We start from the raw sequence: 71455 nt of genomic DNA on the forward strand, positions 1-71455 counted from the left end.
CTTGAGATATATGATTTGTAATTCAGGACATTTTTTTTGTCTCGTGAATGCTGTTGTAGCTTTGAGTTTAAGAATAGTAAATGAATCCTAATTCCCGATTTCAAGCTCAGTATGTTTACCACAGTATAGGTACAGGTTTGATATTTGTTGGCTAAAACGATTTGTATTAAAATGCATTCACCAAAATATCTGTACTGGTTAGTAATGCCTACAGATACTGGCAGCAGGGATTAGAAAAAAAATCGAAATAAAAATTTAGATAATGCAATGAAAAGTGCAGTAGTAAAAACTGAAGGCATTTCTTAACCTCCTAACATCTTGAAAAAAGCAAGAGGACCTGTAGAGGGAGCTGCCAAAACACTCTTCTAGCTTAATGTTGTGTGTTGAGTTTATGTCTACGGGTAGAAATGAGTACTTGCTTCGAACATGTTCACTTAGTCGTCATTTATTAGGCACATACAGCTAAAATTAATAGAATCCGACTAAAGATGTTGTTTGTGATGCATTTAAACCATTGATGCATTTAAACCATTGAGTACTTGAGGAGGCTGTTCCAAAGTTTCCAATGTGCAACTTAATAAAAACTGGACAGTCCTGCAACTCTGAATCTTGGGGCCACTTAAAGCTGTTGGCCCACTGACCAGAGTGTGCCAGGTCTAATGGATAACCCGGGGCCAGCATTCAAGCATTTCTAAGTAAGCAGTAAAACTTTGCTTCTTCTCTGTGGAGGTCATGTGTGAGGAGGTATAACACAAACAGAAACAGGAACACTAGAGGATCGATTTCTCCGTTTGAGTTCCAGAGTCTGATGGCTCTGAGAACAAATGACTATGAACTTTGACATGCTTGGGGTTATAAAGGAACGTGGACACTAAAGCAGTGACCTTTTATTTGGCCTTCTTATTTTCAGTGCCGTGGACTTCAGCATGTTTTGGTCGAACTTTTAGGGAAACTTTTGTTTAATATACTGAAAAGTAACAAATGCTATAAAAACACTTTTTGTTGTGTTTATTAAATACCAACAAAGGGAGTCAAAAGCTAATAGCTAGAAATGTTCCTCAGAGGTTTTGCATCTTAAATACTATTACTTAAGGATCTTTTGTTACAGAGGTACGAATCAGATGGAATCAAGGCAGGGCAACTGAAACAGGCTGCATGCCGGTTGTCATCATTTCTTTAGGGATTAATAAAGTATTTTGATTCTGATTCTGAAGAGGCTTTGAAATATAGGGACTCTGGGGGTGAAAAATTGGAACTGTAATTGATGTGTGTTAAGTTTGTAGTCTGCAATCTTTTGTAACAGAAAAGAAGAGTCTGGTGAGAGCTGGTTCAAAAGACAGAGTATATTGCATAAGCTGAGATGATGGGAGGCAGGTGAGTGGGCTTGGAGCCAGGAGGAGAGACCATGTGTGCTCTTCTTATTTCTCAGATTGTACATCCTCAGTTCCTTTCCTCATCTCCTCTCCACATGTATTTGCCACTCCCCCATTGGATACAAATGGATGAGATAGGAAGGAGAGGAGTCAAGATAATGGGCGTGGACGCCAAAAGACATTCTCGCTTTGATGTCATGGACATTGTTTTATTCCAGTCCACTGCTACAGGGCTGGACTGGTAATCAAGAGAGAGAGAGACAGAGAGGGGTAATGATGGGTCACAAGGATAAAAAATAGATGATTTTTTGTCCAGTCCAGCCCTGACTGCATTTTGTGATGAAAAAATTATCATAACACAAATGGATGAAATAGTTGATTATTCTAAATATCTAACAGCCTACAACTTATGAATGGAAAAAGAATACTCATTAAAGACACCAGGAAGTCTTCCAGTGGCCAGTTTAGCAACAGCTTTTTACAGACTTGTTTTATGCCACATGAAATACAGTGTTAATTGTATCTTTTTACTATATCACTTTGGATTTTATCATATAGAAGTTATATTAAATCCAGTTTTTATGAGTTCAAGGAAACTTTCCCGTTTTAGAAGATAAATAGTGGACAGACAAACATCTTTAATGACAATGTGCCCGTAGCTTCTAAAGAGAGTGAAAATGTAAGGAAAGCCTGCAGAATTGCATTTGTCACAGCTTAACAGGGTTACTACTACTACTACATGTGCAGTCTAAGTAAATACCGAGAACCATCGTCAACATACATTTCTCAGTGTTATGAAAGCACTTTAGTAACTGGTGTTTAAATGTCAGGTCTCAAGCAACTGAAGCAACATGACTTAAGCAAATCTACCTCCCACATGGATTTTTGACTTGAGCCATTTGTTTGCTTAATGAGAGCCTCAGTTCCTCTGAACTCACAGTCCAGTTCCAGCAGCCAAATAACATTCTTAACTTAAAAATACACAGTTGTGCCTCAGCATCACAGGTGAAACGTATTTATGCTTCTAAGTTATCTAAGTTTGCTGTTTAATTTTTGTGAGCATTTCAGGATATTTGATGAGAGCCATCTGCTTATTAGGACACCTCCTTGAAACAGCCCAAGCCCATCCATTCCCTCCTAAGCTCCCCCGTTAACCAATAATTCTTCTTTTTCTCTCTAAGCTCAGCACAAACCCTTCCCTGCTGCTGAATTCTCCCAAATCACTTTATCCACCCATATCTGTCCACACACAGGGAAGCCACCCCTCACCCTCGCTCCCAGGCTGATTCCAGTTTATTCCCATTCAGCTGCATTAGCATACAGATGTTAGACTGAAAACGGAAAGCAGGGACACACAAAGGGGCTTCGTGACCAGGAGGGGCGGGAGGGATTGAGGGGCTGCACAGGGATGGCCCTTGGCCTTTTTAAGGTCTTGCAGATACAGTGGGGCAAAAAAGTATTTAGTCAGCCACCGATTGTGCAAGTTCCCCCACCTAAAATGATGACAGAGGTCAGTAATTTGCACCAGAGGTACACGTCAACTGTGAGACACAGAATGTGGAAAAAAAAATCCATGAATCCACATGGTAGGATTTGTAAAGAATTTATTCGTAAATCAGGGTGGCAAATAAGTATTTGGTCAATAACAAAAATACAACTCAATACTTTGTAACATAACCTTTGTTGGCAATAACAGAGGTCAAACATTTACTATAGGTCTTTACCAGGTTTGCACACACAGTAGCTGGTATTTTGGCCCATTCCTCCATGCAGATCTTCTCGAGAGCAGTGATGTTTTGGGGCTGTCGCCGAGCAACACGGACTTTCAACTCCCGCCACAGATTTTCTATGGGGTTGAGGTCTGGAGACTGGCTAGGCCACTCCAGGACTTTCAAATGCTTCTTACGGAGCCACTCCTTTGTTGCCCGGGCGGTGTGTTTTGGATCATTGTCATGTTGGAAGACCCAGCCTCGTTTCATCTTCAAAGTTCTCACTGATGGAAGGAGGTTTTGGCTCAAAATCTCACGATACATGGCCCCATTCATTCTGTCCTTAACACGGATCAGTCGTCCTGTCCCCTTGGCAGAAAAACAGCCCCATAGCATGATGTTTCCACCCCCATGCTTCACAGTAGGTATGGTGTTCTTGGGATGCAACTCAGTATTCTTCTTCCTCCAAACACGACGAGTTGAGTTTATACCAAAAAGTTCTACTTTGGTTTCATCTGACCACATGACATTCTCCCAATCCTCTGCTGTATCATCCATGTGCTCTCTGGCAAACTTCAGACGGGCCTGGACATGCACTGGCTTCAGCAGCGGAACACGTCTGGCACTGCGGGATTTGATTCCCTGCCGTTGTAGTGTGTTACTGATGGTGACCTTTGTTACTTTGGTCCCAGCTCTCTGCAGGTCATTCACCAGGTCCCCCCGTGTGGTTCTGGGATCTTTGCTCACCGTTCTCATGATCATTTTGACCCCACGGGATGAGATCTTGCGTGGAGCCCCAGATCGAGGGAGATTATCAGTGGTCTTGTATGTCTTCCATTTTCTGATGATTGCTCCCACAGTTGATTTCTTCACACCAAGCTGCTTGCCTATTGTAGATTCACTCTTCCCAGTCTGGTGCAGGTCTACAATACTTTTCCTGGTGTCCTTCGAGAGCTCTTTGGTCTTGGCCATGGCGGAGTTTGGAGTCTGACTGTTTGAGGCTGTGGACAGGTGTCTTTTATACAGATGATGAGTTCAAACAGGTGCCATTCATACAGGTAACGAGTGGGGGACAGAAAAGCGTCTTACAGAAGACGTTACAGGTCTGTGAGAGCCAGAGATTTTCCATGTTTGAGGTGACCAAATACTTATTTGCCACCCTGATTTACGGATAAATTCTTTACAAATCCTACCATGTGAATTCATGGATTTTTTTTCACATTCTGTCTCTCACAGTTGACGTGTACCTCTGGTGCAAATTACTGACCTCTGTCATCATTGTAAGTGGGGGAACTTGCGCAATCGGTGGCTGACTAAATACTTTTTTGCCCCACTGTATATGTATGTATATGTGTATGTACATATGTATATGTATATAGATAGATATACATATAATTAATACATTAAAAAACATTGATTACTAGATAGTGGAAAGGGGGTGGGATTGAATAAGCGCATGCTTCCTCCTGCTCCTTTTTGAACATGAAAGTTATTCGTAGTTGTGGGTGCTCGTTTTCCTTCTGTTTTGCTTTGTTCGTTTGTCTCTTTTTATTTTCATGTTGTTTAACTTCTTCAACATATTCAAAATAAAGATTCAATCAATCAATCAATCAATCAATCAATCAATCAATCAATCAATCAATCCTAGCAATGCTAGGTAAATCTTTATTCAATTCAATTCAATTCAATTCATCTATATAGCACTCTTCACAGGATAAAAGCCACAAAGTAGTTCACAGTAATATAAAAAAAGAAATGCATAAAAAACAAACAAACAACAAACAAACAATCAACCCCCCCCAGCACAATCAAACATACAGCACAAATCTAATTAAAAACCAATCTAAATAAATGAGTCTTAAGCTGCTTTTTAAAAGAATAAATACAATCAAGGCAACGTAATGATGGAGGGAGAGCATTCCACAACCTGGGGTCCACCGCTCTAAAAGATCTATCTCCTCTGGTTTTAAAACGTATTTGGGGGATTACCAAGAGCCTTTGATTAGATGATCTCAGGCTGCGAGAGGGAGCGTGGGGTTCTAAATGTAGGCAGGGGCATCACAATTCAAAGCTTTAAAAGTCAGTACCAAGATTTTAAAATGAATTCTAAAATGTACTGGAAGCCAGTGTAATGAATGTAAAACTGGTGTAATGTGCTCTCTTTTTCGTGTCTAAGTTAAAAGCCTTGCAGCAGCATTCTGGACTGACTGGAGACGGTCCAGATTCCTTTTGCTTAAACAAAGAAAAGGCTGTTACAATAATCTAAGCGAGATGATATAAAAGCATGAATAACCATTTCTAACGCAGATTTAGACAGCAAAGTTCGAAGTTTGGAGATGTTTCTTAGCTGAAAAAGGCAGTTCCTAATTAACTGTCGAGAGTATTGTTCTCGGGACATGGCAGAATCAAAGATCACACCAAGGTACCTGATGCTCAGGTGAACAGATGAGCCAAGAGAACCAAGATGCTGTTTGATTAGAGATATCAATGGTGTCAAAGGCAGATGTCAAGTCCAACAAAACCATGACTGAGGATGCTCCGGAGTCAGCTAACATGATAATGTCACTAGAGACTTTAAGTAATGTGGTTTCTGTTGAGTGACTTTTACAGAAACCTGACTGAAATTTGTCATAGATTTCATGTTTTTCTAAAATAGAAGTAAGTTGATCTGCAAATACTTTTTCCAGAATTTTCGACAGTAACGGGAGCTTAGAGATAGGCCTATAATTCTTAAGCTGAGTTGGATCCAAACTGCTCTTTTTTAATATCAGCTCAACAACAGCATGCTTACAGAACCTATGGACCACACCTGTTGAAAGAGAGGCATTGCATATCTCTACAATGACAGAGAGAGCATTTTTAAACAGCCCAGCAGGTAGAATGTCATTTGCACAAGTGGTAATTTTCATTTTATCCAGCAGGAGTGAAAGGTCATGTATGGTCATTGGGTTAAACACTGACATTAAATGAGGGGGAGGTGGCCCAGAGACACAAACAGACAGTATTGAAGAACCAATGCTCATACGGACATTATCAACTTTATCCACAAAGAAATTCAGAAAGTCATCACTCTCAGATATGGAGGTCACGGGTACTGGGTGGACCACGGGGGAAACAATAGAGTTTATGGAGTTAAACAGTACCTTGAAATTTCTCTTGCTTGATGAGATTAACTGAGAAAACTATCCTGATCTGGCTGTTTTTATGGTTTCATGTAGGGAAACCCAAAGTTCCCTAAGGTGGAGCCTGTGAACTTCGAGTTTAGTTGATTTCCAAAGGCGTTCTACTTTCCTACAGATTATTTTGACCTTCCTTATGTCATCATTTATCCATGGATGAGCTCTTTTTGGGGCAGCAATGACAGATTTCATAGGTGCCACTGAATTTAAAATCTCCAAGCAGTGATTGTTAAAACACTGAGTAGCAACATCAGCATCAGTGCAGCCACTGATCACATAACGGTCCAACAAATTAGAAAACTTCAAAGCAACATCCTGATTCATGAACCGCTTATGGAACATGAGATTAGAAGGTGGTGTGTACAGAGGGAAGCTAAGATTAAAAATAACACAGGAATGGTCACTCACCTGTGTCCTTAACACAGACATTAGTTTTGTCTAAGCCAAGAGAAAACACAAGGTCCAAGGTGTGGCCTTTAACATGGGTGGGTCCAGAGACATGCTGAATAAAATTAAAAGAGTCTGTAATGGATAGAAAGTCAGAGGCCATGCTACAGCTAAGATCATCCACGTGCAGGTTGAAATCCCCAATCATTAAGACCTTCTCTAGTTTAATAATGCAAGCTCAGTAGGTAGTGTGGTCGCCCCATGATTGGAAGGTCAGGGGTTCGAATCCACTACCCTGAGGTATCCCTGAGCAAGGTACCGTCCCTACACACTGCTCCCTGGGTGCCTGATTTGTGGCTGCCCACTGCTTCACTAAGTAAATGGGAAAAGACTAATGCAGAAAGAGTAATTTCCCCACGGGGATCGATAAAGTACACATTATAATTATTATTCTAAAAAGTCTGTAAAATCTTGAATAAAAACACCAGCGGGGCCGGGAGGGCAGTAAATTAAAACACAATAAAACATATCTGATGAACCAACTTTAAGAAGCCGTGACTCAAAGGAAGGAGGAGGAGTCCATAGCTCTGCAAGCAAAACTGTCCCGGTGAACAGCAGTGTTCAAAGCAAGTTACTTTGAAAAAGTAATTAATTATAGTTACTAGTTACTTTTTCAAAAAAGTAACTGAGTTAGTAACTGAGTTACAAGATTCTAAAAGTAATTAATTACTTGAAGTAACTATTGCGTTACTTTAAAAAAAAAAACATTTAACCCTCTGGGGTCCAGGGTATAATCGGCCATTTTTAACTACTTTTGATGTTTCCTCCACATTTTACCTTTAAAAACTATTTATTTGCCTCGTTTGGTATCATCCTTTTCAGCACAACCTCACGTGTCTGAATTTACAGTTTTGTTTTCATTTTTACGGACTGTATTAACACAATTGATCTAAAATCAGACAAAAAACATAAAAATCAGAGTAGAAAAAGTTTTTTTTACTGTAACAACCACAAACATGTTTAATGAATCATATTTCATAACTTTAAATGTAAATATAAATTGTCAATTTTAAAATCATATGCACAAGTTTTGCAAACAACAAAGTTATTTGCATCCATTTACCTTTTACCTTGATTTTTTAAATAACCATTTCAAACTATTTACAGAACAATCAGCTGTTCTGCATTCAATAAGATGCCACACACATTATTTGTGCCACTCCAAAAGAAATAATTTCTGTCCACTATAAAGAAGAACATCACAGCCTGATACCTGCAGGTCTGACAGCAGCAGGTGTATCACTCCTGTTTCTACCTGGAGACAGCAGTCGCCTCATTGTTCTCACACACAGCACAAAACTATCCACAACACTACACACTAACTACACAAGACACAACATTAACTACACACTCCAAACACGCTAAACGTCACGAATCTCTCACATCTCAAAACTCGCTCTCTCTCTCTCTCTCTCGCCGTCACTCCTAAAACTTCCCCTGTTTTTTTTTTGTTTGTTTATTTTCTGTTTCTCAAAGGGAGTTAGCTATGCACCAAGCCTATTGTGTGCTGTGCTCTGGTAGGAATCCAGTCTCTCTGAGCACTTTGTTCACAGCTGGTGTGAAGTGGGCGCTGTAGCTCAGCAGTCTGCCATCATAAATCAGCTTGTCTTCTGCCAGGTTGGGTTGTCTCGGAAATCTGCAAAAAAAATTGTATGAAACAGGTTTGTATGTGCTTAATACATTATAAGAGAGACAAAAGATTCAGAATAAAAATATCTAAAAATTACGTGCTAGCAAAGATGCTGTTGGAAGTATATCTTACAGGTAAAAACACAGTGATAAATAAGTAATCTTTATTTAGACAATTGTTTTGTATAAAGAAAAATTTCCAAGTTGTTTGTAATCAGATTTGACTGTAAATACATTCTTTACAATTTTCATCAAATCCTCCTGGAACTCGGTGAGTGTCCTTGTTTGGCTACCATTATAAATTCTTTCTGACCCCAGAAAGTCTAAAGAAACAATAGATCTTAATGCACAAGGGTGAAATCTGTAAAATGTATAAATAATATCCACAATATTCAGAACAAAAGGAACTAAGCGTTTAATAAATTAAAAGTCACTGCTCAGGAACAAAAACATGAATCTGTTGATAAAGAGAGGAAGGTGAAAGAAATATTAGTGTGGTAAACAAACAGATTTAATAATGGGTTTATCCAGTGAAGCACAGCAGAATAGCATTAAAAGGGAAACAGACTATCATGGGATTGAGCACAATTTTTGCTGGTTTTTGTAGCAACTAATGATGAGGAATTGTTTAACTAATTTACCTTGTGTGGTACATCCGTGCTATGTTCCTGTCAATCCAGGAGCAGCCATGCTGTGACTTCAGAACCCCATGAACAGTTGTGGAAAACACTGCTCGAGGGTTGACAATGATCTTGAAGTTACTGTAATGAGTCTCCTCAATGATTGGTTCTTGGTACAGGTGAGCCAAAATGTTCACACCAGTGACATTCTTCCAGTCAGTCTGTGGTGGCAGACTTTGGGATGCTGGAGGAGCCAACATGATATTGATGGGGAACACGTTATTTTCAAACATGTAGCACTTGTTGGCACCATATTTGTTCTCCAGCAGCGGCAACAACTCTACCCAGCTGGCAACAGAATAACAAGATAGTTATAACATGTAAAACCACTTGAACAGCACACAAGCAATTAAAAGATGACTAACCACAGCAGGAAAGTTGAAAACAATTTCAATAATGTGTTTTAAGTGATCTCTAAGTGATCTTAAGTGATCTCTCAAAGTTTTTCTTTGGATTTTCCCATATTTCAGGACCAAACCTTGGACTTGACCTTCTACTTTTAATGTTTGTTTGTTTGTTATTTCACTAACCTGGGAATCGTTTAGGCAAGTCTACTAACTTACTATTGGTGTCATGAATCCAAATTTTGGCTGACATTGTCATCAATACACACCAACAGGACACACCTTCTTATTTAATGGTTTTTCTTTGTTTTTACTCCTTTCTACATCGTATATACATACTGCAGACTTCAAATTTATAAAGCAAGATATTTGTCATTCCTATCAAAGAAAAAAAAGATAAATAGCTGATCAAAGTGTTGTATAAAAGAAATATAAGAGAACACATTTTATTTATTTATTGTACTTTCAAAATAAAAATCACTTATTCCTAACTTTAATAAGCTGAAGTTCAAATGAAGAAAAATGTTCAACATTGACTGAACAACAAGAGAACTGGTTTTGAGATGACTGGATGTCTGATGCTGACTGATAAAGAATTGACGATTAAGGCAAAGCTTGATGAGGCATAAAAAGTCAAAGCCAGATCGTCAGGTTTCCGAATTTTTTTTCAATACATAAAATCGTTCAATAAGAATGTTTTATTAGTTAATGATCAGTTAATGATGGGAGCAGGTACAAAATAATAATATAAAGCAGGGGTAGGCAACTCCAGGCCTCGAGTGCCGGTATCCTGCAGGTTTTAGATCGCACCCTGGGTTAACACACCTGAATCCAATGATTAGTTCATTACCAGGCCTCTGGAGAACTTCAAGAAATGCTGAGGAGTCATTTAGCCCTTTAAATCAGCTGTGATGGATCATAGACACATCTTTTTTTTTTTTTTTTTTTTTTTGTCCCGTTTGGATCTATAGCCATCAGAATTGTTGTCTTAAGGCCAAGAAAGATGCCAAGCGGATTTATTTTACCAAGTGGATCATCATGGCCTTGCCATATTGGTCCATTTGATTGACCTTTATTATAATTATGAATTTATTTTATTTTTGGTCGCTACAAACGGGACAGACATGACTGGGGGATAGGACAGGGGGAAAGAATGAAAGAAAGAGAGGGAGAGAAAGAAAACCAAAGGGGAGAAGAGACGGTGAGAAGGGGGGGAAGAGAGAAAAAAAACAAACAAACAAACAAAAAAAACAAAACACCTGGGTCACCTGTATGGAGAAAAAAAAACAGAAGAGAAAGCAAACAACAAAGAGCAACATAATAAGAAAAAAAAAGCACCATCACAATAAACTAGCTAGCAGTAGATATCAATAGTTACTAAATAATAAACGATATTGTGCAGCACGCAAGATAGACAGCGCACAATGTGCTTTGAGGCAGCAGCCAAGAAAGCTGTAGTCCGCGTCTGTGAACACCCATGTGTACACCTGTGTGCATACCTGTGTGGATCAGCATGCTTGTATTCCAAAGGTTTCTCCATGTAATGATCTGCTAGGGAGTGTGGGGAGCCACAGCCCTGTCCTCTATGGTATCAAGCAGGTATGGAGGAGATCAAAACTCCAGACATCCAGAGGCCCCCAGAACACAAGAGACCAAGGAAGACACACAGAGGGGCAGCCGCGCCACTGTCCCAGTAAGAGCTGAGGAGAGTCCCAGATGAGGGCTCACTCAGCAGCCGCGGAGCAGAAGCCAGGGGGAGTTGCAGTGACGCGCCCGTGAGCTCCGCCGGCAGCCAGCTGTGCCTGAGTGACCGAGCCCCAGGCCGAGAGGCCGGGGGCACCCCACCTCCGAAATGGCCCGAGCGAGCCCCAATAAGCGGCTGCCAAGGAGTGAGCCGGTGTGTACCCGGACGCCCACCCCCAGACACAAAGAACCACCAACGCACCGACACCTGAGGGAGTCCGCCACCGGCAGGGGAAGTGGTGGTGGGTGGAGATAGGCCCTCCAAGGTTTGGAGGCCTGAGATGTCCCCAGAGAGGTGGCGTCTGATACCCAACCTGACATATAGACACAGACATACAGGCACACACAGACACAAACATCCATTCCCACCCTCATGCTCTCATATGCACTTACACCACACTCAACCGACGTGGAGACAGACATAAAGAGACGCTGTATACACGATCACACTCCCCAAGCGTACTCTACCAACCGGGTCTAGGTACCCTTGCCCCTGGAGGGGGGAACTGCACCCAGACCCAGGTGGTGTTACCCTTTTCCCTGCGGTGGGGAGAGGCAGACCGCCCCGACTCCGCAGCAGCAGGGAGGCCCCACACCCCAGACCGCAGTCGGACGGCCAACTCCTCCTAGCCCCCCCGCTCCAGCAGGCCGCAGAGAATGGGGGTGAGAGAAGACTCCAAACCTCCCTCCACCCGCTCATTGTAGTGTTGATGCATGTGTGTTCTAAGGTGCAATTAAAACCCAGGAGGGCATGGAGCTACCTGCCAGAGAGCAGCAGGTAAGCGCATAGTCCCTCCTGCTAGCCCTCAATGTCTACGTGTATTTAAAATTGAGAGGTGGGCAACGATGCCAGGGGTGAGGTGTACACCCTGATGGTAACTTGGACTCCGTGTATCGTGCCCACCCCCAAGATCCTATATGTATGTGTAATGAGGGTGTGAGTAATGTGAATGTCTAAGTTGTGGGATAAAATTGAGGCAGAGGCAGCCAGAAGGGGACAGAGGGGGGGGGGGGGTAGCCTCCTCTGCACCCTGGTGACATACCCCTACTCCAAGGCCCCGCATGTGTGGGTGGTTGTGGTGGAGCGGGAAGAGGGAGGCAGCTGGAGATGGGGAGGGAAGGAAGGGAGGGGCAGGTGACCCCTCCCTGGGGCCAGCTCCCCCGCTGACCCCAGTAGGCACTCCCATACTCCGCGACCCGCCAGGGAAAGGGGGCCCAGGCCCATCCAGACCGGGGCCCAGCGCAGCAGCGCCCCCCGGCCCCACAGAGCCCGGGACAGTCCAGCCAACCCCACCACAGAGAAAACTGCACCCACCCCCCCATCCACTCATCTTCCAGATTACATGAGACGATAGACGCCCAGGCTGAGATCTTCCTCTACCTCTCCTGTATCTCCCCCTCCTGCAGAGAGTTCCTGAGGAGAGGAAAGCTCCTGCAAGGTGTGACAATCTCCCCCACCAGTTGAAGAGCCCCCCAGGTGGCTCGACACACCGGCGGCACCATGCGCCAGGGATGGGCCCCCAATCATGGACACATCTAAAACCTCCAGGACACCGGCACTCGAGGCCTGTAGTTGCCTACCCCTGATATAAAGGAACAAAAAGCCTGTGACTAGAAACCTGGAACATGAAACATAAAAACCTGAGACAGGGAAATACGGAAGCACCGCCGCAGTTGTGGATATCAGGGGGACCACCTCTGTTCACCGGGTGGTCCCATCAACCATGGACAAAAGGTATGTGAAACCCTGTGACTGCGGTAGAGGAACCACCAGATCAACATGCACATGATCAAAAACATTTGCCAGGGATGAGAAATGGTTCAAAGGGTGCCTTGGTGTGCCTATGGACCTTTGCATGCTGGCATGGAACGCACGCTGCAGTCCATTCACTAACAGACCTGCGAAGGCCTGGCCAAACAAACTTGAAGCTGACCAATTTAACAAAGGCCCGGAACCCCAGATGTAATAGAACGTGCACTGAGTCAAAAACGTGACGACGCTATGAAACGGGGACCACCAGGGTTAGGGGATTATCTTGACAGAGGACAAAACGAAAGGCAGCAAACATCCAAAGAAGAGCTTTGAATGTCCTTCAAGAAGCCTGGAGAACTATTACTAAAGACTACTAAAACATTATAAATATTGACTTTCAACCTCATTGACCTCTCTAATCATACAAACTGTTCTTGTTTTGTCTTATATTTTGTATTTCCATGTATGTTTGCAGCACATGTTTTAGTATATCACTGCACATATTTTCCATCTTCATAATAAACCATGAAAATACACACACATACCTGACGACTTTCTGGGGCAGTATGAGCTCATCTATATCATGTAGAGCCACATATCTGGACTGGTACATGTATCTGTAAAGGCAGTCATTGAGAGCAGGAATCTGACCAAAGTAGTGAAGTTCACCGGGACCATGTTCAGGCAGCCAGCCACGAGACACGTTCACATATCTGGACAGAGACCAAGGAATCACCTCCAGTAAACCTGAGAAAAAAACATTGGAAGCAGTTCAATGTCAGTAATTAAAACTAGACATTACAATTACTGCAACTCCAACCTCAAACTGAAATCATTGAACTGGTGAAATGCATTCTGGATCTTTATGGTGAAGCAGACACATGAAAACAAAACATTACCTGTTTTTTTTTTTTTGTCTCAGTGAATAAGACTAGAGTAATAAACAACCTGGAGCAGCAGCAGTGACATGGCTAAGAAACAACCCAACGCAAAAACTTAATGATCTCATTAAAACAACCTAAGGTTTTGGCTGCACTAAAAACAGACAAAACAGACTCTCATCTGTTGCTCTCAAACATGATCCAAGAATGAATGCTAGTTTTCATAAAGGTTTCCAATATTAGAACTGGACTGTGTGACTAAGTGAAAGGCTCTGTTGTTAATTGAAAGGAAGGTTGTGTATAGGAAATGAATTACTGCTGTACCATGTGTGAAACAAAAAAATAAAAAATACATAAATCCACAGAGAACTATCAGTTCTTTTAGGTACTTAGTTTTAGTCATTTTTAATGGCATTAAACATTAGAGAAACCAATATTAAGTATAAATCCAGTTTGTGAGCATGGCCACGGAAGGATCCTGTGAGAGCTCATGCAGTCTCAATACTGAGACCACCAAACAGTTCCAGGTCTCTGTAATACACAGCAAGTCAAGATGACTCACTTGCATAAACAGTGGAAACATGAACATAAAGACACGGGAGAATCTGACAAAATGTGTAAGACAGTTTTAACTTTCACTCATTTCAGCTGTGCATGTGCATGTGTGTGTGTCTGTTTGTCCAACTCGAGAGAGAGTGCCCTTTCACCAGTTTTAAACAAAAGTCGACAATCCCCAAGCCGACGCAGGTGATCTTGAAGAAGTAGGAGGAAAGGGCAGAGAGTCATACACCGTCTTGTTATCTGGGAGAATTTGTTGTTCCAGCTTTGGCCCTGGAGCTTCCAGCTGGTTAGGGGAGGCCACATAAAGATAGTGGTTGTTCAGGTTTGGTTTCTGCATTCCAGTTCCATCATTGGTCCACAGATCTATCAATTTCCTGTTGCGGAGTCGCAAGCTTCTCTATGATTTTATCCATATTGCGTTCAATAAACACTGTCTGAGTACTTGTGGCTCTATCCACGGCATCAATCCAGCCAGCCTTATGGGATTTTGAGCAGCTGTAACCGTTTCCATTAGTCGTCAGTAAACCAGGGCCGTGCCAGCTCCAATCAGCAAGAACCCCGTTATCATGGTTCCGAATAGGTAGATGTCTTCAACGCCCTCCATTCAGCCTGCCCAGGGTTCTCATTGAGAAGAGGATGTCAATTGCATCAAGAGACCAATTGATCAAATCCGTAATTTCTTGGTTAGAGAACAAGACAGAGAGAGTCTCTTTGAGTTAGACAAGACTAGACAAGGACAAGAGAAGCCAAGCAGGAAAGATGAGGGAGAAAGACGCGACCACCTCTGCCAAGAGCCAAACGACCCAGGTTAACATGTTTAATATGATGTCATTTTCAAAAGAATTGATTGGTCAGTAATGATTTCACACTTAACCTCTTGTTGATCTCTTATCCTACAAATGATCTGCCCCTGAGAAGGTTAGGTTTTCTGTCTATGATGCCATATTGATATTCCTTGTTTAAACACGAACCATTATCATAGTACTGAAAACTCCAGGCTAATCCTGAAGTTGCCTGGAGAAGTCCAAATCCAGTACAAACTGGAGTGATTTATAGAGGAAACTGTAGTAAACTAGTGTATGTTTTGATCACAAAACATTAGTTGTGATTAGCTGAAGGAAGGAAGTTCAGGGTGTTTGGCAACTTCACTCAGTGTTCACTGTGGGAAAATGCCTTTAGCTGGTGATGTGAGGTCATAAGGAAAGACACACTCAGACAGAAAATTATACCATACTCCACCTTTTTGTGTGTAGTAGTCCAATATTCGTTGCGTTTCAGGACTGCAGCTGGTTTTATAGACAACCACTCTGTTCACTCCCAGTAACTGCAGCATCTCAAGACTCTGTACCAGCTACAATCCAACACATTTGAACAACAAGTGTTAATATGCAAGGATGGCAGAAATGTCTTGTTTCTTTATTATTATAACTGTAAGGAATACTGGGAAAAATATACCTTTTCTGGTTTTATTTCTTCCTGTCTTAGTCTGCATACTTTAGAGAATGAGTTTCAAAAATCTATTTTTTCTGTCTTCTGAAAGCAAGAAAGCAAATGTCACTGTACCTGCAGCACGTTGGTAAAATCAAACATGGTGGAGATGCAGACGGTGAAGTTGTAAGGAAAAGATTCTGTCTTCTCCTGCTGGTTCTTCACCTCTAAAAACTCTTGGTTGGGATCATCTTAAGAGACCACACAAACATACACTTTTACCATCTTATTTTTGTAACTGAACTCCAATTAGTAATACTTTTTGGGTCAAACAATCTTAAAGTCAAACTGACATATAAAAATGTTTCAGGTATCAGTTACTCCCTGAAGCTTTGTTTTACTGACAGGCTATAGAGTAGATATTGATATTTCACAAAATGAGTGGGAGTCTAAACCTGGTGGTGACATAGGAGGCAAAATGAGAAAATCACTAATGTCAACATAATGTAAACCTGAATGGTCATCAAATAGTTCACTTAGAATGTAAAGTTTAGAAAAATTATTGTAGAACCTTTAAAAAATTAAGTAATTATTTACCTTATTATTTATTTACTTTGTACGTCGATATTTTGGTATTTAATTGATCTCATGCACACCATGAACTGGGACTAGATGTATTTTTGAAATCCATTCATTAATTGCTGAGATATTTCAACTTAAAGCAAACACCAAATTGACAAACAGACTGGCATTTACATTAACATGCCCCACAGCAAGGTTAACATTGTACTTGTACTTGTAGAGTTGGCATCAGCGGAGGTCACGGCAATAGAAGATGGTGTCTCACAGCCTGAGGGGAGGGGGCACATGATGTTTGCTGTCCCATAGGCAAAACCAAAGTGATCAGTGTGGATGTCGGCCACACCATTAGAGAGAAGCTGCTTTTCCTGGCAACGAAAGACACAGCGATAGGCCACCTTCTCACTCCGCAGCACCACTGCAATGGCACAAACCTGGAACAAGAAAAAGGCAGGAAGGAGGGTTTAATATAAGAGAAATTACAGGACAAGCATTATGTTTAACCACTGCCACCAAAGTGCTAATCAACAGCCTTATTGGACTCATACAAGCCAATCATGTTGTGTTACTCATCTGCATAGTAGATGTGCATGACAGAAAATATCCTTGTTCCTGTAAGTGAATATGTTGGTAAGTGCTTTTTTTTCTTGGTTTAATCTAAAATAAGGCAAATGTTTTCAATAACCTGCTGAATTCTGAAGTTTGAGCACTTACAGAAATATTATGATATCTAATATATGAAATCTAATTTTTGTGACAGTTGTATTTTAATGGAGAGAGACAGATGTACCAGCTACAATCCAACACAGTTTGATGTCATCCATGTGGATGAGGAGGTGGCTGATAATTGCTCCATTCTGTAGTCAATGTTGTCAATGATCTCACTGAGAGGGTTCAGGTTTATGCAGAACAGCAGTGGGAACAGAGCATCTCCTTGATAGCTCCCCAACTTGATGGTGACTTGTGCTTGTAAACATACATGGCAGTCCCAGTGGCATTTTGATCATCTTTATTGTTGTCCTGGTGCAGCCACAACAACCTGGTGCTGAATGGCCAGAAGACAGTGGAGATTATTGTGGACTTCAGGAAGCACACAGCCCCACTCCCCCCCATCATCCTGACTGACACCCCCATCACCTCTGTGGACTCATTCCGCTTCCTGGGTACCACCATCACCCAGGACCTGAAGTGGGAGCCCACCATCACCTCCGTCATTAAGAAAGCCCAGCAGAGGATGTACTTCCTGAGGCAGCTGAAGAAATTCAACCTGCCAACACGGACGATGATGCAGTTCTACACTGCAATCATCGAGTCCATCCTCACCTCCTCCATCACCGTGTGGTACGCTGGAGCCACTATCAGGGACAAACAGAGACTGCAGCGTGTTGTGCGCTCTGCTGAGAAGGTGATTGGCTGCAGACTCCCATCTTTGCAGGACCTGTACACCTCCAGGACATTGCGGCGTGCAGCTCGGATCTCAGCTGACCCTTCTCACCCTGGACACAGTCTGTTTGACCTGCTCCCCTCAGGCAGGAGGCTCCGGTCCATTCGCACCAGAACCTCTCGCCATAAGAACAGTTTCTTCCCCTCTGCTGTTGGACACATGAACAATAACCATATGACTGTTCCCGCTACTAACTCATGACCCTACGCTGTGTTCACTGCATCATTCCATGATTGGCACTGATCACCACCTGCACTCATGTATATATCTTTCAACGTAGCACTCTTAATTCTTATTCTCATGTATATATCCCATGTATATCTCATGCACATATCTTTCTACGTAGCACTTTTAATTCTTATCCCTACTTTTATTTTTTTTCATGTCTATTTAAGTGCTATTTATGACACTATGTTTGCACTGAAGCACCGCAGCAATTTCCTAATGTTGTAAACCTGCTCAACATTTGGCAGTAAACCCCTTTCTGATTCTGATTCTGATTCTGATTTTACCAGTTGCTGTACACACACAGAGCTGCAGGTCTCCCGCTGCCAGCTCAACGTAACAACAAACATATTCACCAAAACTCCAAACTTTTAAGCCGGTGAGGCGTGATTGCGGATGCCGCTCAGGTGGGTCAATCGCACCTGCAGCAGCACCGCAAACCACGCCCCACCACAGTGCTATTGGCTTGAAGTTGGCCTCCAGCGGTTGCCACCTTCCTATTGAGTTCCTGACGAAGGCTCCTAGGGTCCTCTTGATCTTGTATAGTTCTAGGCATTCAAGGAGCCACATGTGGAGCATCGAGTCATAGGCTTTCTTGTAGTCAATTCAAGTGGTGCTACAGATTTCTAAGCCTGGTCTTGCAGTTTTGGGCAACTGCTCTGTCCACCACTAGCTGGTGGTTTGCTCCTCTGTTATTCTTGCCAATTCCTTTCTGTGCTTCAGAAAGGAAGCTGCAGCTTCAGCCTCACCTTCTCAGACGGCACTTTATGAGTGATGGGGCAGAGGTCTTGTAGGTCTCCTGGACGTTAAATGGTAAATGGTCTGTATTTGTATAGCGCTTTACTAGTCCCTAAGGACCCCAAAGCGCTTTACACATCCAGTCATCCACCCATTCACCCATTCACACACACATTCACACACTGGAGATGGCAAGCTACATTGTAGCCACAGCCGCCCTGGGGCGCACTGACAGAGGCGAGGCTGCCGGACACTGGCGCCACCGGGCCCTCTGACCACCACCAGTAGGCAACGGGTCAAGTGTCTTGCCCAAGGACACAACGACCGAGACTGTCGGAGCCGGGGCTCGAACCGGCAACCTTCCGATTACAAGGCAAACTCCCCACTCTTGAGCCCCGATCGGTTAGCGTTAGCAGAAATGAACTGGAGAGATTTTGAAATCTGGTTCAAAGGACCAAACTGTTAGTAGAATTCCCTTATGCAGTGAGACACCCAGAGTACTGAGTTCCATCATGTGCATCATGCTAGGTTTTGCTTCACCCCTCTTGTCAGTTAGATTAGACAGGAGCTGTCGAACCTCAGCCTCTGCTGCTCATGTCCGTTTTGGCAATGACCAGCATGCCTGCCTCAGTGATGCCTGATTGCTCATTGTCAGTGTCTGCTGCCCTGCCTTCGTGAGCTCCCTCTTTCAGGAGGAAACAGAGCTCTCACAAACGTTTCTCCACCCAAAAACGGTCTCTGACATTGAATTTTCTGAGTCTGCTACTGAGTAAAATTGGCATTTTCCCTAATGCTCCATCTGAGCCTGGGGTTTCAGGAACAGCAACCTTTTTTGCAGATTCTGTAAGGTCAAACACTATGTTTTGTGGCAATAAGCTCATTCCTGATACCTTTCCTGGGTCTGAAACAACTTTTTCTGAGACTGCTAGTGTGGAATACCAGTTGGACAAAGAGCAGTTCAGAAGACCCTTATGAATACTGTAATGAATAATGAAGTTTTATATTTACTTCATTGGCTGCCCGTGCATTTTAGGATCCATTTTAAGCTGCTTTTATTTGTTTTTAAATATTTGTCCAATGCTGCCCCTCTGTACCTCTCTGAGCTTCTTCCATACATACCTTCCCGGTCCCTCAGGTCGGCAGACCAGCTCCTCCTGAGCGTGCCCAGGACTAATCGTAAGCTCAGAGGGGATCGGGCGTTTGCTGTGGCAGCACCAAAATTGTGGAATGAGTTGCCTTTACATGTTAGACAGGCACCTTCCTTATCTGTTTTTAAATCACGTCTTAAAACATATTTATTTACCTTGGCTTTTAGCACAGCAGGACTTGTTGATGTCTCTTAATTTGTTTCTTATTAATTATATTATTTTTAATTTTAAGATATTTTATATGTAATTTAAACTGTTTCTTCTCTGTTTTATATTTGTAGCACTTTGGTCAACTTTGTTGGATGTAAAGTGAGTTATAAATAAAGCTGCTATGCTATGCTATGCTACTGTAAATTTATGTAATTTCTTATTTGCTGCATTAAAATCTGAGGTCATACAAGTCCATTCTCAACATTAGCACCCTCACCTTCTGTGTTTCTACATAACTCCTCTCTTCCTGCACTAAAATGGAAAGTTTAACACGTATAAAGGAATTTTTACTATCTGATTTAGAAGTAAATTTTTACTTTACTCCTAGATCAGTTTACCTTTATAGCCTTTGTGATGGTCCTCAAAGTTCTACATATTACAAAGGTTGTTGGATTTTAAACTCTTTGGAGTGTCCGAAACCTTCACTCTGCTACCAACATTGAACTTCAACACTGGATAAAAATATTGAGGATTATTGTAATGTACTTGCCGGAAAAACTGCTCAAAACTTTTGTTATGTTCTTATTAACATACTGATGTTTAGCTGATTTATTTGTAATAAATATTGTGTTTAGTCATAAACACAAATATCAGATTATAAATTCTGACTAATGCTCCAGCAGTTTTACAGACATCGGTTGATGATGTACCAATCCCACCACTTGCATGGAAATCCAGGGTTTCCATCACTTAAAACCTTTGCCCATTTCTAACAGGCCCTTTTCTCACTGTAGGAGCCATATGAGTGGTTCCCGTCTGAAGTGGGTTGGTTTAAATGGACTCACTATATTGGTGTATGGGTGTTGGGCGTGTCTCATGGGTGTGGTAGATAATAAATGTGGTTGCACTCACCTGTTCACAGCACCTGATGTGATGAGCAGAAGGTAGGGTGAGCACGAGGCAAAACTTTCTGTTGACCGCAACTTGAGCGATTTGATATATTTGACTGTAATTTGATGGTGTTTGTATATCGGAGTACTAATTAATGCCATAGACCAGGTTGTAATTGGACATAATAGTTAGTACAGTTATTGACGAGTTGCAGTTATTTTGCTTGTGCAGTCTGTGCGTTTGTTTGATAGTTAATCCCATGTGCTGATTTGTGGTTTGGACGGTTGCATGTGGAAATAAAGAAGCAAATGATACAGAAGTGTTCTGTGCGTTTATTGTTGCGCGTCATCAGGGTCCTCATGTTTAGCCTGCCGCGGCCATTGGTTGGAGTAGCCGCAACAAATTGTCAACAGAAACCGTTTGTAGGTTTTATTGGATTATTTATAAATAGATGAGTTTTATTGATGATAGTTTTGTAGTTTGCTGTTGCCTTTTACCACCCGCTTTTAGATTAAGCCTTTGGCTACATAAGCACATTTTGTTCAGGAGTCTTGTTCCCCTGTTAGGTTTTAGCAGTACAGCTGCACAAGGCGTTGTACTGATTTGCTTTCTAGTATTTGTGCATCAGGCGGCTGAAGCCATTGGCTTGGGAGTACCGCCGCAGTTTGTGTTTAAGACAGTTTGTCTTCCTCACAGCTGACGGTATGGAGGTACATAAATACCCACCGCTAGTATGTACGGAAGACTAGGTGGAGTTAGTTAGGTTTAATAGGCAGTTAGTGGGGGATATTGCTCCTGTCAATTGTGTATGGCCAGGGTTTATGAAGTGAATGTCATCAAGTGGAGGCGTTGGAATGAAGCTGTGTGGCATAGGTGCAGTTCAGCGTTTGGATTTCGTAATGTTTTGAAGAAAAATGGAGACACACCAATTAATACAATGTGGTGATGTGGATGGAAAGAAAAGAAAGCCAAAACCGACTGCTAAGGCTTTGGAGAATCAGATTGAAAGACTGCAAACAGAACGTCACACTAAGATTAATAAAATTAAAAAGGTCATAAAAATTAAAGAGTTAAAGCAATATGAGGATAATGTTTCAACTGTTCAGGCTCAGTTAGAGAATTTGTCTGTGTTGCTTAAAGAGGCGACTCATCTGCATGAAACCTTGCTTCCTTTGCTTCCTCAAGAAGAGCAAGAGAAACAAACTGCTTGGTTTATAAGTGTGCGAGCACATAATACTGAGTTTATGGAGGAGATAAAGAAATGGCTTCATGATGCAAAAGGAAACCCTCAGAGCAAAAATCAGGTGTCTGAGCTTGATTTGCCAGATTTAAATCCACCTGGTGTTGATTCCTCTGATCCATTACCTGCTGGAAATGGTTCTGGTGCTGCTAGGCACACCGGGAATGTTGGTAAAGGTGCTGCGATAGATGATGTTAAACCAAGTGATAGCATCTCTAATGTTGGAAATAAAAGTTGTAAGAAAAGCAAATCATCACTCAGTGGCTCAATGGTTTCATCTGCCTTGTCAGCACGCATAATGGCAGAAGCTGACATGGCTGCCCTTCTTGTTCGACAGAGGTTGTTGAAAGAAAAGCATGCTTTGGAAGAACAAGAAATACAGCTTAAGAAAAGAAAGGAGCTGCTTGACTTGGAAACTGAAATAGCAGCCTCAGCAGCAAAGGTGAATGTTTTAAAAACTTCTGAAATGTCCCGAGTCTCAAGTGCTGCTAATGTTAAATCTGATGGAATGAATTCGTATTTAGAACGAGAGCAGGGGCGTTTAGCCGTTTTAAATCCTAATGCTCCGACGTTCAAACCTGTGTTACCAGAACAACCATATCAGGGTGTGGATGCTAGTGATCATCAAGCACAGGTATTGGATGTAAGGCCCAAGGTTAAAAATACTTTTCAACCCAAGGTCGTTTCATTGGAAAGGGCAGAGACTAAGTTACATCAAGTATTTCCAGGTGCAGTTTCAACTACTCAGATGATTTCGCAGTCTCACGCACAATCAAAACCTCTCACACATACAGTGCAAGGTGGTGAGGGTCATGATCATCTAGTCACAGTTTTGAAGAAACAAAATGAAATTACAACTTTATTGGCTGAGCAGCAGTCTCTGTTTTTGTTACCAAGACGTGACATTCAGTTATTTGATGGCGATCCTTTGCAATATCAAACATTTATGAGAGCTTTTGGGCACATGGTGGAGAGTCAAACTCACAGTGCTAAGGATTGTTTATATTTTCTCGAGCAATACACTAGAGGCCATCCCAGAGAAATGGTCCGAAGCTGTCAGTATATGCCTGTTGAGTATGGATATGCTAAAGCTAAATCTTTGCTCCAAGAGAACTTTGGCAATTCGCTGAAAATTGCTGCTGCCTACATTGAAAGGGTCAGTAAATGGCCATCTATAAAATCTGATGATGTGAAGGCTTTGCAGGAATATGGATTTTTACTAAGGCAATGTTGTAATGCAATGGGAGACGTTGAGTCCTTGCATGAGTTGGATGTCTCTGCTAATATGCAAGCAGTTATAAAAAAGTTGCCTTACAAGCTCAGGGATAAGTGGAGAAATGTTGTCTGCGATTTGCAGGAGAGATTTCAACGTAAAGTGTCTTTTTGCGATGTTGTTGAGTTTGTTGAAAGGCAAGTTAAGATTGCAAGTGATCCATTGTTTGGGGATATACAGGATCCTCCGACAGCCACCAGAAAAGATGCGAGGAATAGTAAATCTCAGTTTTACCCTAAGGCTAAGCGGAGTAGTTTTGCTACTACAGTAGCCAAGGTAGAAGGGAAGATTGAGCCAGCATTGAGGCGAGAAAATGGTTCAGTTATGACCAAGGCCTGCTTGTTTTGTGGAGCAGGGCATATGTTGGAGTTGTGTCCTTCATTTGAAAGAAAGTTACACTGTGAAAGATTATCTTTTTTGAAAGAGAATGGTGTGTGTTATGGTTGTCTGCGCATTGGACACAGAAGCAGGGACTGTAGGAAATGTCTCTTGTGTAAAGTTTGTAATCAGAAACACCCCACACTCTTACATATTCACTCCAAGCAGAGGGAAAGTGTTGCAGTGCAAACTATAGGAGGGAGAGAACCACCAGATGAAGTTCCTTCATGTGCTGTGCAAAGCAGTGGTGTTACTGGGGCCGGTGAGCAAAATAGTGCTCTGTCCATAATACCAGTTAGAGTGAAGTCTAAGAAAGGTACTCAGTCATTAGTAACCTATGTTTTTCTAGATCCTGGGAGCTCAGCTTCATTTTGTACGGAAGCGCTCATGAATAGACTAAATCTTTCAGGAAGGAAAACTGGCATTCTTTTGCGGACAATGGGTCAGGAGAAAATGGTCAGTAGCTACGTGGTTTCAGATTTGGAAGTAGCTGGTTTGGGTTTAGATCATTACTGTGACTTGCCTGACTTATTTACTCAGAAAAGCATGCCTGTTCATCAACGTAATATTCCCCGACAGGAAGATCTCGACAGATGGCCACATTTGCGCCATATTAACGTACTGGAGATAAATTCCGGGGTAGACCTGTTGATCGGGACCAATGTGCCCAAGGCTTTAGAGCCATGGGAGGTTGTCAGAAGTCAAAATGGAGGTCCCTATGCAGTAAAAACTATGCTGGGTTGGACGGTGAATGGTCCTCTCAGAGAGGATCGTAAGACTGACATTTTTGATGTGAGTGTCAATAGGATTTCCGTAGCAAGATTGGATGAACTGTGGGAACGTCAAATGAAGACTGACTTTCCAGAATGTATTCAAGATGAGCAGTTGGCTTTATCTAGAGAAGACCAGCAGTTTATGAAGTCAGTGATGGACTCTGTCAAGTTGGTTGATGGTCATTACACCATTGGTTTACCTTTTAGGTGCAATCAGGTAAACATGCCAAATAATAGGAAGGCTGTAGAACAGCGAGCTATGAGCCTTAAACAGATGTTTGTCAAGGATGATTCCTGGTTGTCAGGGCCAAAGTTTCTTGCTGAACCAGAAATTAATTGGCCAGTGAATCTTGATCTTGGAAAGATCTCCATAAATGATCCAGAAATTAAAATGGACATTTTAGTTCATGCTGTTGATGCAAATGAACACAAGAGTGCATCAATCAGGAACATCCAGAAGGCCTACAGAAAGCTGGCTTTGCAGTTACACCCCGACAGAAACAAAGACGACCCGCAAGCCCTGGACAAGTTCGCAGACTTGGGGGCAGCCTACGAGGTTCTCTCAGATAAGGAGAAAAGGAAACAGTATGACGTGTATGGAGAATACAGGCTCAAAGAGGGTCACCACAGCTTTCACAGCAATGTCTTCTCCAGTTTCTTTGGTGACTTTGTTTTCATGTTTGGTGGCAACCGACAGCAACAGGACAGGAATATTCCCAGCAGAAATGACATAATACTGGACCAGGAGATTACACTGGAAGAAGTGTACTCTGTGAACTTTGTGGGTGGTGAACGCGAGTTGAAAGAGGCAGTGGAAGGATGGAATCAGGCACAGATTCATGAGATGCTGCTGCAAAAGGGCATAAAATGGATTTTTAATCCTCCTGCTGGTTCCCATCATGGCGGTGTTTGGGAACGTCTCATAAGGTCTGTTAGGAAGGTGTTAAATTCCATTTTGAAAGTGCAGAATTTGGACGAAGAAGGCCTTTGTACAGTTCTTTGTGAGGCAGAGGCTATTGTGAACAGTAGACCAATAACTAAAGCCTCTACTGATCCTAATGATTTGGAGGCCTTGACTCCTAACCATCTGTTGTTGCTTAAGACCAAGCCATTGATACCACCAGGAGTGTTTCAGAAGGGGGACGTGTATGGACGATGGAGGCAAGTTCAGTACATGTCTGACCTGTTCTGGAAGCGCTGGGTCAAGGAGTACCTGCCCCAGCTTCAAGAGCGTCAGAAGTGGCAGAAAATCGGACGGAACTTCATTCCTGGGGATGTGGTTATCGTTGTCGATGATTCTGCGCCTCGTAACTCTTGGGTGACTGGAAGGATTGTGGAAGCAATTTCTGACAGTAAAGGACTTGTACGTTGGGTTCGTGTTAAGACAAAGACTGGTTGTTTGGACAGGCCGATCACTAAAGTGTGTCTTCTACAGGAAGCAGAAGAGTCATGAAGATTGACTTTTTCTAAGTGTCTATATGTATTACTGTGTATTTTATTATGTTGAATTAAAATTGTATCTTTGAATGTTTGATAAAGGATTGATCATGTTTATTAGTATGACTCCTACATGGTAAGTGTGAGGTAATTATTGCTCTAAAATAATTAGGGGCCGGTATGTAGGAGCCATATGAGTGGTTCCCGTCTGAAGTGGGTTGGTTTAAATGGACTCACTATATTGGTGTATGGGTGTTGGGCGTGTCTCATGGGTGTGGTAGATAATAAATGTGGTTGCACTCACCTGTTCACAGCACCAGTTGTGATGAGCAGAAGGTAGGGTGAGCACGAGGCAAAACTTTCTGTTGACCGCAACTTGAGCGCAACTTGAGCACAATTTGAATGATTTGATATATTTGACTGTAACTTGATGGTGTTTGTATATCGGAGTACTAATTAATGCCATAGACCAGGTTGTAATTGGACATAATAGTTAGTACAGTTATTGACGAGTTGCAGTTATTTTGCTTGTGCAGTCTGTGCGTTTGTTTGATAGTTAATCCCATGTGCTGATTTGTGGTTTGGACGGTTGCATGTGGAAATAAAGAAGCAAATGATACAGAAGTGTTCTGTGCGTTTATTGTTGCGCGTCATCAGGGTCCTCATGTTTAGCCTGCCGCGGCCATTGGTTGGAGTAGCCGCAACACTCACGTTTCACTAGATTTCATCAGTGGCTTACCCTCTCTGAAGTTAATGCCTACCTATGATTAATCCTACCTTTTCAAAGCTGCTCACTTCATTGTCCTGTTGCATTATAGCATAACATGATGGTTTTTCCTTCTATTGTGCTTCCTATGCTCCCCTCTGTCTGTCCTCTGTCTCTTCTCCTTAATATGTATTTCTATAATTTCTACAAGAAAATTCCATTTATTTTTGCCACCCAAAACCGATTCATATAAAAAATATTACTGAGACCTTAACAATGTCTTTATGTCAATTTCTTGTCAAATCCTTGTCTGGCATTTTCTGAATGTTCAGTGACCCCCAAACATACAGTACTGGGGGCGACCGTGGCTCAGGTCGCCCCCAGGTCGCGTATCTGTAACCGGAAGGTTGCCGGTTCGATCCCCGGGCTCTGTCCTGGTCATTGTGTCTTTGGGCAAGACACTTTACCCTAACGCCTACTGGTGTTGGCCAGAGGGGCCGATGGCGCGATATGGCAGCCTCGCTTCTGTCAGTCTGCCCCAGGGCAGCTGTGGCTACAACCGTAGCTTGCCTCCACCAGTGTGTGAATGCGAGAGTGAATGAATAGTGGCATTGTAAAGCGCTTTGGGTGCCTTGAAAAGCGCTATATAAATCCAATCCATTATTATTATTATTATTATTATTATTATTATTATTATTATTATTATTATTACTGTGCAAAACGTTTAGGCAGTTATGAAAAAATGCTGTAAACAAAGAATGCTTTCAGAAATATAAATGATTGTTTATTGACCCCAAATGTATTCTGCAGCAGGAGAACAACCCTAAACATACAGCCAAAGTTATTAAGAGCTATCTTTAGGGTAAAGAAGAACAAGAAGTACTGGAAGTGATGGTACGGTCCCCACAGAGCACTGATCGCAACATCATTGAGTGTGTCTGGGATTTTATGAAGACAGAAGGATGTGAGGAAGCCTGCATCCACATAAGATATGTGGTTAGTTCTCCAAGATGTTTGGAACAACCTACCAGCTGAGTTCCTTCAAAAACTGTGTGCAAGTGTACCTAGAAGAACTAAAGGAACTAAGGATGTTTTAAAGGCAAAAGGTGGCCACACAAAATATTGATTTGATTTCTCTTTTGTTCATTCACTGCATTTTGTTGATTGATGAAAACAAATGATTAACACTTCCATTTTTGAAAGCATTCCTTGTTTACAGCATTTTTTCCTCACCTGCCTAAAACCTTTGCACAGTAGCCTACTGTTCATGCATTATTGGAACCAATATAGAGATTTAAATAATGGAACACTACAACCTTTATCTCTTTACTGACCTTTTTTTTGTCTGTGCGGTGTTCCAGATAAGCCGATACCAGTAGTGTCTTTGTGCCTTTAACCATTGCAAGAGTGTATGTGTACGGTCTCTGGGCGGATGGTCTCTGAGGAACTGCATAGGTGAAAAAAAGATGACACCGCTTTGTCCATAATGACGTCAGAATTTTTTCTTGTTCCCAACTTTATCACATTCTCTGCATCCAAAGTCTAGACAAGCTCCCAGTAATAACAGTAAAACAAGGTTAAAAACAAAAGGTGACAGAGCATTTGTATCAGTGGCTCCCAGACTCTGGAACTCGCTCTCTTTGAGTTTGAGATCTGTGGACTCAGTCATTTCTTTTAAAAAGCAGTTAAAAACGTATCTGTTTAAACTTGCTTTTGGTTGATTTTGTTTATTTGAGGTTGTATGTCCGTTTCTGCTTCTGTGAAGCACTTTGTGATTTTTTTTTTTTTTTTTTTATCTTAAAAGACTTTACTTTTACTTTGAAATAGCAATAAAAAATAACAAGTTTAACATTGAGCACCATCCAGTAAAAGTTAGCTTACCAACATCTCCTTGACTGCTGTTCTGAGTCACATTTAGTTGATCTAAGACTTCTGAACTTGCGACTGCACTGTAGTACATGATCCGGTGGTGGAAGATTTTGTCAGTCCTACAGAGATAACAAGTAACAGCATTGCTGGAGAAACCCAAAGTTGCAGCAACTACCACAATGTGGCGGTATTGAACAAAAATAAAATCCTGTGAGTTATATGAGTTATATATGTGTATATACTATTAGATTATTCTGTTATTATATGTTACCTTATATATGTAATCAAAGTAGTTGAATTAGAATACTGCTGTAGATCACATTATACCCTTTAATATAGAGTGTGTGAGCTGTATGTAGTTTAGTTCTCATTATACTTTTGAGTTAACAGAACATATTCACATATTAGTTCATTAGATAAATGTGCATCACTCTGTATCCTTGATCTGCTGGGAATGTGTTACACTGTTTTCTTGACATGCTTAATTGTTGAATCATGAAGAGAAGGTTGTAAGCAGGAGACTCTGTGTCTAAAGACAGGGGAGATAGACAGACCACATTCCACACCCCCACCTTACAGAAAGCAGAGAAACAACTGCCGAGGTCATAACTTAGGCGCTGTAACAGAGAAAAAATGTGATGTTTTGGCTTTTACGACTAGCTGGGGGCCACTAGAGACTATAAAAAGCTGAGCAACCCGTCACCATTTTGAGACATGTGCCTGACCCTCTGGTAGCATCTCTCCCGTCCGGACGTTGTAATGCTCTTATTGTTGAATTGTATGGAAATAAATGATTGTTGATTGAGCATTTATACACCGAGTATTGTCCTTCCTTCAGCCCAAAGATTCAAAGAATTGGGAGAATTCAACAACTTGGTGCCGTGTGACCCGGATCTTTGGTGTGCTGAGGAGGTGTAGATTTGGCCTTTGGTGAGATCGTGGGGCAAAGTGAACAGAAGGCCGGCCTAAAACAGAAAGGTAAGCACAGCCTGTTGTATTATAAATACCAAATGTGCATATTGGGCTTTCCAAATTAATCTGTTCACTGAGTCACATGTATTTTCACAGTAAATTTGTCGGTGTCTGGTTTTTGGCGCAAGATACTAACAACATAAGTTGAGGCTGAATTCCAGTGTGTTAAATAAACTGCTTCTACCGAGAAACTAATAAGATACTACGTTGAGCTAGTTGCAGCCACTTTACCTTCCACATTTAATTTTGTCTAATACTGGCTTCTGTAGCAATAATACGTTAGAATTTCTTCTGAAGACGCGGCCATTAGTCCAGTACATTGAAGTCGAGGTTTGTTTATTTTGTTTATGGTGTCAGTGACGTCCTGGCTTTTGCCGGCTATGAAATAGAAGTTGATTTAAGGAAAAGCAGATGCTGGCTTCATGGTGCAGTTGAACGCTGGCAACGCGAGAGCGAAACACGTCTGTAGGTTTGGTTTATGATACGGCGTGTTCCGGTGGTGCGGCCGTGAAGTGCAGTAGTGGTTGGTGCTAGTTTTAGTACATTGGATAGAGGTTTTGACGGTGGTTTGTGGCGTCAGTCGAGTATAAAGGGCTGCGGTCATAATACAAAGTAAAAATTTAGTACATAGCAACACCTGGTTTATGATGTCAGGTATAACTTCGGGGATGCAAGCATCACTTTTATGATGCGACTTTGCCCCGTGGTGGCGGTCATAAGCGCAGAGAAAGGGGTATTTTGGTCTATGGTGCAGTGTGCTTTAAGAAGATCTAATAGTTGAGCTCAGAGGTTTCTGTGCAAATTTCTGCTGATGAGAGGCGCTCTCTGTGTGTCACACTGATGGTGTAACGCGCTGTGTGTGTAAGGCGCTCTCTGGCCGTGGGTGAGGCGCGCTCTGAGTGTGCTTTTTGTGTGTGTGAAGTCTGAACACAGTGACAGTGACGGTTGATGTGTTTGATTAGGAGGACATTAGAGCAAAGACACATTTTAGGATCAAAGGTTGATGCCTAGTGTACCTGTGGAACATTTTGCCCTAGGAGTGGCGACCCTCCTGTCCGTGGACGCGTGGCCAGGACCGGCGTCGTCCGGGTGCCGAGGTGGTGACTTGGGGAGGTGAGGGCCCCCGCATAGCTACGGAAATAACACTGGAACGGCCGTGTAATCACGGGTTCACATTTATTCCGGACTAGAACAAGACACATTTTGCGAACAAACGTTGAGTCTAGATTAGTAAAGAAATATAAAAAGGTTGAATTCCTCGTTTCAGTGGTTGAAATTGTTGTGTGCCTGTCCCCTGACGAGTGTGAAATTAAAATAAAGAGGGAATTTGGAGCCACATGGAGATAGACGGGCATAATTGGGTGTATTACTCTGTGGTGTAATAAAAATAAAAAGGAGAGATAGTAAGAGGTGTGCAGTGGAGAATTATGGAGGAGTAGAGAGAGGAATGTGTTGGGAGACTGGCGTACAGTTTACGCTGTCAAGGTAGGCGTGTTGCCTGCTTATCGGTTTAAAAGCGATGAAAATGAAATTAAAATAAATCTCTTAGTGTGTTAATACAGGAAGCTGCGGACCTGGACCAACTGCCCCCACAAGCACAGCGGCCGAAGCAAAATTATAGGTAATGGGAATCACACCCAGCACGAATCAGCAGCTGTGAAAAAGACAGCAGCGAGGAGAGAATTAGAGGAGAAATTAAGAGAAGTTTTAACACATAAAATTGGGGCCAACGGACTTGTGGAGGTTGGGAAGGCGTCCGGAGCATCACAACAAAAAGGTGAAACAAAAACACACAAGCAGAGAAATCTGAGAGAAAGGCTCCTTTTAAGGTAACGCCTAGTTTGAGAAAAGATAAAATTAACCTGCTTTTATACAAATGCACATACACGCAATGAAGAAACAGCTTACACTCATGAACACGTGAAGATTTTCCAGCAAGGTTAAAGAAAAATTAACATACTTAAATGATGAAGTCTATACATTACTGACAAAGAAACCCTCTGGGTTGCAGGACAACAATTTAACTAAAAAAAAAAAAAAGGGAACACTGGTCTAACCAACCAGGCAAGACGCAACAAATTTAGTGGTAAAAAGAGTCAAATTGTGACATGTTTTCTGTTGATTGATTAATAAAAGTGATTACTGAATGAAAGAAAATTCCTTTTTTGGGTTTTTAAACATGATCTTAAGAATTTTAATATGTACTTGTGTTGTCCTGTCAACTTGGTGGGTTAGGAGTTGATTATATCGGGAGAGAAAAAAAAAAAAAAAAGGGGGAGAGAAGGCTGACACAGGGCCTGGTCCCGGTGTGTCTCCCCTCTGAATAACACAGCGAACACAACATCATTTTCCTGTTCGTTTGTTTTTGTTTTGTTTTGTTTTTGTTTTTGTTTTTGTTTTTGTTTGTTTTTGTTTTGTTTTGTTTTTTCTATACATATTTAATTACAGGCTGCTTTGCCGGCCCTGAAAGCCGAGGCTGACTGGACTCCTGCTCTCCCCCATACGTGACACTGACCAAATGCTGCAACAGCTGGACCCACAACAACGACCTGAGAATGTCAACAGACCTGCAGGAATGTGATCTCATGCAGCCGAGACGGAGAGCACTAAACCTAAGGCCCGTTTCACTACACGGGGGACAATTCCCAGACTGCGTCAGCTGACAGAGCTGTGACGAGACGCCCGCCAAGCCCGAATGAAAAGTAAGGCCGAGCGAAAGAATGCTGACCTTGATAACTTTGCATTCACACTGTGCAGGACAGTGATGGACCAACACGGATGATCGGGTGGCGAAAAAGGGCGTGACCGAGACAGGAGGAGTAACTGAGGACAGAAGGCACCTCAGAATGGACAAAAACACAGAAGAAGATGCAGGTTTCACCTGCGGTGAACATCGACACTGGAGAAAGGACTGCCCCAATTGGGGTCAGAACCAGGACGGACTGAATTTTGAGCAGCAGCAGCAGCAATGGTCGCAAACAAACTGAAAAGGAGGGGGGGCAGGACCCCAGGGCACGCTTCAGGCCGTGGTTTACCCAGAACACCAGAACAGGAAAGTGATGAACACACACACGAACACACACACACACACACACACACACACGTCTCCAAACACACAGATTCAGAATGAAGTGAAATACACACATGAACACGTGCACTCGTTGAGTGAGTGAGAAATGACACACACACACACACACACACACACACGGGAATGTTGATTCACTGAGAAGTGATGCACACACATACACATGCACACGCTTGTGCAATGAAGAGTGATCCACATACACACACACACACACGCTGATGCAATGAAGAATGCTTTGCTTATGCTGATATGCAAAATGCTGCACACAAACATCCCAGTGCATAATTTTTATGAGGAGCCATTGATTACTTAGAATGTGTTATATGTCACCCAGAGGGCATTTATGTAGATTTTAGGAATAAGGTCTAAAAAAGTTTGGTTATGAAAACAATGTCTGTGCGTGATGTCTGTTTATGGCTCAAGGCCTTGACTGAATTCTTTGCTGTGCTTCACACAGCCCTGATGAGGAACAGTGGCACAGAGTGAAAATGATGAATTAATAGTGTAAGTTTTAGGTCGGAGTACGGCATTTTCTGTGATTGAGTTTTAATTCAAGGAGGAACAAAAGGTGTTACGGCACCTGAGGTTCTCATTCCCACACAATATTGTCCCGGCAGGAAGCAAAATGTTCCTGTGAATTTCTGGTTGATTGTTTGGTTTTGTTTAGCGCTAGCTTGATTTTATCAGTGAGCTTTGGCTTGTGTTCTTTCTCGTAAGCGAGAGAGGGATAGTTTTATGCTTGGACATGTCTGCAACGGGCCCTAGTTTGTGTTATTTTAGTAGTATTTTGTTGGTTATGTCTGTTTTCGTTTTTGTTACAGTGCACTGGAGAAAAAACATCTGAGAGGTGTGATCCACCGGTGGTGATATGTTGATATTTTGTGAGTTCATGATTTAACAATCAGCTCTTTAAACAAGGCCTGAAAGATTGAAATTTAAAGCGCTATAAAATATTATTACTGTAAACAGTTGCAAAGTGTGCTTCTCCATGATTGTAATTGGCTTGGGAGAAATTCACTTATAGGGAACACTGATCTAAAAGGATTGCACCGAGTCAATCCGGCCCAAAAAACAACAAGGAATTGTTTTCCTTTAAAATGATGACGTCATCTTGCTGGTGATGGAGGCTCGAATAGGTTGCGCGGGAGACTCCATTATCAGCAACATCTGGTATGAATGTGTATGGAGGTATGCATGTGAATGGACTGTGATGGACTGACGACTAAAAGTTTTGACTGACTTGATACTGAGACAATGACTGCACCCACTTTAGGATTAGTAAATGCCAATAAACAATTCATAAACAATTCACCCAGCCGACAAGAGAAGGGTGGATGCTTCGCTTTGTTTTGTTTTGTTTTTTCAGGAGCAGGAGGATAAGAGAGACTGGAGGAGGAGACTCTAGCTTCACATAAGTATGAACTGCAGACTTAACACTGTGGTTGCTGATTTTGAGTTACCGATGTTTGCATTAAGAAAACTGTGCTATATTAGCTGTGTTTTGAGTAAGGTATCATGTTATATTATTGGGAATGCCAAATGCTACAGTGGAGAAGACTTTTGATACCACTCATGACTGGAATATGTTACTATTAACCACAGCAGGCCACTGTAAAAAGTCAATTAAATTTTATAGAGGAAAATCGCCAAAATTGAACAATACCTATGAATGACTGGCCACATTCAGAATAGAGATATGCAAGAATAAACATTGGTCCACATGATTTAGGTTCTCACTTGAAATAGTAAGTTATTAAATGTAGAATATAATCGACAGGGACATTTGATAGGATGTGGTACTGCAAAAGAACAAGAGCAAAGTAAATAAAGAAAATATTGTGTTTAGTTTGGATAAATTCAAATTAAAATGTACCATTACACTCAGAGGATCAATATGGAATAAAACATATGCAAAACTTGTAGGAAGTACATGACTGATAACTGTTCTGTCCTGAGCGTTTGTTTCCAGAGCACCCACTTGACCACACCAACAGTTTCTCGCCACCGAGGAGGGGTACTTGCAAAAAGAATAAAATAAAAATCTGAGTTTAACAAAACATTTTAAATGTAAATATCAAGCTTACCTTTCTTTTTCCATGAAATGTGCTTGTGGGCACGCCAGCCATTTTGAAAAGGTGGGCAAAACAATTGGCAAGGCCACACCCCCACACATGTGATATAATTTTAAAGGTACTGTTGCCCTCTCTAAGAAACATCAGGACTTAGAGGAGTGGCAAGTAGAGTATGCGAGCTACAAGCAAAAACTAAAATGTGTACTACAGTGTGCAAAAATGAAGTACTGGGTCATCAGGGGGTCATGAGGGACATTTATAAAACTAAAAGTCCCACTAACCTTAAAGTGCACTTGAAAAGCTCACACAAGAAGGTTAACCTAGCTTACCTAGAAGACCTCATCAGGGGGAGCACACTCCCCCTCCTTGAAGAGCTCACCCACTCAACCCGCATCCCCAGAAAACAGCTAACCCCAGATAAGGCAGCGTGATGCATCCCGAGACAACAGGACTGGGACATCTAAATAAAGGTGTGAAACAATCGCCTTCAAAAGGTTATCAATTCACTTCAACCAAAATTAGGACCACACGGTGCGGCAAGAGTTAATAGTTATTAGTCTCAACACCCAAGGATAACCAGAAGAGCATGACTGATATGATGGAACTGGGATTTTGTTACACTTAATTTTTGCAAAACACAAATAAAACTAAATTGAAACTAAGGATTTTCAGAAAATAAAAACTACACTAAACTAGCAAAGAATTGGTAAAAACTAATTACAACTGGTAAAAATTGAAAATCTGGAGTCGAAACTAAATAAAAATAACAACTAATGGAAATGGCGAAAAGTTTAAAACCCTGGTGCAGAGATTGGCAAATCTGACCAGGAAACGTTATAAAATGGATTGTCAGGATAGTCAGCGTTAAAGCCACTTTTGACAGTCCATACTAGGATGGCATTGGACATCTTCGGGGCAGAAAAGGGTTGGTGTGACCAAGGTGTGGTTTGGCTTGTTGTATGTACATTTCAAAATGTTACAGCTCTGGATGGACCAGTTACCAGATATGATGTCACTAACCTTCTCTTTTAAGTGTCTAGCTCCAATGAATTGACACATGGGAGTGTGTCAAAAAGGGGGAGTTGAGTCCGAACATCAAACAATGGTGTTATGAACATTTTATGACTTTATTTCTGTGTTTAATAATTTAGCTATGGTAAAACTTAAGCTTATGTGTTAGACTTAGAAAGGGTTCACTAATTTTTGATTTCTTTTACACACACATAGATTATGATTAGAATAGGTTCTGAACATAATATTTTAAACCAAATTTGAATCATTAGAAGAACAATGGATAACAATATTAGATTATCAAGGCTAGGGAGAGAGGTGTTTTGGTTTTCTGTCTCTTGCAGAGAAAGGAACAGACACCAGACGGGGACCCGGAGATGTGAGGACCCTTCACAGCAGGGACAGATGTAGGGACTGCCGAGACAGCAACTGGGGTCAAGTGTCATGACGTTTGGGCTCCTGGAGAAGATGGATCCCACAAACACAGCAATAACCATGAAGGGGTTGGCGAAAACCAGGAACACCAGACCAACGAGGTTCAAGAGGCTCTTGGCAAAAAGGGGGACACGGCGGTGAACCCAAAACACACAGATCTTTGTTTGAAATCGGGGCAGAATAATCCCCAGAACTGTGCAATGACTAAAGGGTGGTCTAACCCCGGCGGTCGAAGAAAGAAGCTGAGAATCACCCAACTGGAAGACACTGGTAGCTGCAGCAATAAAAATAAAGGTTAAAAGCTCCTTAGACAGAGGTTCTAGTCTAAGTACATTTGAAAGGTATAAGGGGGCATTAAAATGGGAGTGGAAAACTGGAGCACCAAAATAAAGCTGTGGGAGAATTGGGGAGTGATGGGAGTGTCATCTGTAACTGCTGTTATGGTTGTAAATCTAACTTTGCTTGCATCTGAACTGCGTGAACACAGAGGTCATCCCACATATGGTCCACCCGTTAAAGGGGGACAGAGGGCCTCAGGATCAAGAAAACCTGGACCTTGCGACCCTGGAGTGCATGTTGTAAGTGATCTCTTTCAGAGATCAAAAGGGGGAATTATTAGATTATTCTGTTATTATATGTTACCTTATATATGTAATCATGTAGTTTAGTTCTCATTATACTTTTGAGTTAACAGAACATATTCACATATTAGTTCATTAGATAAATGTGCATCACTCTGTATCCTTGATCTGCTGGGAATGTGTTACACTGTTTTCTTGACATGCTTAATTGTTGAATCATGAAGAGAAGGTTGTAAGCAGGAGACTCTGTGTCTAAAGACAGGGGAGATAGACAGACCACATTCCACACCCCCACCTTACAGAAAGCAGAGAAACAACTGCCGAGGTCATAACTTAGGCGCTGTAACAGAGAAAAAATGTGATGTTTTGGCTTTTACGACTAGCTGGGGGCCACTAGAGACTATAAAAAGCTGAGCAACCCGTCACCATTTTGAGACATGTGCCTGACCCTCTGGTAGCATCTCTCCCGTCCGGACGTTGTAATGCTCTTATTGTTGAATTGTATGGAAATAAATGATTGTTGATTGAGCATTTATACACCGAGTATTGTCCTTCCTTCAGCCCAAAGATTCAAAGAATTGGGAGAATTCAACAATACTAAACAAAAATAGGAATGCAACACTTTTGTTTTTGCTCCCATTTTTCATGAATGGAACTCAAACATTTTCTACATACACAAAAGACCCATTGCTCAAATATTGTTCACAAATCTGTCTAAATCTGTGCTAGTGAGCACTTCTCCTTTGCTAAGATAATTAGTGGTGTGCGATACTGCATATTTTGGTATCAATCCAATACCAAGTAAATATGGGCCAGTATCGTCGACACCAATACTTTTCAATAAATAAAGTGGAAGCGTCATTGAATTGCTAAATCTCAATTAATATTTTTGTGATTTTTCCTTTTTTATTATTAAATAGTTAAAACCCAGGACATAATTAGAACAAAGTTTATAATGAAATAGAAAATGCTTTATTATTGTGGCGCGGTGTGGTCTGCGAAGCCGCTGCATGTGAGATGGACTCACCTGCATGGCTTGTGCTCTGCTTGTGTTGTTGTTGTTTTGGTGGTGATGTGTATGGCCCGCAGTGGGAGAGCTGCAGCCGTTGAATGTACTGTTACAGCAACCGTGTGGTTATTGTAAGGGTGACAGCGTGCGGCTCAGGGTGAGCCGGAGGCTGGCGTGCCAGCGTGACCTGCCAAGCTGGAGACGGAGGTTGAGGTGCGCGGGGGTCCTGCCACTCACGGTCCGGCCTCTCTTTCAACATAGGCTGGCACACTGTGTGGTCCTGTGTCACGGCCGCCTACCCAGCTGCCTGTGAGCCCCGGCTCACTCTCACGCCTGCTGCTTAGCCACTGCTTGCCACATGGGTGGTCACCGGACCAGCTCCCAGGCTGCCGCTGGAGAGTGGGCGGCCCACAGAACCACCTTGTCACCGGTGCCGCTGGATGCGCGGTCGACCGCCAGAGCGGACACTTCCCCATCGCTGGGCAGGGACCTGGGGCGCCGATGGTCCGGGTTTATTCCATCGCCTGCTCTCACAGGGGGGGAGTAGGTTCGGTTGGATGGCTCCCGGACCTCAGGCGGGTGATGGGGATATGTGGCGGAGTGTGGTCTGCGATGCCGGAAGGCATCTACAATCACGCCTCGCCGACTTAAACGCTCTACTTGTGTTGTTGTTGTGGTTGGTGGTGGTGATGTGTACGGCTGTCAGCAGGAGAGCTGCAGCCGTTTAATGTACTGTTACAGCAACCGTGTGATTATTAAGAATAAATGAAGCATTAAAATGCCATCGGGTCTGCCGTGGTGGTTTACAATTATCACTTTTTTTTCTTTTTCTTTTTTAGAAAAATCTTAAATAAAAAGTGCACGCAAACCAGTAAACAAATGAAAACAAACAAGTACTGTTGATAAACTATATTACAAAAATTACAATTAAAATTCTCAACAACAAAAACAACTGGTGAAAATATAAATAATAACATCAACACTTCAACAACTTAACAACCTCCAAAGCGTCTAAGTCATGTCTTGTGACAGTGCAACATCTAAACACAAGAGGGGGGAGGGGGAGCAAAGTGTGCCTGCTCTGCGCTGACACAGGAGAGGCGAATCCAGCGATCTGGTTGTTTCGTCTTTGCCGAAAGCACAGTATTGCAAACAAGAGCGGAACTTTAGGTAAAGAACTGATCTCACTAGGCTAGTATCGATCCGATACCGATGCCCATTTGGTGTCGATACAATTTGGGTCGATCCATCCACAGCTAAAGATAATCCGACCCACCTAACAGGTATGACATATCAAGGTGCTGATTAGACAGCATGAACACAAAGCAGGCTTACAGTGCATCACCCCTCCCCCCGCTTGGCCACTCAGACCACAACCTGGTCCTTCTCCACCCCACCTACACTCCTATGGTGAAGAGGAACCCCCCCCACGAAGAAGGTGATAAGGGTGTGGTCTGAGGAATGCACTGAGGCCCTAAGAGAGTGTTTTGAATGCACAGACTGGCAGGAACTCTGCAAGCCTCACGTTGAGAACATCGACGCCCTCATGCTCTGCATCACGGACTACATTAATTTCTGTGTTGAGAACACTGTGCCTACCAAGAAGATACAGTGTTTCTCAAACAATAAACCGTGGGTCACCCCAGAACTGAAGGCCCTGCTGAACAAGAAGAAGAGTGCTTTCTGGTCGGGAGACAAGGAGGAACTTAAGAAAGTCCAAAAAGATCTTAAATACAAGATCCGAGAAGGCAAGGAGTGCTTCAGGAGGAAGATGGAAAACCAACTCCAACAGAAAAACGTCAGAGAAGTCTGGAGGAACATGAAAAAAATCTCTGGACACTTCCAGGACAATGGAGGAGCCACAGTGTCTGCTGGCCGGGGGTGGGCTAACGACTTGAATCTGTTTTTTAACAGATTTGACAATGGCCCACTTATCACCTCTCCCACCCCCCAGGTTCCATTGTCACCTGAGCTCTCCTCTCACCACAACACTGCTTCACCCCTATCCACACATCTACCCACAACAAAGCTAGCCCCACCCCCCACTCCAGCCCAGCCTCACATCTACTTCACAGCTGATCAGGTGAGAAATCAGCTCAAGAGGACGAAGGCAAGGAAGGCAGCAGGTCCGGATGGAATCTGCTCCAGACTGCTCAGGGACTGTGCAGACCAGCTCTGTCAGGTGGCTCTGTACATCTTCAACCTGAGCCTGAGCCTGGAGAGGGTTCCTGAACTGTGGAAGACTTCCTGTGTGGTTCCGGTGCCAAAAATCGCACACCCCAGGGAGCCCAACCACTTCAGGCCTGTTGCCTTGACTTCTCATCTGATGAAGACCATAGAAAGGCTCATCCTGCTCCACCTTCTGCCTCTGGTGGGCTCAGTGTTGGACCCCTGCAGTTTGCCTACCGTTCTGGAATTGGGGTGGATGACGCTGTCATCTACCTGGTACACCGATCCCTCTCTCACTTAGAGCAGGCGGGGAGCACTGTGAGGATCATGTTTTTTGACTTCTCCAGTGCTTTCAACACCATCCAACCTGCACTACTGAGAGGGAAGCTGGAGGGAGCCGGAGTAGGCAAACAGCTGACTGCATGGACCATCGACTACCTTACCAACAGACCACAGTATGTGAGGCTCCATGACTGTGTGTCCGAGGTGGTAATCTGCAGCACGGGGGCACCACAGGGCACGGTTCTCTCACCTTTCCTGTTCAGCCTTTACACTTCAGACTTCTGTTATAATTCGGACGATTGCCATATACAGAAGTTCTCAGATGATACAGCCATCATTGGATGCGTATCAGACGGGAATGATCAGGAATACAGGGGGTCATCAGTGACTTTGTTGGCTGGTGTGAGACCAACGTACTCCAAATCAACGCCGGCAAGACAAAGGAGATGATCATAGACTTCAGGAGGAAGTCACCCCATGAAACACCGGTGAACATCTAAGGGAAAGACATTGAGATAGTGGACTCTTATAAGTACCTGGGTGTTCACCTCAACAATAAACTGGACTGGATTACAAATACAGACGTCCTGTATAAGAAGGGCCAGAGTCGACTCCACCTGCTGAGGAGACTGAGGTCCTTCGGAGTCTGCAGGACTCTGTTAAGGACATTCTATGACACTGTGGTAGCATCTGCCCTTTTCTATGCAGTGGCCTGCTGGGGGAGTGGATGCACGGACAGGGACAGGAGCAGGATTGACAAACTGGTGCGGAGGTCTAGCTCCGTGCTGGGATGTCCCCTGGAGTCTGTGGAGGTGGTTGGTGAGGGGAGGATGTTAGTAAAGCTGACATCCATCATGAACAACCCACATCACCCACTGCATGAGTATGTGAGTGGGCTGAGCAGCTCCTTTAGTCAGAGACTGAAACACCCTCGCTGCAGGAAGGAGCGCTTTCGCAGATCATTCATCCCAACAGCAGTTAAACTCTATAACTCCTCAATCACGATGTCATAAGTCACTGGACACTGTGAACATCCACGGTCACCACTTCATGCATAATGGACCTTCCATGCGTATGGACATGTGCAGGTATATATGTATGTATATCTATACATATGTATATTTAGTGTGTACATGTGTGTGTGTACATGTCTATAAACAGGAATAGTAGTGGTACAATAGCTATGTCAAGCTATATAGTTTATGTCTTCCATATTTCCAACCATATCCATAATCACATACTGTGTATGCTACCATTGTACTGTATATAGTGTATTATCTTACTTTTTTTCATCGATTGTTCTTATTATATTTTTGTATTTCCTTCTGATATCTGTACCTGAGCTGAGGTGATGCAATAATTTCCCCGTTGTGGGATCAATAAAGTCTTATCTTATTTTATCTTATCTTGAATATTGCACAGGTGTGCCTTAGACTGGCTACAATAAAAGGCCACTCTGAAATGTGCATAGTTTTGCTTTACTGGGGCGTGGGGGTGTTGGGATGTTTTCAGCTTCCAGGAATTGCGTACAGATCCTTGCAGTATGGGGCCACGCATTATCATGCTGCAACATGAGGTGATTGTCATGGATGATTGGCACAACAATGGGCCTCAGGATCTCGTCACGGTATCTCTGTGCATTCAAAATGCCAGCATTAAAATGCACCTGTGTTCGTTGTCCAGAACATACACCTGCCCATACCATAACCCCACCGCCACCACGAGCCACTCGATCCACAATGCTCATCAACACGATGCCACATACGTCGTCTGCTATCTGCCCTGAACAGTGAAAACCGGGACTCATCCGTGAAAGAAATGCCTCTCCAACAGAACGCCTCTCGAGACGCCATTGAATGTGACGACAAACTGCAGGTCCATACCCCGATGAGTACAACTGTTTCTGACAGTTTGTGCAGAAATTCTTTGGTTATGCAAACCGATTGTTACTGCAGCTGTCCAGGTGGCTGGTCTCAGATGATCTGGGAGGTGAACATGCTGGATGTGGAGGTCCTGGGCTGGTGTGGTTACAGTCTAAATCTCACGGTTGTGAGGCTGGTTGGATGTAGGGATGGACCAATCCGATATACAGTATCGGTATTGGTCCAATCCTGAACTAAATTACTGGATCAGATATCGGGGAGGGAAGAAAATGTAATCTGATCCATTAAATATCACAAAAGCACCTCACAAAACGACATGGCAACCCAGGTAGTGACCTTAGCACGTCAGAGCAGTATGCATCATGTGATAAAGTGGCTGTTGTATGCGAGACCTGTCAGTGATCTGGAGTTCCTTCACACTGAAAACCTTTGGAGCCTCGCTACATGCTGCCAGACCAGGTGTTTTGCCAAGGTAGGCATCCCCGACAAAACCCATTCCGCCCGCACCGCGAGCACCTGCTAGGCACAGAGTGCAGATCCAGTTTACTCCACCTCCATTATAGACAATTAGACATGAAAGTAGAGATGTTTTAGTTTTGTGAAAAAGTGACAAGTGAGTGTCGTTACATTACTATTCAGTTTGAGGTTTACAACAGAAAATTATATATTCATTGTTCTCACGTAATATCGGATGAGATTATTTTGCCTGATAGTTATTTTTATCCTCCTGTAACTTTACTGTATAAAGAGCTAAAACCTCCAAAGTTTCAGGAGTAATTAGTCATTATAAGAAGTGTTTGTGAACTAAAAATCAAGACTGTGGCATACTGTTTGTCCGTGATTTAGACAGGGAGAACAAATTGTGGCAGGCTCAGCCTCATATTATATGTATCCCATTATAACTTTAATGTATAAAGGGCTAACATCTCCAAAATTTCAGTAGTTGGTCGTTATAAGAAGAGTTTGTGAACTAAAAATAAAGAAGTGGGACGTTGTTTCTCCATGATTTGGAGAGCCCAGCTTCTGCTCCCGACAAAGGGGAATCTTTTTAAGTTGTTGAATTATTATTCATTATTTTGTACTGATATTGAACTTCTTTTTTTCAGAACCAAAGAGTTTTTGAAATCTGCATAAAATTGCATTTTAAATTACTTTTGAATATTACTTTAAATACTTAGATTTAAAGTTCTGCAACAAGTTTAAATAAAACGATTAGTATTGCTGAACTGCAAAATATTTTGGGTGTAGTGTGTTTTTTGTATACAAGTATAGTAGAATAGCTTTAGTGTTTTTTATGTGTGTTTTATTTTATTATGAACTTGTACAAAATACAGCAAGACAAAAACAGTTTTATTGATTATAAAATAGACTATATTGAATTCATATCAGTATCTGCAGATATCCAAATTTATGATATTGGTATCGGACATATAAAAAGTGGTATGGTGCCATCTCTAGTTGGATGTACTGCCAGATTCTCTGAAAAGTCTTTGGAGACAGCTTATGGTAGAGAATGAACATTCATTGCTTGGGTTTTTTCTTTTTCTTTCTCTCACCCTCCCTCTCTCTCTCTCTCTCTCTCTCGCACTTTTTTTCCGCTTCACTCCGCACGCGAGCCTTGTGCTTTGCGCTGAGCAGAGGGGCGGTAGTTATACTCACAGTAGTACAGGAACAGAGCAGGAGGGAAAGAGAGAGAAAGAGAGCCAGGGACAACAAGGTCACATTAGAAAGGTATAGTAATCATCCACAACTATATTCAGTAGCAGATGATAAAGGATTCAGAAAGTTTATTCATGCAGGTCCATATGACAGAGAATATGCATGTTCTTTTTGTTTTCATATTTTAATTTATATTTAATTGTGTTGTGGTTTGCAGTGTTTTGTGTTGTTTCACTTTTAAATTTGTTTAAAAAGAAAAAGCTGAAAATTTAAATAGTTAAAAGTTGAAATGTGAATAGTTGGTTTTTGTATTATATGATTTATTTATTACATTTTATGTGGAGTGAATAAATAAAAGTATTTACAGTGGCCCCTAGAGACAAAGCACGTAAAAACTCCAAAACACATACAAAAGACAACAGAAGTGCTCCAGGATGCTGGGCGCAGTGTTGAGCTTTTGTTACCTAGTGGCTACACAAGCCAGCAAGTACCAACGACCGGATTTGGTGTGTGGTAGTAACAGGTAAATGAAAATTTTTTTTAAATTATTTGAATATATATGAGTGCTTGTGTAGAAATACACAAACAATACACACATGCTTTCAATTGTGTAATTTAAGTGATCTAGGTAGCTCTGTTTTGAAGTTCAGTTAACGCTAGAAATGTGTTTTGCAGTTTGTACGTGCTTTGTCTCTATATTTATATATAAACATATATAAATAAAACCACTTTTTTTTTTACATTAGTAATTTCTTTTGTGCAAAATTTTTTATTATTGTTAATAATAAATTAATTAAAGCAACAAAACGACCTGAAGAGCCGGTTCGGAGCCGAAAGAGCCGGCTCTTTTTAGTGAGCCGAGCCGAAAGAGCCGGTTCTCTAAAAAGAGCCGGAAATCCCATCACTATTGTGCATGAGACATGTTTATCTTGTCACAAAGAACAACTCTCAATATTTGAGAGTAATGGGTCTTTTGTGTATGTAGAAATTGTTAAAGATCTTTGAGTTCCGCTCATGAAAAATGGGAGCAAAAACAAAAGTGTTGTGTTTATATTTTTGTTCAGTGTGTGTGTGTGTGTGTGTATGTATGTATGTATGTATGTATGTATGTATGTATATATATATATATATATATATATATATATATATATATATATATACACACAGGGACCATGACACAGGAACAGAAACAATCATGGGTTGTCAATATACCATATACCATGGACAGAAAGAGGAATTGCTTGACAACAAAAAATCCCATCAGTGGCTACAAAAGGCTTGATTAAATGACAGCACAGAAGCTCTGATAATGGCAGCACAAGAATGGGCCCTGAGCACTAGATTCATAGTCCATTTTTGAGTCCTAAACTTTGTATCTGCCATCATCTCGGGCTCGTGACACTAGAAACCAGTCAAATCAAAAACAGGAAAGTACTTTAAACTTCACAGGGTTTTAATGTTTTGTGTGCAGCTACACATTTAGGTGACTTTGCTTTTTCATTCCTGCTGTTAACTTTTTTTTTACAAAACAACAAAAATTGATAAAGTGAGAGCCGCATACTGCTATAATTACTATTGGGTCATGTAATTTCAGGTAATTTCACTCACCTGTAGGTCCAAAACAGTAGATAGATGATGACGACACATGTGATGTACATCAACTGTCTAATTTTCACAACACAAGGCCTCTGATGATTTTGGTCCATCACAGAGATCTTGTTCATTCTAGCTCAAATACTTCGTTTTGGTCCAGGTCGTCAAACCTGGACAAGCAAAAGAAAGTGAACAATTTTTATTTTTTCCTTGAGCAACTGCTTCTTTAATACTTTTACTCTCAGCTGTCTATCACTTACAAGAATCTGCTGCATGACCTGAGCAGAGGAATTGAGAAAATAATAACATCTCTTGAAAACAATGACAAAAGAATAAGACAATAAACCCTGTTCATGTCCTTTAGATGCTGCTGTTGCTGTGAAGGAGAAGAAGTCCTTTGAAGTCCTTAGTCTGTTAAAAATAGGGAATGTCCTCCATGTCATTCCCCAAGATTAATATGCAGGATATATGATATGCAGGAAATAGCCCAACTCTATATCTATACCTATACCACAACCTTAAAGTTTACTTCGTGTTTTAATCCTTGTTTTGGTCCCCATTTGGGTCCACAACTTCAGAACTGAAACATAACTGTAAGGCCAACAATGGTTTTGTTTTGAGAGTGGAATAGAAGTGCACTGTTAGCCTGCAGTAATTTCCATAGCTTAGTACTGCAAAATCAACAGTAAAAATCTCTAAAGGATGTTTGCAGTTTAGTGGTGTAATTTGCATGTCATTGTGGGAAAATTACATTACATTAGTTTTACGGTAACTCACCGTACTCATGGAAACAGCTGTAAAATACAGCAAATGTAACAATTGTTGATGTTACTGAGATTATACTATTACACCATCCGGATTTCTGTTGTTTTCTACGGTAGATCTAAGAGTAATTACTTAAATCCTCATTCAGAGTGTATTATCATAAAATGCAATTCTTTGTGAAAGTAGTATAACATATAAACTACAATATACAGCATCATTTTTAACTTAAGGAGTAAGTTGCAGCTACACTAAAACTGAATTTCTCAAATTGAACCTCATATATTAATAAATTTATTTGTTTATTCAAACAATGTGAAACGTAATTACAGTCCACTTTGTAACAAACAACCAGTCTCACTCTTATATAAAAGAATATTCAAGTATATTATAAGTATACTTTAAAAACTAGAAAACAAGGAAGTATACTTTTAGTATACTTTGTATGTACTTTTATAGTTTTTTAGACTAAATTACATTTAAGCATACAGAAAAGTACAAGTACATTTAGTCTATACTTGTACTATAGTAGTGCTTGTAGTATACTATGTAGTACGTAGTTTATTTGAAGTATACCTGAAGTATACTTAAAAAGTACAAAGAAATACTCAGCATGCATTGCAGTGCTTTAACTGTAAAATTAAAACAACTATGAAACAAATAATTGATGTTTCAAAACAAGAATTTGTCACAAATTCTTGTGTAATGTCTTTTACCCTTTGAACAGAGTAAGTGGGGTAAAACATTAATTTAAAAAATGAAATTGTTCAAACCGTGAGTGAAAAGGGTCAATAGCTCAACTCTCAAAAAATTTCTCACCGGTTTGAAATAAAATCCTGGTGCTTGAACTATGAGTGTAGTTCTCTGCAAAGGAAGTCTTCTGAAAGTTTGAACTGTTATTTGACTGTCTGGGGAATGGAGGGATTTATTACATGTGAACATTGAGCTTAAACTGCATTTTAATTACTATGTTTCAATCAGAAGTTAGTTGAATATAAACTAAAAGGTAAATTAATAGTATAGTTGTAAGGTTATGCTAGTGCATTTATGGTGAACGAAAGGTACATCTAAAAGTTAATTTCAAGTATACTTTTATGTACTAAAACAGGGACCAATATAGTCCCAAGAAGCATTTGTTAGTATACTTACTAGGTAACGTATACTTGGGAAATTTACTTGAAGTATACTTCATGATATGAAGTTAAAGTATACTTATTTTTTGTAAAGCCAGCAACTAAGACTGATTTTCTTTCTATATGTGACATTTAGAGTAATGTTTAAAAATTTATTCATTTAGCGGAGTGTTGCTTTTTTCTCTTCTTATTCTTTCTTATACTGGAACTTCATTTGTTTTGTATAAGGTGGTACTTTTTAAGAGACCTCTGCCTATCTACAGTGAACTAGACAAAAGTCTCAGAATATGCTCTGGTGGTCACTTTACACAAGTTAAGGTGTCACATCCATGAAACCTAGACCACTAACCAGCCTCAGTCCTACCTCAGTCTCAAAATTAATAAATTCTGGGACAAGCAGAAACTGTATTTTTAGCAGTGCATTTTGTGGCAGGCCAGACTGCTATTAAATGCACTCTCCTTAAGAACTAATTTCTTTGTAGCACCACTTCGGCTTGGTTCAGGAGAGATGTCCTGGAAATACGTGATAATGTAACATGGTTTTCGCTGGTTGCCAACCACCATTAAATAACAGGAAGAAGAAAATATTGATCTGCTTTTCTCAGTTTACGACGCAATTCAGACTCAAACAAAGCTGCAAAACAGGAGAACAACATGACCATCAACTACAGCGGCTTGCAAAAGTATTCAGCACTGGAATGCACACCTTCATCCTGGGAGCATGGGAAGAGGTCGTACCTTGTTTTATTGTTTTATGGTAGGATAAACGTATCTATATCTGTTTTAGGCTAAGTGCCTTTTGTTTAGATGAACTGTTGGACTTCCAGACCAGCAGGTTTAGGGAAGTCGTTTAGGGAAGTCATTTATGGGGTCACACTCTGACCCCCCACACACACACACACAGTATTCTTTGTTCACATGTATACCTATGTAAGATGTTATATGTTAATGAACCTATGCATATTCATGTAACCACAATAAAAGGAGTGCTACGGGGAATCTGGCTGAGAGTCTGACAGAGGTCAAGTGGGTGGAACGACACTTGGCTCCAGACAGGCCTCCCTCATGCATGAGTAACACAAAGAACTTTGCCTACTTGTGTCTTGCTTTTTGCTGTGTAGTAAATTGTCTTGAACGTTCCAGCGAATAGGTTTATGCTACAAACCTATCACTGTATAAGGGCTTGATTTATACATTTATGAAATTAAACCACATCCCACTTTTAAAGACAGTAGAAGGCGATCTGGCTAGATGGAAATCTTTACCCATATCACTCATGGGAAGGGTTGCCGCTATAAAAATGGTCTTGCCAAAATTAAACTATTTATTTTCAATGATCCCAAATAAGCCATCACAAGATTGGTTCAGATCTCTAGACTCGTATATTTCTAAATTCCTTTGGAAAGATAAACCCCCACGTATCAGCTTAAAAACACTACAAAAGACCAAAGGAGGATTAAATCTGCCTAACTTTAATCACTATTTTTTAGCCAACAGGCTTCAGTTCATCTCTAGATGGTTTAAACACACCCTCTTAGATGAACCTTGGATAGATGTAGAACAGGCACTATGTAATAACCTAGAAATTTCAGACCTACCATTTATCAGCTCAAACATCAAACGCCATGAATGCTTTAAAAGCATCAATATCAGCTCTTCTCTGACAGCATGGTGGGAGTTTCTAAAAATGACAGAGTCTTCATTAATCCCATGCAAACGTACACCTATCTGGAACAATCCGGACATATTACAAAACAATAATATGATAAACTTTCCAGATTGGAGTTGCAAAGGAATTAAATACTTGGAACATATATTGGAAGGAACAGACTTTATTTCGTTTGACAGACTAGTTGCACAATATGGGATCAACAAGAAACGATGTTTGGAATATCAACAAATTAAATCCATAGTAAAAAAGAAATTTAATCCCAGTGAAGCTGAATTACAAACACCACCAAGTGTGGTACAATTTTTTTAGTCTAAAACCCCCCAAATTATTGTCTAAAATATACAGAACACTTTGTAAAATAGATGAATCAATATCCCTTCCTATTGCAAAATGGGAAGCAGATTTATCAATCAACTTAGACCAAAACTTCTGGTCTCAGATATGCTTAAAAACCTTTCAATGGATCAGAAATCCCAGTTTGCAATTAATACGATACAAAATATTACACAGAGTGCACTATACTGGTCACAGGATGTTCAAGATGGGCTATACGCCTTCCAACAACTGCTCACACTGCACAGCAAATACACCGGACAATTACATCCACGCTCTTTGGTTCTGTCCACCAGTTCAGAAATTTTGGCGTGAGATATGTGAAGACTTATCAAAGTGTCTGAAATGTAACATTCCAGCCTCCCCTTTAGTATGCTTGCTGGGCAACTTGGATGAAGTCACTGCAGAAATAAACACAGCCCACGTTGTTTTTACGGCCCTATGCATAGCCAAGAAAATGGTCCTCATTAACTGAAAAAATAAAAATAATCTTAATTTTAACCAATATAAAAACCATCTAATAGATCACATTAGTCTTGATACAGCCTCTGCCATCACATTTGATCAATCCCTTTGGGCTCCTTTGATCGGCTTCATCACCTAGTGGGGGTGGGGGGTCATGGTTTGGTCCTGCCTTCACTATTGTGGTTGATATGGGGGTAGGGACGGCCTTAGGGCGTCTGGGGAGTCCCTAGGGACGTTTCCCTAGAGGGACTAACCTGGGGGATGTGGCCATGACCTGGTTAGGGGCTCTGGTGGCTCTTAGATGGTGTTTTCCTTGTGGCTGCATACAGTGGAGATGGGGGAGGGTCTGTGCTGGTGGACGTTGGTTACTGGCCTGGTAGCCTGGCTGCCCCTGGGAGGGTCCGGGATGCGCGTGGAGGTTTGGGGGTCTGGGTGTGCTCCGCCCCCGGTCTGGGGTGCTGGCTGGGCCTTTTGGGCTTGGGTCCTGGCTGTTGTGTCGCCGGAGCTGTGGGCGGGTGGGTGCAGGGGGGCTCAGCCCCAGTGCAGGGGACCTCTGGTGCATTGGCCCAACTAGGGGGCTCTCTAACTGGTGGGGAGGTTGTTATATCTTTGCAGGTGGTCTCCTCTCTACAGGAGCTCACTGTGCAGGTGGGGGGAGAGATATAGGAGAGGTGGAGAATGAACTCAACCTGGGTGTCTATTGTCTTGTGTAGTTTGGGAGATGATTGGATGATGGGGTGGGTGCAGTTTTCTCTGGGGTGGAGTCAGGTGGGCTGCCCCGGACTCTGTGGGGCTGGGCGGTGCTGCCGCTGCGGGCCCCGGTCTGGATGGGCCTGGGCCCCCTTGCCCTGGTGGGTTCCAGAGTGTGGGGGTGCCTACTGGGGTCAGCGGGGGAGCTGGCCCCAGGGAGGGGCTGCTTGCCCCTCCCTTTCTTCCCTCCCCATCCTCAGCTGCCTCCCTATTCCCGCTCTACCACACCCACCCACACACGCAGGGCTTGGGGTGCAGGTATGTCACCAGGGTGCAGGGGAGGCACTCCCCCTCTGTCCCCTTCTGGCCGCCTGTGCCTCAATTTTATTCTGCAACCTAGACATCCACATTACTCACACTCTCACATAACACATACATATAGGGCCTTGGGGGTGGGCACGTTTTACAGCATCCAGAGGATGGTCGGTGTACTCCAACCCACCTCTGGCGCTGGTGCCCTACCCTCAATTTTAAATGCATATAGACACTATGGGTTTTCGGCAGGAGCCGTGCTGCTCTCTGAGAGGAAGCAGGAACCATGCTCTCCTGTGTTTTAAATGCACTTTAGAACAGCACACAGCAACACTACATATGAGCGGGCGTAGGGAGGTTTGGGGTCTTCACTCACCCCGGTTTGTTAGCCGTCAGAGCTGGGGGGCTGGGAGGAGGTGCTGGCCGTCAGACTGTGGTCTGGGATGCGGGGCCTCCCTGCTACTGCAGATAAGGAGGTGGTCCGCTTGCCTCCACCCCAGAGAGAAGGGTTACATCTCCTGGGTCTCGGTGCGGCTTGCCCCTCTGGGGGCAGGGGTACCTGGACCTGGGATATAGAGTATGTTTGGGGAGTGCGACTGTCTGTGCAGTGTCTATTTGTGTCTGTCTACACGTTGGGTGAGTGCCGAGTATTTGGTTGTGCATATGGGGTGGGAATGCACGTCTGTGTCCGCGTGTGCCTGTTCGTCTGTGTCTATATGTCAGGTTGGGTCTTAGACTCAACCTCTCTGGGTACATCTCAGGCCCTCCAAAGTACAGAGGCCTTTCTCCCCTCACCACACTCCCTGCCGGTGGCTGATGCCCTCACACGTTGGTGTGTTGGTGGTCCTTGTCGTCTGGGGCTGGGCGCTCATGTATGTACTGGCTCACTCCTGGTGGCCGATTGGTGGGGCCTGGCGCCTGTGGCCCGGCTGGGCCCCTTCCGGGGGGTGGGGTGCCCTCAGGCCTCTGGGCCTGAAGCTCGGTCCTCTCTGGCACAGCTGGCTGCCGGCAGAGCCTGCAGGCATGCCACTGCAACCCCCTCTGGCCTCTGCTCCGTAGCTGCTGGGTGACCTCTCGTTTGGGGCTCTTCTCAGCTCTTCCCAGGAGCGTGGCACGGTTCCCCCCGTTTTGGTGGTCCTCCTCGGGTCCTTGTACTCTGGGGCCTGGATCTCCTCCATACCTGCTTCATACCCTGGGGGACAGGGCTATGGCTCCCCACATTCCCTAGCAGATCGTTACATGGAGAAACCTTTGGAATACAAGCATGCTGATCCACACAGGTGTGCACACAGGTGTACACACGGGTGTTCACAGACGCGGACTACAGCTTTCTTGGCTGCTGCCTCAAAGCACATTGTGCGCTGTCTATCTTGCGTGCTGCACAATATCGTTTAATATTTAGTATCTACTGTTATCTACTGCTAGCTAGTTTATTGTGATGGTGCTGGTTTTTTTATTATGTTGCTCTTTTTTTGTTTGCTTTCTCTTCTGTTTTTTTTCTCCATACCAGGTGTTTTGTTTGTTTTTCTTTCTTTCTTCCCCCCTTTATAATAAAGGTCAATCAATTGGACCAATATGGCAAGGCCATGATGATCCACTTGGTAAAATAAATCCGCTTGGCATCTTTCTTGGCCTTAAGACAACAATTCCGATGGCTAAAGATCCAAACGGGACAAAAAAATAAATAAATAAGGGCTTGATTTATTTGTTTGATTTATTTGTTGCCGATACAAGTAATTATGCCATAGTAATAAGGGTACATTGAAAATGTACAACTCGTTGAGGGGACGGAGGACCTAAAGGGTTGGGCAATTGAAAGGTTTCATTTTTGATATGATTTCTTTTGTTATATTTTAGCTATTATTCTCACATAAAAGTAAACTTAATGGGATAAATTAGGGTTTATGTCGTCTTTTAAAAAAAGAGAGAGGAATTTCAGAATCTTCACAGCTGTGCAATGCACGATGTTCTTGCAAAACTGTCTGACAATCTGTCTGCATTTAATATTCCACAAGCAGAAGGGGATAACGTCATTCAAGAACTTTCACAGAATGATCTCTTAACACTGAACAATAAAGGTGTAAGATCAGACAAAACAAGGAAGACATTTTTCAAAGAAAATGTCAGTTATGTGGAACCAACTCAAATTTTTTAGGACCTGACAGTACAGGCAAACAGTGTTCTTTTCAGTATGTGCCAATTAAAGAAACACTGAAGTCTCTCTTGAGACAACCCACAATACAGGAACAGTACAAACAGTCAAAATTGCACCGATCACCAGACATGGTTTTAGAGGATGTCTCAGACGGTCAAAATGTCAAGGATAATGCACAAGGATAAGGCAGGCTGGACTAATCAGACCACTTTGGATGTGTCAGCAGCAGTGTTGGGTGTAACGCGTTACTGTAATTAAATTACTTTTCCACTGAAAAAGAGAGTAACTGATTACTGTTCATTTTTAGGTATTTTAATTACAGTTACTTACAATGTACTTGCGTTACATTGTAAAATAATTCAACTCGCTGAATATCATTATTTAATTTCAATAATTTATCTTCTAAAGGTAAAAGTAAACTCTGCCGCTTTAACATCGCTGTAGTGCAGGTGCACGTCATTTCGCGCCAGTTTACTGCATAGTCGTATTCTAAAGTGGAAGATGTCGGACTCGGCTGAAGCGTGTGGCTGTTTTATGAAATGGACATATTCCTGTCTCTTCACTTTTCTGAAACAAGCAGACAAGAACATTACAGTAATATGTAAAAACTATCGGCCGCTGTTAATAGCATGAGTCTACCGAAGCGCCTGACCGGTACTAGTTTTATTTTGTTGTATTTATCTGCGACACCTTAAAGGCCGGTCCGTAAAAATATTGTCAGGCACAAACCGGTCCATGGCGCAAAAAAGGTTGGGGACTGCTGCTGTAGAGTCTCCGTCTTTAAAAAAATGTATTTATTATTTAAAGAGTTTAATTTCTATTGTTTGTCTATTCAAGGTTTATAGGGATTTAATTTCCCCATGGGGATCAATAAAGTATCCATTATTATTATTATTATTATTATTATTATTATTATTATTATTATTATTATTATTATTAAGAAGTATTTAGTTAAATTACTTATTGAGTGATTACGTTACTTTTCAGACACAGTAATTAGATAAGTATTTTAAATACAATATTGATTAAGTAATTAGTAATTAATTGCTTTTTTAAAGTAACTTACCCAACACTGGTCAGCAGTGGTCTACAAAGGTACCAAGTATGTCAAAGGCTATGTTTCCATTGTAGATGACACTGATGATGGCTTGGTTTTTGGGAAGATAGCTGTGATACTTGTTAACAATTCTGCATCACTCAGTACTCCTCATTGACCTTGGACTTCACTGCTTTCATTGCCCTACAGAAAGAAGTGTGTGTGTAAATGCTGACAGTTATGGATTATTACTCACTACCACTTTATAAGATGGCAGGCCTAGACTCATAGACTTGAGTCTACGATTTGAAGGTCACTCGTAGACTCATATGTCACTGCTTAGCTTCTTTTTCTTCACCATACCATTCTACACATGTACTTTGACAGTACAATATTGAAGAGTGTTTTTTTGGGGGGGCTCACATTGTCTGGTAGATAATTAACACGGAAAACATAAACAAAAGTAGACACTAAATATAACATCATTAATCTTTCATTGGTAGTGGGAGGACTAAGGGTAGAAGTTGTGACAAACTTTAAAATATAGTGTATTACAACTTTTCAATGCAAGACCTTGAGTTTGTACTTACACTTTAATTGTCACATGTATTGGCTCACCCTACAAATCAATGAACTCAGTCCACAAAGCAAGATCAGGGTTCTGTGCAAATCAGTCATGTTCCTTCACACCACACATGCTCATCCATGTCCTTGTGGACCCTGCTTTGTACATTGATTTGGTGGTGTGAGGAAGTATTTTGGACAAAGTGTATATAGAGGCAGAAGTGTGGGGCTTGATATTCTGTTAATTTCAATTCAGTTTATACGGAGCCCCTCTGATGACATGGTCCAAAAAATAAATAAATTGTGGCCACAAAATACTACTTCGTGCCCTCGAAATAGTATAACGTGCCCACGAAATACTTATTTGTGGCCACGAAATACTATTTCGAGGGCACGAAATTGGTATAACGTGCACACGAAATGCTAATTTGTGGGCACGAATTGGGTATAACGTGCCAACGAATTACGCATTTGTGGCAACGAAATAGATAACGTGCACACATCATATTGATACAATTCCTGGACAGCTGCGTAGAGACATAAGCATAAGAGTAGGCTAAACCTATACACCATGGACAGAGACAGTCTGATTGAGTTTGATTTTAGGCTGGGAATGAGCTACAAATGCATTTTGAAAAGCCTGGCAATGCAAGGAACCATTATTACGGAGAGACATTTAAACAGGATATTGAGAGCCCAGTTGCTTTACAGACGTAAGTATGACCTGGACGCCGGGATAGATTTTATTGTCAGCCAACTGCAAGGCCCTGGGAAGGATCACAGTTATCGGTCAAGTGTTTTGTGCCCACAAATTAGCATTTCGTGAGCACGTTATACCAATTTCGTGCCCACGAAGTAGTATTTTGTGGTACAATTTATTTATTTTTTGGACCGTGTCATCAGAGGGGCTCCGTAAGTTTATTTGTATGGTGCCAACAAAATGAATGCCAAGGCACTTTACGGTGTAGGTTTACGCCCTACAAAATATAACTAAGAAAACCCAGATGTTTGTACAAACAATAATGATATTATGTCATATCAATATCATGACAGACATGATATTGATATGACATAATATCATTATTGTTTGTACAAACATCTGAGAAAATACATGGGTTAAATGGTTTAGTAACAAGTGCTTCCAAGTGTTACAAGTGTTTTCAGTTCTTTTCAGTTTGATTTTGGAAATGTGTATTTCTGCAGAGGAAAATCCGAACTGAAATAAAAAGTGGTGTAGGGCACATTAATTATAGTGTGTGTGTATATATTGGAACCCTCCAGTCTCTTACAGGATGTTAATGTTTCCTGATATTACGTATATTACAACGTGTTAAACAGTAAATGACCGCCTGTAGGAACACGGTATCCTCTAACAGAGATGGATGTTTTTGGTACTGATAATGCGTGATAACGGTAAGTTACTGGTAAATATATTGCAGTTTATTACTTTGAAGCAGGCTTACAGTGACATAGTGTGAATAAAGGGTAGTATACAAATTTCTTAATCACAGTATGATGTTACTTTGTTGACGTAATTTACGACAAAAGGCTAATCTAAAGAAGGGCATCAAAAAAGCCAAACACTATTACAAAAAGAAGGTAGAAGAACACTTCTCCAACTCCAACCCCCGACGCATGTGGCAAGGACTCCAGACCATTACTGACTACAGGACCACCATCACAGCACAGAAACAGCTTTAGTGAAGGTTACAAATGATCTTCTTATGGCCTCTGACAGTGGACTCATCTCTGTGCTTGTCCTGCTAGACCTCAGTGCAGCGTTCGATACTGTCGACCATAATATCCTATTAGAGCGATTAGAACATGCTGTAGGTATTACAGGTACTGCGCTGCAGTGGTTTGTATCATATCTATCTAATAGACTCCAATTTGTTCATGTAAATGGAGAGTCCTCTTCACACACTGAGGTTAATTATGGAGTTCCACAGGGTTCAGTGCTAGGACCAATTCTGTTTACATTATACATGCTTCCCTTAGGCAGCATCATTAGAAGACATAGCATACATTTTCACTGCTATGCTGATGACACCCAGCTCTATCTGTCCATGAAGCCAGATAACACACACCAATGAGTTAAACTGCAGGAATGTCTTAAAGACATAAAGACCTGGATGGCCGCTAACTTTCTGCTTCTTAATTCAGATCAAACTGAGGTTATTGTACTCGGCCCTGAAAAGCCTAGAAATATGGTATCTAACCAGATTCTTCCTCTGGATGGCATTACCTTGGCCTCCAGTAACGCTGTGAGGAACCTTGGAGTCATTTTTGACCAGGACATGTCCTTCAACGCACATATTAAACAAATATGTAAGACTGCTTTCTTCCATTTATGCAACATCTCTAAAATTAGAAATATCCTGTCTCAGAGTGACGCTGAAAAACTAGTTCATGCATTTATTACGTCCAGGCTGGACTACTGTAATTCATTATTATCAGGATGTCCAAAAAACTCACTGAAAAGCCTTCAGCTAATCCAAAATGCTGCAGCAAGAGTCCTGACAGGGACTAGAAAGAGAGAGCAGATTTCTCCTGTTTTGGCTTCCCTTCATTGGCTTCCTGTTAAATCCAGAATTGAATTCAAACTCCTGCTCCTCACATACAAGGTCTTAAATAATCAGGCCCCATCTTATCTTAATGACCTTGTAGTACCATATCACCCTATTAGAGCACTTCGCTCTCGCTCTGCAGGCCTACTTGTTGTTCCTAGAGTATTTAAAAGTAGAATGGGAGGCAGAGGCTTCAGTTTTCAGGCCCCTCTTCTGTGGAACCAGCTTCCAGTTTGGATTCAGGAGACAGACACTATCTCTACTTTCAAGATTAGGCTTAAAACTTTCCTTTTTGCTAAAGCATATAGTTAGGGCTGGACCAGGTGACCCTGAATCCTCCCTTAGTTATGCTGCAATAGACGTAGGCTGCCGGGGATTCCCATGATGCATTGAGTTTTTCCTTTCCAGTCACCTTTTTCACTCACTATGTGTTAATAGACCTCCCTGCATTGAATCATATCTGTTATTAACCTCTGTCTCTCTTCCACAGCATGTCTTTATCCTGTCTTCCTTCTCTCACCCCAACCGGTCGCAGCAGATGGCCCCGCCCCTCCCTGAGCCTGGTTCTGCCGGAGGTTTCTTCCTGTTAAAAGGGAGTTTTTCCTTCCCACTGTTGCCAAAGTGCTGCTCATAGGGGGTCATATGATTGTTGGGTTTTTCTCTGTATCTATGAAGCGCCTTGAGGCGACTTATGTTGTGATTTGGCGCTATATAAATAAAATTGAATTGAATTGAATTGAATTGAATTGAATCTACAGGAAGCGGTGTCTGAAAAGGGCTGGGAAAATCATCAAAGACCCCAGTCACCCATCACATGGACTCTTCACCCTCCTGCCCTCTGGGAGGCGCCACAGGAGCCTCCGGACTAAGACCACCAGGTACCGGAACAGCTTCTTCCCCACAGCTGTCAGACTCCTGAACTCTGCCTCCTGACATCTGACCCACGTTAACACATGGACTGAACATACACACACACACACAATGGACAACTGTACCCTCAAACACACAATAATAACATGGACTGAACCACCACTCACAACCACTAGCACTTTATATAGCCTCTGTAGAAATTATCTACACCCTCACTTATCTTAACTGCAGTACTGTATAGCTCTGTGTAAATAATCATTCTGTACATTCGATAATTTTTAACCCTACAACTGTTTACAACTTGCATAGTTCCCATTTCTGTATAGCTGTATATCTCCGATTTCTGTAAAGTTATTTATTTCATATTCTGTATAGTTTTTCATATTTATATCCTGTTCATAGCCTGCACATAGCTTGTACTCACTACAGCCTGTTCATACTTATAGTTATAGAATATTCACAACATACTTCATACCATGTACATTATAACTAATATATATTGTAATATATCTATATCACTAAAGCACATCTGGATGGATGCAAACTGCATTTCGTTGCCCTGTACCTGTGCATGTGCAATGACAATAAAGTTGAATTCTATTCTAATTCTAGTCTATTCTATTCTAAATTCAAATTCAAATTTTATTTGTCACGTACACAGTCATACACAATACGATATGTAGTGAAATGCTTGGACAACTGCTCGTGACCTAAAGAAAACAAAAAAGGAAAAGGCTATGAATAAGATAGGAAATAAATATGAAAAATTAAAAAGGGTAAATTTAACTAAGAAGGAATAAAATATAAATTAAGGTTAAAAATGAAATAACTGTACAACACAAATTAGAATGAAGGGTAAATTTAACTGGGAAAGAATAAGATAAAATATATAAATTAAAGTTGAAAATAAAATAACTGTACAACAAAATACACAATATAGAACTATATAAGAATGTATAAAGAAATATAAATAAATATATACACAATAACAGCAGCTGTACAAGTATTAACTGGAAATGAAGAATGTAGTGACCAGTGTTGTGCAATCCACATTATGTCTTGTAAAAACATGGTTAGAGATGCCACGAAGTAGGTGGCAATGCCTTAACCATATGTGTGTTGCAGGCCACTAGGGCCAATTCCATCCTTGTCAAGGGGAGTGCTAACCTTCTCTCCTTTCATACAACACCTATTCTATTCTATTCTATTCTATTCTATTCTATTCTATAACTGTATCTCACTGTCGCCATAAAAGAGGCTACAGTGCTTTACCATAATTTGTCCAAGAGTATTATACACAGCAGCAAAAAAATCATCTTGCAGAACTACAAGTTACCGTAACGGCAATAGTGGCGCCAGTATGTTACCGTAAAGTGGAGACGAAAAGTCTTAACAGTGTGGCTGTGTCATACAATAGTAATTTCAACCAAAGACTGAAGGCTTCTCAAATCTTCCATTGTGCTGTGTATATATGTCTGTATATGTCACATTATTACTTCTTTTTGGTGTATCACACACCTTGAGCTTAAAGACAGAGCAGTGAATGCTTTACCCTAGTATAATTAGGGAGCAAAGGTGGACTCATGTTTACTAAACTCTCAGGCTAGGTTAACAGTAATTGTAGGCCATTACTGGTAACAGTAGGCCTAGCTATAGGTTTGCTTAATAATAGTACAACCATTAAACATCTTTAAAATACAGAAATAGATGACCTCCACAGAGTTTCATATTTTTCCCAGCAGAACTCGCTCAGGATGCTTGATTTTATTATCCATCCATCCATCCATCCATCTTCATCCGCTTTGTCCGGGGCCGGGTCACGGGGGCAGCAGCCTAAGCAAAGAGGCCCAGACCTCCCTCTCCCCAGCCACCTCCTCCAGCTTATCCGGGGGAATACCAAGGCGTTCCCAGGCCAGCCGAGAGATATAATCTCTCCAGCGTGTCCTGGGTCTGCCCCGGGGCCTCTATTATATTTAGATTAAACCATTTTGTAAATGTATTTTGGAATGTGCATAAGGGTCTTTGAAATAGTGTCTTTGAAATAGAAGACAAATAAAACAAATCTTTCAAAAGCTTGTTTGAAACTAAAAATTCTGTTGTAAAATTTAAAGGTCAAATAAGAAAAACTGAAATCATATATGTTAGGTATTTTAGTACCATGGGAGCATTTACTGGATATTGTTTTATAGTGACATTATACAGGAAAACTCTGTCATTCAATAAGGCCCCTTTGTTTTAGTTATTTTTCTCTTTGACCCAAGAATTGATGTGTGAGAATCACAGGCTGGTACAAGGTTGAAATACCACAGAGATCACTCCCTCAGCTACATTAGTTTCTAAATCTCTTAGGAGACGCCTGTTGAAGGCCAGATGGTTTGTTTCAGAATTCACTAATGAAAGAACTCTTCGTTTTGTGCCTTGAAAATATGTCGCTGAGATAATCAGAATTGTAGCTGAACTGATAAACTATACAAAGGGTGCTTCTGAAGGACAAGCTGGAGAACTCTGGAGTGGACCATCACCTCACTACCTGGATTTTGGACTACCTCACCGACCGACCACAGTATGTGAGGACTCAGGGCTGTGTGTCGGACAGGGTCGTCTGCAGTACGGGGGCCCCACAGGGAACGGTTCTGGCTCCGTTCCTCTTCACCATCTACACTGCAGACTTCTCCCACAATTCCACCCAGTGCTTCCTGCAGAAGTTCTCTGATGACCTCATCACTGATGGGGACGACAAGGAGTACAGAGGACTGACTCAAGACTTTGTGGACTGGTGCCAGCTGAACTACCTCCAGATCAACGCCAGTAAAACCAAGGAGCTGGTGGTAGACTTCCGCAGGCACAAGCATTCTCCACTGCAACCACTGAACATCCAAGGTATGGACATTGAGGCTGTGGACAGCTACAGGTACCTTGGTGTTCATCTGAACAACAGACTGGACTGGACTCATAACTCAGACGCCCTCTACAGGAAAGGGCAGAGCAGGCTGTACCTGCTGCGGAGACTCAGGTCGTTTGGGGTGGAGGGCCCACTCCTGAAGACCTTCTATGACTCTGTGGTGGCTTCTGCTATCTTTTATGGCGTGGTCTGCTGGGGCGGCAGCATCTCTGCTGGGGACAGGAAGAGACTGAACAGGGTGATCCGAAGGGCCAGCTCTGTTCTAGGATGCCCTCTGGACCCAGTGGAGGTGGTGAGTGACAGGAGAATGGCGGCTAAGCTGTCATCCCTGTTGGACAACGTCTCCCACCCCATGCAGCAGACTGTGACAGCACTGAGCAGCTCCTTCAGTGGGAGACTGCGGCACCCACGGTGTGGGACGGAGAGATTTCGCAGGTCTTTCCTCCCCACTGCTGTCAGACTCCACAACAAAGACTTTAACTGAACAAACACACACATCCACACATGTGCAATAACACTAAGTGCAATAATCTTTTCTGGCATCGTTGTATTTTTACTCAGTTGTATATAGCATTCGTATTCTATTTTTATCTTATTGTATATTTTTATTCTATTTTATTCTACTGTATATAGTATATTATTTTATTCTATTCTGTACAGCTGTGTACTGTATTTATTCTTATTGTATTCTAATTTTTGCGTCATAACTTTTGCACTGTCCACTTCCTGCTGTGACAAAACAAATTTCCCACGTGTGGGACTAATAAAGGTTATCTTATCTTATCTTATCTTCTTCACCCAAGGGCAGGAAGACGCTCCCTTATCTTGGTCTGTACTGGTTTAAACTGAGAATCTGCTGACTCATGAATTTTTCCCTCTATATTAACTGTTGTACTTGAGAATAAAGTTGAGTCGATTTGGGAAGACAACCTGAAGCAGTCTCTGTTTTCTTGTTCTCCCAAGCTGCTCCCGAGCTCGTACTAACACGCTGAATGACATGCTTGAATGTTACTTGAGAATATATTTGACTGTGTTACAGATTAAGGGACAATCTCTGCTGATAGGTGAAGGTACAATCTCTGCTGATAGACGCCCACGCCTCGGAGGAAGCCGATCCACGGATTAGGCCCTGGAAGCCGTTTCCTTCAATATATTTATACCCGTTTATTTATACATCAAAGAGGGAAATTAATCCAGCATAACATTCAACCTCTAAAATGAATTTTTCTGTTCTGGACTAAATGTAAATAACTATGAATTTTCATATAAATCGTAAAAAAAGCGATTGTTTTGCGGTTTTTTTTTGTTAAACGGTAAGTTTGAAAATTCATGGATAGGAACAATAATTATCTTGCAATACTTAAATGAGATTTCCATCAAACAGCCTGTACATGCTGATGGATTAACCATTACAGAAAATTTAAAAAATGATTTTGTTATTAATTGTTAATGTAGGTAGCTGTGGCAAAGATTTTCTTTGAATGGTGATCTAATTAATTTGTTAAGCGCCGTATACAACCTTCTCAAAGAATTTTTGAAAGTTAGCTGTAAATAATTAATTTTACTGTTATCAGTGCAATATATTGTCATGAAAAGTGTTCCTAAGTCAGTGCAAGAGCTCTACAAATGCCCGTGCACTTGTACAGGTGCAGCTACAACTGCCACCAGCGGATGTATCTCTCAGTTGCTGATAAAGGTGACAAGACAATAAAACCATAAAGCGAATATTAAAGACACCGAAAACGGCAAAGTTAATTGACCTAAGAACAGAAGGAAAGGCAGTTTTTTGTGCTCTTTATTTCTTATTAGTTTGTGAGGTTACTCAAAAAGTATCATACTGAACTTGTCCACCATTCAGCAAAAGAATTAATAGAAAAATATGTGCCTGGCGCAACTACATCCTCGGTCTAACTACATGAATTATTCAAAAGAGTATTAAACCCTACATGCAGATATGGGCAGTCATAATAAACAAATAATACTGCTTACTAAAATAATGAAGACTTTACTTACTTTTGTAATGCAGATTATTTAAAATCCACCTGTTCAGCAGGTGAAGCATGAAACATTTATCAGAAGTAAACGAATCACACTCAGACTCCGCAGATTCCGTCAGAGCTGCTGCCGCCGGTTTAGCGCATAAGTTGTTTTTTTTTTTTTTGTTTTGTTTTGTTTGAAAGAAAAATCGATTCCTGTTCTTTTGTAGTAGAAGTGTCTTTCCTTGGGAGGAAGTGCAAGTCAGCTAGGCTGCATACAGGAGAAGGAGGAGGAGGAAGTCCAATTGGCTGCTGATTTAACCTTTAGGCGGAAAATGAATCAATCAATGAATTATTTATTTTTCCTAAATAAAAACATGCATTATTATTTTTTTTATAGGTTTTTAATACATTTATTTTATTTATTTATTTTTTTACATTTAATTTAGCCTAATGTCGGACTCACACAAAAAGTCGTCACTGCACAGATAATGTTCTGTTAATGATCTACTAACCTTGCGGACATTTTAACAGTGACGCAGCCGCTGAGTTGGGCGGTATGCTAACCAAATAAAACAATATAACCGCAGCTTTTACGGATGTGTTTCTCTCTGAAAACAACGCCGCAATTCAGATAAATAAAAGTGAGATGAATAATAATCAATATGCCTTAAGGTAGGGCAGACATTTCTGTTAGAAATTGCTGTTGAATGTGAGGTTCTGCAGATTGCCACAGTCTTTCTCTGAATAAAATGTAATAAGGCAGGTAGCATGGTAGCATCCAGGGGAGAGTCACGCAATGAACTTGAATGGTGTGCAGAAAAACAGAAAACGTAAATTACCGTTCGACTCACTCACGCCTGTGGTAATGAAGTTCATGTTACTTTGTAACAACTTCTTTAAAAAATATACCACACCTCTTTCTTTCAGGAGGTTGTAGGCACAGTCCATATTTCATATCTCCATAAATGCAAACATGACTGAGTCTAGTTTACTGCTGCTGATAGCCTAATTTACACTGGTTTGTATATGCAGAAAAGTCGATCTTTGATCACTGCTGAAAAAGCAAGCAAAAGACGTTTGTGTACCGATCTGTGTCGACGTGAAAAACTTGACCATAAACCGCTCTGCATGCCAGATGTATACATACAACATGTACTCCTGTACAATCTTAGAAATGCTGGGTTAAAAATGACCCAATCAGTAACCCAACGCTGGGTCAAATATGGGCCGAGCCAATGGTTTAAACTTAACAGGGTTGGGTGAGTGGTTTGACCCAGCACATTGGGTTAGGATAGCTATCCAAAAATTGGGTTAAATTGACCAATGTTTGAAGTTGGGGTTACCAAAAATTGGGTCAAAAGTCAGAACCCATCACATGTGTTATATTACCATTAATGTTTGAGTTAAGATTTCTACTTATCATAAAATTCAGCTTATAAAAACTAGATTCAAAACAGATTTTCTCAAAAAAATCTTTTTATTGCCCTATGATACATACAACATATACAGCAAATTCCTAAAAAAGTATATCAATGGAAGTAAAATGCAAGTAGCACAAAAATATATAATTCATTATATTATATCCATTACTTCAAATCAGTCTTTGGTTACACACATAAAGACATGCTTTGAACAAATAGAACAAATTACATGTAAAAACTCTTAAATTTAAAAACTGATGAATTGATGATTATCTCAGTACTTAACATACATCAACACTTTGGAGAGGAAATCTCCCTCTCAGATCATTTCATGCACCTTTATGAGCAACATTTTACGCTTCCATCATAGCAAATGAGCCCTCATTCATTTGATCATATTTGAGTGATGTCTTGGGATTCATCTATTCTTGGGATAGATGACAGTGTGAAGGAATTCCCGATCCTTGGCGCATGACTTTGGGTAACTTGCATCAACAACAAAAAATGCTTTGAAGCAGCCATCAACAGACCTTAGATTGCTGCAAAAAGCAGAAAAAACTATCTTCTAGTACCAGGCAAGATGAACATTTTCTTTGGGTTCCTTTGGTGCTGAGTTCTTCTTCCTGATAGAACAAAGTCTTTTCCTGACATATGAGTAGACACTCCTCCAGAAATCCAGTTGCTGGCCTATGAGCTCTGCAAGGGCTAACCATGCGTCCTGTAATTTTTAAACAAAATAAAAGGGTCAGTAAAGTCAGATTTGAAAGATTATTTGCAGTTTTTTTGGTTAATGTCAAGTTGTCTGTAATCCTGAAGCGGTGAGCTCCAACACTATGCCTGACATTTGCTCAGAGAGGACAAAACAACAACAAAGCACACCAGTCTGTGGTTGTGAATGCTTGCAATTAATTGTTAGGAGATGGACTAAGCCAAGATCAAGTATCATGTTTCACACACTTTATATTGTCACAAGGTTGTACAAACCTTTTGCCAACTTCGCAATAGATTTAAACAGATGTAATTATTTATTCATCTGTGCATATGACTGGAGATGTCACTTGGATGAGTGACATATAATGTGCATTTGTCATCCAAGTAAGGACAGATTTTGTTTTGAAGTTGTTTTGCTTTGCATGTTTGCTGTGTTTTGCTGTGTTCTATGTGGAGTGTTTTATTTATTTTTTTGTATTGCATGTTTTTGGTATATCTGTTAATTTGTCCTGGGGAGACTCCGCTCTTCCTGTTTTACTAATTTGAGACACCTGAGAGGTGACAGCCGGGGTGATTTGAAGAGAGTGCTAGGAGACGCAGGAAGAAGGCATTGGTGCAGGTTGGTGTGCAGTACGTGGCGAGGGCATATGACGGCCAGTGCTTGAGAGTCAGAGTGAGCTGTGCTGCTGTTGGCTGGATGCCAGAGGATGCTATGGTGGGGAATTAGTTGGCAGCGGACAGCGCTCTACTTCCCACGGCGAGACCATAGTGCTGGCGTGATACAGAAAAGCGGCGGGCAGAGTTAGGAGCTCTGCCCATCCGGGGTAAGTCCCGCGACATATCGTGCTGCAGTAACCCGGCTCACTAGAAAGAACGGTGACTGTCGCTGCCCCTCTCTCTTCTAGTATTCTGGAGTGGAGAGACAGAGGTGACGGCTGGTGACGCCGCCGGGCTTTTCCTTGCCCCACTCCGATTTCCTGGATTTTAACGTTGTGGCGGACCCCACCGGACTTTTAATGCTTACGTTTGATTAGTTTTTATTGTGTGTTCTCTCTGAGCAGGGTTGTTTTAATTCCTTTTAAATTTTTAACTGTTTTTGTATAATAAATTATATTTTAGTGATACAGCTTTTATATTGTTTATTCCCTTGGCTGCTCTGCTGCTCCGTCCGTTTTTTTTTGGAGGGTTTCCCTCTTTAAAATACACCTGTTAATCCACGTTACATTTCTGGTGTTGTCGACATTAGATGCAGAGTTAAGAGCAGTTGGGGTAGTCAGGGGAATAGCAAATATGATGATGCCTGTATATCCCGGAGCCCCATGGCTGCCGAAATTTAAAGGGCCTGATCAGGATGTGCAATATCAGGATTGGAAGGAGCAGATGCAGGGGCTACTGGGATCGCAGGACTTGCCTGAAGTGAGGAAAGTTGCTATTGTGTTGGGAGCGCTAGCAGGTGAGGCTAAACGTCAGGTCAGTGTTCTCGAAACCAGTGAAAGAGACCAAGTACAAAAAAATCTTTTCTCTTTTAGATTCTTTATATGGTGAGTGTCCCCACCCGTTTTAAGGTCACAGTTTTTTAGTTGCACTCAGAAACCAAGTGAAACAGTATCTTCATTTGCGGTTGAGAGAATTATACTGTAGGTTGCAAAAGCATGATCCAGATAATGTTCCCTCTGATGCAGCCCTGCGAGATCAATTGTTTAATTTTTGTATAATAAATTATATTTTAGTGATACAGTTTTTATATCGTTTATTCCTTAAGCTGCTCCACTGCTCCGTCCGTTTTTTAATTTTTTGGAGGGTTTCCCTCTTTAAAATACACCTGTTAATCCACGTTACACATTCATCTTTTAAAGATATGGAATTTGAGTCCATACAAACTGTATATTTATTTTTATAATCACAATGGCACTCAGTATACTGATTGAAAAACTGACCAGTATTCAGGTTTTTTAATTGTTGCTGTGTGTGTCCATTGAAGTGTAGATACATATCCTGTGCCATGGCAGTCCTTTAAACATGGAAACTGATCTACTATTAATGACGCCAAAAATGACTTTATTCCTGAAGTTAGGCAGCAAGCAAAAACAGTTGCATTTAATAAAATTGGATAAACAAAAACTTTACTTTTCTGTATATTTCTTGTAAAATAAACAAATACAAAGAACAGAAGCTTTGGCAAAATAAAAAAAATCAAACATTTTTGACTGATCCTCTTTGTTTTCATCACCCTGGCGCACACATTTAAGAGCTGCCACTGGAGTCGTTTTACTTGGGCCAGCACAGCGCAGTGTCCCTGATGTTCTGCCACACAGTGGTAATATCTACCGATCATCAGTGTTACAACAGAGGCTTAACCATAACACTGCACTTACATGTGTCCTTCTTTAAATATAGGATTTATTTTACAGGGTAATAAAAAATTGATTTCGGTTTAGAATTAATTTACTTATACAATCACATAACACTATATTCTAAAATAAGTGCACACATTTTAGTTTCCACTGTTATGCATGTGTGATTTAATCTTTCTTTGTTTTCTGAGTTACCTCAGTGGCAGCTGCTGCCAGTCCCTTGGTTGATGAGCTAAAAGGGGCAGAGCAAGTGTAACATATGTGTTAAATACTTGTGAATTTCACCCAAAACACTTTCTTTTTTTGGATTAAATATGTCATTTTTGCATCTCACTCTCCTACCTGTGTGATCCGAGTCTGTGTGCGTTCATGTGCATGTGTGCGCTGCGTGGTGACGTAGGCGCGTGCATGTGTGCCCCGGTCAGTGACTGTAGAAAACATGGATGACGCGACAGCCCTTCTTCCAATTGTACAAAAATAAAGCTAAATATCCCGCTTGTGGAGGCTGCCATTTGGCGTTTTTGAAAACAGAGTCTATGCGGTAGTGACTTGAGAGTAGTGACAGAAGTCCTAGACTAGGCCAACGTAGTAAAACCATACCGGGGTAGAAAAACACACAATAATAATGGATTGGATTTATATAGCGCTTTTCAAGGCACCCAAAGCGCTTTACAATACCACTATTCATTCACACACTGGTGGAGGTAGCTACAGTTGTAGCCACAACTGCCCTGGGGCAGACTGACAGAAGCGAGGCTGCCATATCGCGCCATCGGCCCCTCTGGCCAACACCAGTAGGCGGGAGGGTAAAGTGTCTTGCCCAAGGACACAACGACCAGGACAGAGAGCTCAAGGATCGAACCGGCGACCTTCCGGTTACAGATACGCTTCCCAACCCCCTGAGCCACGGTCGCCTCTAAATGCTATCAATCAATAATTGGACTCCCGACATCTTGGACCTCAAGATTATTTGAAGCACTTTGGGATCATCTTGACAGAGATCAGAATATAAGGCAGCAAACATCCAAATTAGAGCTTTGGAATATCTTTCAAAAAGCCTGACGAATTATTCTTTGAGACTACTTAAAAAAAAAAAAAGATAAATACTGACTTTCAAGCTCACCAAAATTATACAAAGTGTTCTTGTTTTGTCTTATATTTTGTTTTTCCATGTTTTAGGATACACAGCACATAGTTTCCATTTTCAAAATAAAACATGAAAATACACACACATACCTGGTGACTTTCTGGGGGAGTATGAGCTCATCTATATCATGTAGAGCCACATATTTGGACTGGTACATGTATCTGTAAAGGCAGTCATTAAGAGCCGGAATCTGACCAAAGTAGTGGAGTTCACCGGGACCAAGTGAAGGCTGCCAGTAACGAGACACTTTTAAATATCTAGACAGAGACCAAGGAATCACCTCCAATAAATCTGAGAAAAGATATTTGAAGCGGTTCAATGCCAGTAATTAAAGCTGCATATTACAACTACTACAACTCCAGCCACAAACTGAAATCATTGAACTGGTGAAACACATTCTGGATCTTTTAGGTGAAGCAGATACATGAAAACCAAAAAAATGACCTGGTTTCTTTTGTCTCAGTTAAGAAGAAGAGGGTAACATGAGCAGCAACAGTGGCATGACTGAAAAAGTCCTTAATAAAACAATTTAGTATTTTTTGACTTGATTTAAAAAAGGACTTCAACATAATCCAAGAATTTATGCATTTTCCATGAAGGTTTCATTATTAGAACTGAACTGCTTGATTAAGTTAAAGACTCTATTGTAGATAAATCCACAGAGAAGTATCAGTTCTTTTAGGTACTTAGTTTGGCTCAATCTTAATGTTTCCAGCTGCAGTAAGTGCCAGTTTCTTTCAAAACCTTCAGAGAAACACATTACACACAAATATAAATTCAGTTTATAACCATGCATTATAAGCATTAGAAATATATTTCCTGTGAGAACTCATGCCGTCTTAATACTGAGGCCACAAAACAGCTCCACATGACCTGGTCTCTGTACTACACAGCAAATTCAAAATACACAGGGTAATAACTTTTTCTTGTCTAGACTCACTTGCACTAACAGTGGAAATCAGACTTTGTGGTCAGAAAAGGTTGGAGACATGGGAGAATCTGAAATATGTGCTTATCATCAACACACCTAGTTCTGAGGAAATTTTGGCAACTTCACTCAGTGTTCACTGTGTGAAAATGTCTTTAGCTGGTGATGTGAGGTCATTAGGAAAGACACACTCAGACAGAAAACTATACCATACTCCACCTTTTTGTGTGTAGTAGTCCAGTATTCGTTGTGTTTCAGGACTGCAGCTGGTTTTATAGACAACCACTCTGTTCACTCCCAGTAACTGCAGCATCTCAAGACTCTGTACCAGCTACAATCCAACACATTTGAACAACAAGTGTTAATATGCAAGGCAGGCAGAAAAGTCTTGCTTATCATTATTATAACTGTAAGGAATACTGGGGAAAAGATACATTTTCTGTTTTTATTTCTTCCTGTCATGGTCTGCATACTTTAGAAAACAAGTTTCAAAAATCTATTTTCTTCTGTCTTCTGAAAGCAAGAAAGCAAATGTCACTGTACCTGCAGCATGTTGGTAAAATCAAACATGGTGGAGATGCAGACGGTGAAGTTGTAAGGAAAAGATTCTGTCTTCTCCTGCTGGTTCTTCACCTCTAAAAACTCTTGGTTGGGATCATCTTAAGAGACCACACAAACATACACTTTTACCATTTCAATTTTGTTAAATGAACTCCAACACTTTTTGGGTTAGATTATGTTAAAATTATGAAACTAAAGAATTTGAGTTCGTGCACATTGTGAATCAAGAATCGAAATATTTGTGTCACAATGAATTCTATAAAAGCATTTTATTTATGGGGATAATGCGACAAATCTTTTGTGTGTCCTATTAATGATCAATGGTAATTGAAGAGGAAGCTTGAACCCTGGCTCAGGACATTTTCATGACAAGTGAGCGCAGACATCTGCTAATGAGAAAACAAGTTTTATCATCATAAAGACTGTGATATGAAGCATCATTAAAGTGTCACTTCAGTAATGTTGACTCATGTTTTTAATAGGTGACTATAAAACACCAAACTCTAATTTCTGTGGTTTATTTTAAGTTTACAGAATATAACATGTGGTAAGACGATGAGTTTTACTTCTCACCGTCCGTGTTATGTGTATCTATTTATCATGTATGCTACTTTGCTCTGTGGACTGTAAAATGTTTCACTGTGTTCATGAAATAAACCAGACTTTCACTGTCTGCATCTTTTACTGTTTTTTCTGCATTTGTTCACTCCAAGTTTGACAAAACCTACAGATATCCAGAGTTAACTCACTAACAATGTGGAGCAGTCTCAGTGTATTTAGCTGCTTTTTCCCTGAACACAACCAACTGAGAGAAACGCCTGTAGTCCTCACTTTGGTCATTTTGAACGTTGAAGGAGATTTGTTCCATAGACATCTTATACTAGTGTTTCCTGCACTTAATCCATCACTGCTATGTTCTATTTAAATCCAGATTCCTTTTATAGTTTGCAGTGAAATTTGTTAAACCGTTGCTTAATGGGACAGAAGTACAAGTCACTCTTTACTAACACATTTGTAGATGAGTTTATTGCTGAACAACACAGCTAGTCTCACACACTCTTTAGGTTTTTCAAGTTTTGTGTGTAAGGGTTTAGTCTATCAAACCTTACCCTTTTCTCCCCAGTATCACAACAGCATGACTCCCAAAGTACAGATCAGTAAACAACCTATGATTCTAAAGCCAGAACAGAAAGATACAGTTGGAAGATGAATGATTGCGTTTTTATGACGCACACAGAGGATCCCCAACTCCCTCATATAATTTTGTACCTCACTAAAGCGTACACTAGATGGCACTGCCTCCCTACATCTCATCCAGTAAGTCTCTCCATTTCACTTTTGCAGACTTGAATGTGGAAATTAAGTATCTGCTGACAGCTGCCCTTTCTTCATTTTAAAACGCTACCAACAAAGATAACCATGGAAACCTTGAGATATATGATTTGTAATTCAGGACATTTTTTTTGTCTCGTGAATGCTGTTGTAGCTTTGAGTTTAAGAATAGTAAATGAATCCTAATTCCCGATTTCAAGCTCAGTATGTTTACCACAGTATAGGTACAGGT

The 71455-nt window shown here is 41.4% G+C and overlaps 1 protein-coding gene and 1 non-coding gene across 2 annotated transcripts; both read right to left on the bottom strand.

Moving 5' to 3' along the window:
* Nucleotides 1-4589: 4589 nt before the first annotated feature.
* Nucleotides 4590-16865, bottom strand: LOC146654721 (uncharacterized). Its single transcript, XM_085429336.1, has 7 exons — nt 16839-16865; nt 16524-16740; nt 15863-15978; nt 15539-15650; nt 13403-13604; nt 8979-9305; nt 4590-8344 (listed from the first exon to the last, which is right to left on the bottom strand). Exons 1-7 carry the CDS (start codon nt 16863-16865, stop codon nt 8206-8208), a joined length of 1140 nt encoding a protein of 379 aa, XP_085285462.1. The 3' UTR covers nt 4590-8205.
* Nucleotides 16866-58949: 42084 nt separating this feature from the next.
* Nucleotides 58950-59077, bottom strand: LOC146654722 (U6atac minor spliceosomal RNA). The gene has a single exon (XR_014907421.1). It is a non-coding gene; the product is annotated as a U6atac minor spliceosomal RNA (small nuclear RNA).
* Between the last annotated feature and the right edge of the window lie 12378 nt (nt 59078-71455).

Source organism: Rhamphochromis longiceps, linkage group LG14, assembly GCF_057381845.1.
Source record: "Rhamphochromis longiceps isolate RC_006_pf linkage group LG14, R_longiceps_female_GT1.1, whole genome shotgun sequence".
NCBI lineage: Eukaryota > Metazoa > Chordata > Actinopteri > Cichliformes > Cichlidae > Rhamphochromis > Rhamphochromis longiceps.

Bases quoted from the DNA above. Each gene is read 5' to 3' on its own strand.
- LOC146654721 (XM_085429336.1), bottom strand. From the start codon at position 16,865: ATGATTGGCTTGTATGAGTCCAATAAG. The intron at 15,979-16,523 runs GTACAAGTACAA...TGGTCTCTTAAG, and splicing joins CGCTGATGCCAACTCTACAA to ATGATCCCAACCAAGAGTTT. The intron at 9,306-13,402 runs GTATGTGTGTGT...TTCTGTTGCCAG, and splicing joins CTGCCCCAGAAAGTCGTCAG to CTGGGTAGAGTTGTTGCCGC.